Consider the following 64,818-nt stretch of genomic DNA (forward strand, 5'->3'; position numbering starts at 1 on the left):
TAAAGAATATTTAGGGAAAAGGGATGGTCAAAAGCTGTAGAGATCACCTATAATAATAACTAGCTTTTATATAGTACTATAAGCCAGACGCTTTACAAATATTGATTCATTTTCTTCTCACAACAACCCTGGGAGATGGGTACTATTATTAGTTCTATTTTACAGTTAAGGAAACTGAGACAAAGGTTAAGTGACTTGCCCAATGTCACACAATTAGTAAATGTTTGAGACCACATTTGCACTCAGCTTTTTGACTCCAGACTCAATATTCTATCCATTGCACCATCTAGATGAAGATTGAAAAAAGGTCATGAAATTCCACAGTTAGATGATTCCTAGTAACTGCAGAAGGTGAAGGTATTTTTAATTGAATAATATTGAAAGGGACTGAGAAGTGAGTGAAAGGAGAAATGGGAAAAATAAATTGATAATATTATCTTCAAGGAATCTCCAGATTGACTCTCTCAGACTCTTTCCTTCAGTGTTTAAACTAAGAACTCAAAAGTAAAAGATAGAATTAACTATGAATTGGTTTTCCTAAACCTAACTTCAAGAAAACAATGAGTACCTTTCCAAGAACCCTAGGCTCTGGCTAGTGCATCTTTTCCAAATTGCAGTGAACTCTATGTAGCCAGCTGTTCCCCTTATTCCTGTAAATCTATATAAGTACCCCTTTCTCTCTAGTTCAGGGAGAAGTACCAAAGTTTAAGTACTTAGTGGCTCCCCCAGATTATAATCTCAGGGTGACACCTCTGAGTGGTTTTCTTGACTTTTGTCCCATTAAAGACCCACTATTATAACTAGTTGGGTAATTCTGCAATTTTTAAGGTTGGCAAAGTAGAGTTCTTTGCTTTTTTCTTTTTTTTCAGGAGCTTAACTGAAAGGGAAAAAAGATACAGGACAGAGTTTGGGAGAATAGGGTCAAGAGAAGGTTTTTTTTAAGAATAGTGACGATCAGAAGCAACAGGATGTCTCAGTGGATAGACTGGGTTCAAATTTAACCTCAAACATTTCCTAGCTTTGTGACTCTGGGCAAGTCCCCTAACCTCCCATAGTCTAACTCTTACTACTCTTCTGCCTTGGAATTCTGCTATTACGCAATGTTGATTCTAAGACAAACAAACAAAGAATAGTGGCAACCTTAGCATGTTTGTAGATAATAAAGAATAAACCAGCAGATAGAACTTAAGATTTAAGGAGAGAATGATTTGGGGTGGGGTGGGGAAAGTTTTCTAGAAGAGAAAGAAGGGGATGGAATCAAACGGACAAGTAGAGCCCAACCTGGGTGAGAAAGGTCATCTCTTCATCAGAGGCTGGAGTAAAGAACAAGAGAAATGGGGATGATATCAGAGATTTTCAAGACATAGAGAGGAGCTCAAAGGGAATGGGTAGGGGGAGGCCTGAAGATGATGAAGATGAAGAGATATGGAGCAATTCCTGTGGGGAGTGCAATGAAGAAGCAATTAGGCAGTGGCAAAAGAAATGTTCAAGATTCAGTGAGTGTCCAGTTGAGATTAGATACCAAAATTTGAAGTGCATCCAGTTAGAATGGTTACAAGGCTTCTTTCAATGTCATTTAGTAGCACATGAGGAGGCCCCGAGGAGGCAGGAGGTGGAAGTAATCAGGAGTTGGGTTAGGGTTTGGCTTAGGATGCTACAAGGGGGGGATGGACAGAAGATTTAAGAGTACAAGACAATGTAACACCTAACTGATAACTGTAAGTTTAAGCAGCTATATTCATTATTCCCAAACAGATACTATATTCTCCAATCTCTTTGTTTTTGCTCAGAATATCATTCCCTCCACATCTCTGCCTTCTGAATTCCTGCCTGTGCCTCAGGAAGGATTTATCTCAAATACTTCCTCTTCTCTGAAGACTTCCTTAATCCCAAGGGAGGTAGGTTGGGAATTATTGGGGATGTCCTCCTAATTCTGAATTTTACATATATATAATTATATATTCACATATTTTATATATGTATATATGTATATATTTTATATATGTATATATTTAAATTTTCTATATAAAACATATGTATGTATACATACACATACATATGTAAATATACTTACACATATGTGTATTATATATATATCAGTCAATAAAGAAGTATTTATTCTGCACCTATTATGTGCTAGGCACTGAGGATACAAGGAAAGACAAAACAGAGTCCCTGATCTTAAGGAGTTAATAGTCAAATGAGGGGGACAACAAGAAAACAACTGCAATCAAAAAGGATTACACAGGATAAATTGGAGATAATCAAGAGAGGGAAGGCACTAAGGAGAAGGGAATGAAAGAAAGAAGGTGGGGTTTTATCTGCAACTTGAAGGAAGCTTGGAATCCAGGGAAGACAGGAGGTGGAGATGAAAAAAATTCCAGGCAAGGAGCATAGCTGGTAAAAATGCCTGGAGTCAGGAGATGGAATGTCTTGTGTGAAGAATAGCCGGAAAGCTAGTGGCCCTGGATGTAGATTATGTAGGGGTACAAGCCTGGAGAGCAGGAGGGGCCAGGTTGTGGAGTGCTTTGAATACCAAAGAGAGAATTTTTTTATTTGATCCTGTAGGGGATAGGGAGCCAATGGAATTTATAGAATGAGAAGGTGACAAAATCAGATGTGCTTTAGGAAGATTAATTTGACAGTGGAATGGAGGGTAGAATAGACTTGAGTCTGGGAGATATCCAACAGCCTACTGTAACAGTCTAGATGTGAGGTGATAAGGGCCTGCCCCAGGGTGGTGGCAATGTCAGAGGAGAGAAGGGGGCAAATATGAGAGAGGGTAGGAAAGTAAATTCCACAATACTTGGCAGCAGATTGGATATGACAGGGGGTGAGAATGAGGAGCTGAAGATGACACCAGGGTTGGGAGTCTGGGTAACCGTAATAGAGAAGTTAGAAAGGAGGGGAAAAGTTTTGGGGAAAAGCTGAGTACAGTTTTAGAGTTTCAGAATGTATCCAGTTTAATAGGTGACTTGAGACTGGAGGTTAGGAGAGATATTAGGGCTGGATAACTAGATCCAGAGAATCATCAGATAAAGAAGATAATTAAATCAATGGGAACTAATGAGATTACCAAGTAAAACAACAATTCAGAGGGCTCAGGATAGAGGCCTGGGGAACACCTTTCTCTGGCAGATAGGACCTGAATATCCAGGAAAGGAGGATGGGAGAGAAGTGAGAAGACAGGTAGGAAGAATGGACAGCAGAATAATGTCATGGAAAGCTAGAGAGAAGAAAGTATCAAAAAGAGGAGTGATTGTGCCAAAGGCTACAGAGAAGGATGAGGATTGTGAAAAGGCAATTAAGTGATCATTAGTAGCTTTGGAGGAAGTAGATTTCAGTTGAATGATGAGGTTGGAAACTAAACTACAGTGTTAAAGAGAGAGGGTGAGGGAAGGACAGGGTGGCACATCAATTGTAGATGGCTTTATCAAGGAGTTTAGCCACAAAAGTGAGATTACTGGATTATAGCTAGCCTGGATGGGCAAATCAGGTTTTTTTTTTGAGGTTGGAGGTGATCTGGGCATTTTTGTAGGCAACAGGGAAGTAGATGGGAAATAGGGAAAGATAATTGAAATGTTAGAGGCCACTTCTTTCATGTAAAAAGTGAAGGTGGAAAGAGTGGCAGAAGGCATCTCGGTAATGAAAAAAAAACAAACGGGAGAGGTCTTGGTTTTTCATTAAAATGAGATTAAAAAAAGGGGTGATGGTATGATGAGTCACTAAAGGAGTGTTAAAAAGTTTTGGGAAAATTGTACCAAAGTAGGAGCCAAGGCACCATATGTTGAGATGGGAGTAATCCATGCCTGAGGCTTACCCAGGTAAGATCTTTGATAGGATAAGGGCATAAGGCATAATAAATAAGCAGGAGAGAAAAGGACCTTGAAGAGTTGAATTGGTTCACCAAGAAGTTTGTAACTCTTCTGTACACTTATTTCATTCCATCATATAATTGTCTGTAGATCAATCTTATCTCTTAGTACATTATAAACTCTTGGTTTTATTTATCTTTGCACATAGCAGGTGCTCAAGAAATATTTGCTGAATTCAAAAAATGGAAGGGCTGGTTTCTTCTCTTAACCTTCTCATGACTCCTATAGAACATTAGATTGATCTGGTATGTGAGCTGATTACTCTGTCTTCTCATCAGCTCACAGTCCAGGTTTTGTGACTGGATCACAAAAGGTGTCCCAGTGCTCATTTTATGAAACTTGAAAGCTCTGGGAAGAAGAAAAGGAGCAGTAAAAAGTTACTGAGCTTGACTGTTGTTCTAGTTAACAAAGCATGCTGACTATTTGGGGATGGGCTCTCTCATGGGGAATTTTTGCCTCAATTTCAGTAATGTTCTGTTGTAATATTGAAAAGGATACACACTTTTTAAGTCTCTAAAGTATTAGAGTTAAAAACAATGACAAAATAACTGAGAATATAGGATTTTTGTCTCTAATAACACTACTAATCTACTGAGTATATAGTACTATGTAAAATAACTGGGGGGAAAAAAGTAAATTACATACAAACCTTCCAACTTTTAAAATCTTCTTAAAAAGTTTTAACATATATAATATAGCCTACATTTGCTGTAGTCACTTCATGTGTTTTGGCATTGGGTTCAGAAGATTTTGACACGTATTCTTTTGTTCATCATGAAACTATACTTTTATCACATTGGATATAATATAGAACTTTGATAGTTTCCAAGTCTAGCTTTCATTATTGTCCACATGTTTTCAATGAGGTTTAAAGAAGGCAAGCTCCCAGGCTAGAGAAGTATGTTTATCTCCATCTCTTATATACATTTCTTAACCTTGCATGAGGTATGCCATAGTACAAGACTTTGTTTCAGTATCCCATGTACATTTGAGAATTTCTATAATTCCAGAACTTCCCAGAAATAATAGCTAGCATTTATATAATGCTTTAAGGTTTGTAGGATCCATGGGGCAGAATGAAGAATCAGTCAAAATTATTTAGTTCTCTCTAGAAGAAATAAGTGGATAACTGACTTCATGTATACTTTCTTTTGTTGAGTGGTGTCCAACCCTTTGTGACCCCATTTGCCATTTCCTTCTTCAACTCATTTTACAGATGAGGAAACTAAGGCAAACAGTTAGTGTCTGATACTGGATTTGACCTCGGGTCTTCCTGACTTTAGGCCCCAAACTCTCTCCAGTGGGATTCCTTCATGGTAAAGGAATCAATAGCAACATCTCCCCTTGTCACTACCAGGTCTATGCAAAGGTCTTTTCTAGTTTTCTAAAGATTAGCCCATTTTATAATAGCTTGTTAATTATTTTGTTTTGGGGCTCTACCACTCTTTGTAATTTAGTATGACTGATCTGCCTCCCTCATTAGATTGGGAGTTCTTTGAGAGCAGGAACTGTCTTTTTACTTTCTTTGTATGCCTACCACTTGGTTAGTGCCAGGTACACACAGGATGTCCTTAATACTAACTTAGTAAATACTCTTGCCAATAGCTGATTGAATTGACTGATTTTTTTTTTTAAACCCTTACTTTCTGTCTTAGTAACAACTCTAGGACATAATGGTAGGGGCTGGGCAAATAAGAGTTAAGTGATTTGCCCAGGGTCACACAGCTAGCGTCTGAGTTCACATTTAAACACACCTGGACTCAAGGCCTGGTGCTCTGATCCATTGTACCACCTACTTGCCCCTGACTGATTTTTAATGGTAAGTATATTAGTTGGGAAGTAACTACTCAAATAGCCACTGCAGTATTTCTTTCTTTTCTTTTCTTTTTTTAAACCCTTACCTTCCATCTTAGAATCAATACTGTGTATTAGTTCTAAGGCAGAAGAGTGGTAAGGGCTAGGCAATGGGGGTTAAGTGACTTGCCCAGGGTCATACAACTAGAAAGTGTCTGAGGACAGATTTGAACCTAGGATCTCCCATCTCTAGGCCTGGCTCTCAATCCACTGAGCCACCTAGCTGCCCCCTACTGCAGTATTTTTAAGGGCTATTGAAGTATACTCTTTAAGAGGTACAACTTTTGCATGTTTCCTTTATCCATGCTAAAATATCTCTGAATTAAAGCAGAGATACAAGTGTGTATGGTACAAGATCTAGCACTTGAGTTGACAGAACTAATCAAAGTTTGGGAAACCTAATCAATTCAGTTTCATCTGATCAGGGTCAGCTATTCTGAATCAGCAGAATCAGCTACTGCCTTGACAGTTGCTGTCAATCTCAAAACATTCATTTAAAGGACCTATGTGGTAGGCATTGTGCTAGGTGCTTGGGATACAAGTACAAAGAATGAAACAATCTCTATTCTGAAGGAGCTTCTTTACAAGATGAAATTATATCAAAATTGTTGCTTGTCCCATATAATTCACACACCTATGTAGTAGCATAATCCTAAAAGAGAACTTCAGGAAAGATGACCCTCCCCCCAACCCACTTTGCAATGCTTTGCTTTATATTCTTTCTAGACCACCTCAGGCTATCAGCTTATTCTCAAATGCAAAAAGATTTGATTATTTTTGTTAGGGCAGTCACAAATGTTTTCTGGCAACTACAAAATAATTCAACTTCTTGACTACAGCCCACTTTGAAGAAAAAATAAAACGGATTAAAATTGAAAGATGAAAAGGAGAGAAGAATAGAAGGACGAAAAGTGTAGGAAGGAGTAGGAGGCAAGGAGAGACAGCCTGAATTTTTTTCTATCTAAATTCACGTTTACCATAGCCTTCGTACTTATGTTTGCTTGATCAGGTCACTTAATTTCCAAGCTTCAGTTTGCCCTTCGTTAAAGTGAGGGAATTAGAATAGAACCATTGATTTTAGAGTATGAAAGGATATCATTAAGAGTCCAATTCCCTCTTTTAGACTGTAAACTTCTTGAGGTGTTAAACCAAAATATCCAATTTGCCAAAGTCACTAAGACAGAACTCTGAGCATGATCAATCAGTATGTTAGAGACACCTGTAATCTTTTTTTTTAACCCTTACCTTCCATCTTGGAATCAATACTATGTATTGGTTTCAAGGCAGAAGAGTGGTAAGGGCTAGGCAATGGGGGTTAAGTGACTTGCCCAGGGTCACACAGCTAGGAAGTGTCTGAGGGCAGATTTGAACCTAGGACCCCCCATCTCTAGGCCTGACTTCTCAATCCACTGAGTCACCCAGATGCCATGCCCCACCTCTGCCCCTAGTCTTTAATCATTTAGGTCCAAGACCTTTCTCCCATTCAAGAAACCTGTCTTGGGGGTGAGGTGGGGTATAGCATATGGAAAGGTTACCAAAAATAGAATTCCATTACTGGTCATCTTCAGAAGTGAGGGAGATCCTATGATTGGCTGAGAGACATGGACATTCATCATAACCCTTTTTTGACAGTTGGCCTTTTCACAGGTGGTCAATTACTAATATCCAGTCATAAGACTTTCCACAGGTTGAGGTCATCAACCAACCACAGGTCCCCTTAGCTGAGGCTTTCCACTTGCCATCTAGCAGATGCTGTGATAACTGGATTAAGTCTACACTGCCCATCTTTAGATTTAACCACCAAAGGTGAGAACACCTCTAATTCCCGGAGGTCTGTAACCCACCTGTGCTAGAGTGGGTGATGAATCAGAATCAACTGACTGCCCCCTAGGCAGTACTATGAGAAGTGTCTATTGTGACTGGACATGCAAATTAGGAGGGAGGCATAGGAAGTGATGCATGTGACCCCTTTAAAAAGAGGGAGTTGAGTGAGAGGTCTTCAGGTGAAGAGGGTGTCTGGTGATGGACCTCTTCTGGTTCATGGAGGAGTGTTGGAACTCTGAGACCCTGGTGAGACTGCTTTAAATATCTTCTTTGAATTCCACGTGGTGAGTTTAAAGACTGACTGAATCTTCCTGAACTTCTCTTAAGAAATTTCTTTTAAGGGGCAGCTGGGCAGCTGGGCAGCTCAGTGGATTGAGAATCAGGTCTAGAGATGGGAGGTCCTAGGTTCAAATACAGCCTCAGACACTTCCCAGCTGTGTGACCCTGGGCAAGTCACTTGACCCCCATTGCCCACCCTTACCACTCTTCCACCTAGGAGCCAATACACAGAAGTTAAGAGTTTAAAAAAAAAAGAAATTTCTTTTTAGTAGATTCTGTGAAGTTTGCTTCATTCACCTCCGGGCCTCTGGCCCTCTAACTCTGATGAGGGTTAAGATCTACCTGGATTAATTAGAGGATTGTAATAAATTACCTACTGGGTTAGATTCTTATTTCCTTATTTCCTCTCTCTTCTTAATTGTAATTGTAAATAAACTTCCATAAAAGTCAATTTTGACTTGAGAGTATTCTTAATTGAGGATTGATAATAGTTCAATCCTCTGGCCACCATCTTTTAATATATTGAACCCATAAAACCCCCTTTTCCCCCTTACATTGCTTTCATGAGAAATCAAACATCTTGTATTTGGTCAGCAGTATCCTAGTTAAGAATTGGTGGGGAAAGAAAAGGTCAAAAAGGAGCAGTGCTGGGAGCAGCTAGGTGGTGGCTCAGTGGATTGAGAGCCAGGCTTAAAGACCAGAGGTCCTGGATTCAAATTTGACCTCGGACACTTTCTAGCTGTGTGATCCTGGACAAGTCACTTAATCCCCATTGCCTAGCCCATACCACTCTTCTGCATTAGAACCAACACACAGTATTGATTCCAAGACAGAAGGTAAAAATTAAAAAAAAAAAAAAAAAAAAAGGAGCAGTGCTTAAGATTCATAGGGATAAAGGAATCGGTAATGCAATGTGATTTTTGTCTTATAACCTACAATGATATCATTAATACATAATAGCTGTCACTAATACCTACATAACTCTTAGTCTAACAATATAGCTATTCATCTTAACTATTCAGTCTAAATCAATCATGTGAAATCACTATTAACTAGGTAAATACTGATTAAGTAGAGAAATCAAATTTTTCTTCGCAAATGACTTTTGGCCTCTTTTTGTAGCCTTAACGCTTAGCACAGTGCCTGGCACAGGTGCTTAATAAATTTTGATTTTTAGCGAAAGGAAACTGACTTTCCCACTCCACCCCCCACAATGGTATTGCAAATATCAGACTTGGTTTGACGCCACATCCTCTTACTCTTAAATTCAGAGCTCATTCCTTCCAGTCACAAGCCTCAGTTTTCTTCCCTGTAAAATGAACCAGAGGATCCATTAATGGCCTGTCCGTCTAGTTTAAATTTTTATTCTTCACCCTAGCCAAAGGAGATACAGGAGAAGAATACTTCCTGGCAACATAGTACTTAGGGGATGTTTGTCAGCCCTTCTTTATAGCGCAACTGGGAGAGGGCGGGGCCAAGGCCACAGGGGGCGGAGCCTGCCGAGGCGGCGGGATTTCTCGCTTCGGGTGGAGGTGATCTGAGCTTCCTCTCCTCTCTCTCTGTGGGCCCTCTTCTTGCCCCGCGTGGTGACGGCGACGCGGCCCTTGTGCCACTTTTCCGCCCCTCTGCGGGGTCCAGGAGGAGAGTTCTGGCCTGGCATACGGGGCCACGGGAGGGTTTGGGAGGGCCTCGGGGAAGCCGTCACCAACCAGAACCGACCCCATTCGTTGCCTCAGCGGCGCAGCCACAGGATTTTGTTTCTGAGGTGTGTTTGGAAGCACTTGGGGAGGTTGGGGTGGTCACTGAAATGTAGCAAGAGGTCAATCAGGTCATCCTCCTTCCTCCCAAGCGAATGGTGGTTGGTGGTGAGGAGCACAAGAGTCGGGGACATGGAACGGGACCGTTTTCCCTCCGCTCTGCGCGCCTTCCGGCGTAGAGTCGGCCGCGCGCTTGTTTTCGCGCTCCCTTATCTCACAAGCAGGGCGTCCCCGAGCTTTTGAGTCTAGTCCAGTTGCGAGCTGCGCGTGCACAGCACCTCCCCCTCCCCCATCCCGCCCAGCCTTCTCGAGAGCGGTGCGAGCACTGCGCCACCACCCGCTCTGGTTCCGCGCGCCCTGGTCGCCAGCTTTCACCCACGGTCTCCGCTGGTGTGAATCCAGGCGCCTCACTCGTGTTTCCGTCTGAGCGGAAGCGAGGTAGAGTCTGGATGCCCACTGCGCATTTTGATTTAACCTGGGGGCCCCTGTAAGGGTCATCTCTTGTGAAAATAGCTGTAAAATCCATTTGATGTTCAGTGCAGCGTGCAAAGGCAGCGCTAAGAATTTGAAAGACGCCGGAGTCCGAACGCTTAAACAAACGCCTCGGCTCCACTGGCAGTGTTTAACCTGTCTATGTTCTGCTGTGCAGTCTAGCTGGCCTCGCTGGCACCATTAACCATTCTCCATAGCATTTGCAGAGCTAAGTCAGGTAAAGAAAAGTCCCCTTCTCACCCCAGACCCCAAGAGCTTGAGTTAACCGTACCCTGGCTAAGAGGGAGCATTTGGATTAGCCCTGATTTCAGAGGGTGAGGCTGACCAGCAAAGCCCATACAGATGCTGGCTCTTTGTCATCCATGTTAAAAGCCTTCCATTCAAGTACTCCCTGAGTGGAAGCTTCTTCCAATTTTGCAGGTGACCCTGGGCTCTTGTAGGCTTCTCGGCTCAAGCTGTAAATACTTAGAGACTGGACTTAATGCAGATTGTATGTTTCTGGGTCAGTCTAGCTAAGTTTGGATACAATCAAAAGCAGAAGTTAGTCACTGAAAGATTTTTTTAAAAAGAATTTTCAAAATCTTAGTCCTTGAAGTAATGTATTAACCATTATATTTAACAAGAAAAATTGCCATTTGCAAATCAGTTATTAATATTGTGGCTTTTATCCAAAGGGTTTCATGAATATTTAACTTCAAGAATAATTATCCTAGGTAGAAAAATTATGAAACAGATTAGTGTTTTCTCTTCAGTTTACATACAGAGTGAACAGTGAAGCTGCAAATTAAATCCTAACATCTCTGCTCTTCATCTAGGTCTTTTTAGGCTATATTACAAAACAAATGAATAGCTATTTTTATGTAACTAATAAATACCAAGTGAACCAAACTCTTTGTGAACATCAAGTACTAAATCATAATAACTTTTGGAAGGTTCAGTTGTCACTGGGTGTTGGTGAGCCGATAAATACATTAAATTTTTTAACAGAAGGAGGGGGAGCAATCAAAAGAATGGAAAATAACTGGCAAGAAAAAAAATCCTAAGTTTCCTGAGTCCAGGCTGTGCCCATCTTAACTGTGTCTGGTGTTGATGTAATTGTTAGCCTTGCACTTGATGTTCTGTCGAAGTGCTGACAGCTCATGTCTGAGCAGCATTAACTACACCTTTTTGTTACTGTGGGTGCACTGACCCCACTGCCAGTCTTGTAGCTTGGTCTTTCCTCCAAATACTCTTTACTAATGCTGTTATGTGAAAACCAGTTGTTATTTTTTGAGTATGGAATGATTTGTCACTCCAGAGGACAACTCTGGAGTTAATGATCAGAAAGTGTCTATGAAGCTCAGGATGAAAGGAATTGGCTAGAGAAGCAGAAAAAGACTCTTTTTGAATTTGAAATCTAGCTGAGTTATTTCACTGGAAAAAGAAGCAGATTTTGGTGATTCTTTCCCCCCCCTTCATTCTCATAACTGGGAAGGGGCAACTCAGTTTTAATTAGACCTAAACCAAACCAAACCACAATACTTATGCAGACCTTATAGAGGAGGTGGAAAGCTTCCTCCTTTGATGCATGAGACATTCCCTTTTTTCAAGAGCAATGCTTGGCCTTCAAACTAAGCTTATAGGATGAAGGTACCTTCAATGCTGTGGTGCTTCCTCATTGGATCTCTTTGTTTTCTTTCATTTTAACAGGTAGAAATCCCAAAGAAGAGATGGCTTCAGGAGACTTCTGCTTACCTGGAGAGGGTATGGAATTACTCCAGCAAGGTAAAACTAACCATTTGCAAAGAGTTATGATTATTCAGGGTGTACTTTTCCAGCATCTTGATTTCTATGCCTATAAGAACTGCCATTATCTATGGCATCCATAACAAAAATTTCTCCTATAATAATTTGGAGAAAACTAGAATTCATGAGGGTTAATGGATATTCCCAGGAGGATTGGTTGCAACTCTCTTTTGGCGCCTACCTAAGACTTAGGAGTAGAACTTGTCCTGAGCTACTCCTTTTACCACAAGGAAACTCTAAATGTTTCCATCCAGGGAAATTTAGTGGAGGTATTAACTGTGAAAAGGAGTAAAACAAGAGAGCCCAGCATAGTACAATATATATATATTCCTTGTGTGTAGGTGGCATTTTATGTATCAAACACCTAGGGAATTAGAATCTCAGAATCTTCTATACAGTTACATAATACATATAATATAATAACAATACATAATAGCAAGACCACAGGTCTGCTGCATCAATCTGAATTACTTAATGTGTTCACCATAGTGGGGATTTAGTGACTTAAACACTTTTTGGTTATTGTTAATTAAAAGCTCGGCAACAGTTAAAAGCTCTTTTATCTTTAGCTGTAAATACAATAAAAATTGGCATTTTAAATACTCTAAGAACACTATTTATTCCTGTGAGAAGAGGAATTTTGGGTCATGTGATGATTCTTTCAGAATATTACTTTATTTTCAATACTTTGTAACTCTTGATTTCATTTCCATTTTGTAAGGTCTTTTAACTTTCTTCCTTTGATGATTCATTCTGTAATCCCTTATTAAGTATCCTTTTTTATAGCTTTCTTTTCAATCTCCTTTAACATAAATCACTTTTAGTACCTTGGCATCATCCTGGGAGTATTACCTCAAGAATTAGTTAATATCATTCCAGTAGAATTTTAAAACTTCTTCCCATTCCTCCCCCCACCTTAAAAAAGAAGGTTGAGGATTTCTGAAGTACACATCTATCTGTTAAATCAAGTTAGTATGTGATGCTGGGCTACAGAAGAGAAAGTCTAACTTAAACCAATGATGCCTATTTTACTTTTCTTCCCTGGGCTGGATGTACCATTAAGTATGCAGCAAACAACTGCCACCCTGTAACCTGACTGAAGAGGACCTCTTGCAGAACCCTCATTTTAGCAAACTTCTGCTCAGTCTCTCTCAATACATGGATGAGAGTGGTTTAAGCACCGCCCTTGCAGAAAAGCAAGCTGAGGTAAGGGCCGAGGGAAAAGGAATGAAGAAGGGATTTCTTCATAAGAGAGGGGAAGAAATGCCACAATAGCCAAAGGCTCTATCCTAGCAACTTCTGTTCTTCCAGGCATGGAAGGAGGTCCGGCTGCAAAAGACAGCATGGTTGAGGTCAGAGATTCTTCAGAGACTTATACAGGAAATGCTTGTGGACTACTATGTAAAGACACAGGACACAAATCTGACTCCAGAGGATAAGAAGGTATTGTCCCAATTAAGAAAAATGAGATAAAGTTAGCTCTAAGGAGTCACTTGCCAGGGATGTGTGATCAGGCCAAGGCAAGTTTTATCTGATGGTCTGAAGGAGAAAGATAGGTAGTTAGGTTGTCAGTGAAAAGAAGTGAAATATGGAGTTTTAGAGGAAAGTGAGAGTTTTCCAAAAAACTGGAAAAGAAAGTTTTAAGAGGAAACTTGGGGGTTGTCTGAAGGAGGTAACACGTAGTGTTCCTGGGCTTGGAGAAGATATGGAGAACTGGTTTGTGAGGATGATTGAGGAAAACTAGAAGAGGAAGTTTCCTAGTTAATTTCCTTCTATTTCTTTTTAGTTTCATGAATCCCTTGAACAGAGGTTACTTGTGACTGAACTGACTCGACTTTTGGATCCAAGCCAAGAGAAAGAGATGTCACCTTTGCTGGGCCTAGAAAAGTCAGACTTGCTGGAATTGATGCCCCCTTCAGAGGTCAGGTGGGGATGAGGCTGAATCTGAGAGGCACATCAAACTGTCTCTTTATTCCTATGTCTTATTTTGTATGAATTTGTTTAGTTTTGAGATGTTTTATGTCTCTTTGTTTTTAAATTGATAGGATTTTGTGAAAATGAGGGCGTGTCTCCAGCCGAAGATTGAGGAACAACTCAAGAAGAAGTGTTTCACTCTGCTCTGCTACCATGATCCCAGCTCAGGTGAGCTCTTGCTCTGGACTTGCTGTTATCATGGGCCTCCTATCATCATCCCTGGGAAAATGAAATCGGGAGCAAGAGTTAGAAACTTATGGAAGTGACAGGTGCTTATTTTACCCATTTCTCTACTCCATTCATTGGAATAACAAGTATAGAATTCTTCCTGATTTCCTTTTTTCTTGCTAGGTACAGAACAAGACACATTAATTTTCCTTCTGCAGAATAGGTGTTATTTTCTCAGAGGACCAGAGTAACATGGAAAGGAAGGTTAGGGTCAAAAGAGTCCCTTTTGCCTTTGTCTTCAAGAGCATTTTATTGCTGATAAGGCCACAAACACTGAATCTTGGGTTAAAGGTGAAGGAAAGGAGACTTTGTAATCTGTGGAGGGAAACAACCTGGGAAGGAAGAGCTTGTAGAGTTATCTCAAGGATAGGAGGACAAGCCCCATCACAAAGTACTCAAAATCCTGGTCCCAAAAATGGCCTTGAAGAGACATGAAAAATAGGAGAATGCATTCTTAAATTCTTTTTCTGATACTGTTCTCTTCTTCCCCCAGATTCTTATAGTGAAACATTGAAAGCAGCAAAGGTATGGCAACTGGCAGAAGTGCTGAAAAGTGAGAAACAGGAACACCAGGAAGCCAAGAAACAGCAGAAAGAACTGACAGTGCTTCTTGAAAAGCAGAGTTCCACCTATTCCCAGGTGGGCAGAAGTCTCTTCCTTATTTCTTACCCCTAGTTTGACCATGGCTTTTGGGTGAAGCTACAGAACATTTCTGATTTTATCTTCCATTGTATTTTTTAGTAACTTAAGCAATCATTTATTTTATCTTCTTGGTGCCTCAGGTACTCCTCCGTTGTCTTACACTGCTACAAAGGCTTCTCCAAGAACACCGTTTGAAAACACAATCAGAGTTAGATCAGATTAATGCCCAGTACTTGGAGATCAAATGTAGTGCCATGATTCTGAAGCTAAGGTAAACCTTCAAATTGGAGGGAGGGATAGGGAGTGTCAAAAAAATTCTAACTCCATATCAGCATTTTCCTTTCTCTCTTTTCGGACTGCTGTGCCTCACAATATGGTAAGCATTCAGTAAATGTCGATAGCATTTTTAGCTTTTGCACAGCCCAGAGCATTCACCCTATTTGAGTCTTTACTTGTGAATCTTTTCCAAAATGGGTACTTTTACCAGGAGACAAATTTCATATGGGTCCAGAGTGAGGTTGTATATACCATCTCTGCTCAGGTCACATGATGACATGAGGCAGTTTTGCTCTTTGAGTTGTCTGTTCTGTCCTTAGCTTACTGCCATCATTGATTGTGATCTTCTCGATTACTTTCTTTCCATCAGAATGGAGGAGCTGCAGGTTTTGTCAGACACTTACCCAGCTGAGAAGGTAGAAGTTCACCGACTCATTAGGTAAGTGATAAGAATTTGGCATGCTACTCAGCTTTAGTACCCACTATGTTCTAGACTCGTCTCCCTTTTCTCTTTAGTGTCTGTTTTTTTCAGTTATCATGTTACCTCCATTTTTTTCCTTTCCTTTCTTATCTTAGGGATAGTCTGGAGGGGGCCATTCGACTACAAGAGCAAGACATGGAGAAATCACGCCAAGTCTTGAACACTTATGAGGTGTTGGGTGAGGAGTTTGACAAGCTGGTGAAGGAGTACACCCATTTGAAGCAGGCAACTGAAAACAAACGCTGGGTTCTTCAGGAGTTTAATAAGTCTTGCCATTGAGTTTTGTAGAAACTAAAGACCAGGATCCTTCTGCCTCAGTAGCTCACATTCTTCCTGTCCTGTTTCTCTCATACAAATATTGCTTTTTCCCTGCTCAAAAGGGAGAATGAGGACATAAAGCTCATACAGTAAGAATTCTGCTGTACCCAGGCATTCTAGTTTCTGTCCTGTGTTTACAATAACTTGACTTCCTTCATTCTTCCTGAGGAGCAGATTTGCACATCTTGTGGCCTCTGAAGGAAACCAATCCTTCCTTTTGTCCAGTTGTTTCCTAAATAAAATGTTGGTATGGTTTTCTGGACTGTAATTCCTTTTTACCTGAGATGTTAAAAGTCATGCAACATTCTGAATCAAGAGTTGGACTTTGTGTTGGTACCATCTGGGTTCAAGTCCCAACTTTGACACATACTACACATACTTGTTTATATGATTGCCCAGGTCAATGAACCTCTCAATGTCCTAGAGCAGCTCTTAGAACATAAAATGCAGAACAGTTGTTTACTCAAATCTAGCCTCAGCTACTTTGTGTGACTTTAGGCAAGTCACATAATTAACCCCTTTGCCTAGCCCTTACCACTCTTTTGCTTTTGATACAAACACATACTTTGTATCAATTCTAATTCAGAAAGTAAGGGTTAAAAAAAATTGTTGCTTACCACCTACATTGGTAGATTAAATTCCTTCTGGAGAGCTTATTATACCAATAAAATCACAGGTTTAGAACCAAAAAAAAATCTGTTAAAGGCTAGGAAAAGGCAACTTGTCCTGTGTTGATAAGGAAGGTGTTTCTGACTAGTGTAGAGAGATTTAAGATTTAAGGGTGGGAGGAAGAATTAGCCTTCCTATATGAAACCTTAAAGTACTTTATTCTGAAGAATGTATAACAGAATAAAGTAGATTAAATTTGCTTTCAGGAAATTCAACAATTGAAATGAATGTGGAGCTCCTTACCTACCTCCAAGGACTGTAGGGGAACCATTCTATGATTGTTATTAAAATTATTGCTTTAAAAAAAATCCTGTTGACTGGTCCTACCCAATTGCTGGAAAAGGACAAGCTGCTGGCGATCTTTTTCCTTTTTTTTAACCATTACCTTCCATCTTAGAATCAATACTGTATATTGGTTCCAGGGCCAGAAGAGCAGTAAGGGGTAGGCAATGGGACTTAAGTGACTTGCCCAGGATCACACAGCTAGGAATGGCTGGATTTAGATCTGAACCCAGAACCTCATATCTCTAGGCCTGGCTCTCAATCCACTGAAGCACCTAACTGCCCTCTGCTGGCCTTTTTCTAGCTTTAACCCTGTGCGATGGGGTTTATTGGTGATTGTGTCTGTAGAGCCAGAGCAATAGGCCTGGGATAAGACAAACCTGAAAAACTAGGCTAGAATAGTAAGGTATGGGAAAATGGGCCCTGTTTCTTTGGGAGCCAGAAAAACTGAATAAAAACCATAAAGAGCACTCCCATTCAAAAGAATATATCTTGCCCAAATTACAACCTAGATAAGGTCAAGTATTGACTGGCTCTTTATAATAGCTGTGAGAAGGAAATGAAGCTAGAAGGTTTTTAATGAAGATTACAGATATGATGTGCTGGGAATTAAAGGGAAAATGTCACCATATTACTTGGAAGGTTAGAAACTAGGATCTGGAGATAAAAATTTCAAAAATACATGTTTCAGCTATATACAGTGACAGTCAACATTTATCAATCAAGTAATCATTACATATAGATACTGTGAAGTTTTTTTTTTTAAATCAAATAATTCCTACTTTCATGGAGATTATAATTGGGAGACTCAAAAAATGAATGATAGGAAGAAACAAAGTACAAAAGTATATAGTGAGATTTTAAACAGAAATCCTGAGAATGAGCTACTACTGTAATGATCTGAGTTTTATAGATTTAGGAAAGGGCTTTATGGAGAAAGTAAATTCTGAATAGTGTTTTGGAGGAGGCAAGCAGTAATGACTGGTAGAAAAGTAGAATATGAATTTTTAGGTGTGTAGGGTAGTTGCATTTTGAAGACAAGTGGAAATGAGCAAATCATTTATAAAAGAAAGCCTGATCAACAGTTACCTTTACTTAGATAGATAGAAATTCTGATCTAAATCCTTTTGCTTCAGACTAGGACAGTCTAGCAAGCTGGGGATTTAGGGAAGTCACGTTTACATTTCCAAAAGGCTTAGGAAGCAAGATGAAATATCTTCCCTTCTATTGGTCGCTGAGACATCACCCCAGGCCTCTATCATTGCAGTGGTTTGTCTTGATCACACCATTGACCAGATGTGGAACATTTGCTAAGAACATGTACTTTATTCTTATGCTAATTCACTGTTGGGGGGGGGTGCTTTGAATTGGTTTAATTCTGGGAAACATGCCCCCCAAATTATTAAAATGTTCATATATATTGATTCCTGATAGTCTACTACAAAGGATTATGTTCCCAGAAGGTTATGAGACTCACATGTGTTTAAAGCAGCATGATTTGTGAGAACAAAGAACTAGAAATTAAATATATGCCTGACAATTGGAGAATGGTTGAATAACTGATGTTATATGAATGCTGTGAAATGTTACCATGCGCTAAGTATTGACAAATAGGAATTCAGTGAAGCAAGAGAAGGCTAGTATAAAGTAATGTCTAGAGAAGAAAGCAGAGCCAAAAGAACAATGCGTGTACACAATGTTACAACAATGCAAATAAAGTTAAAGGTGAGATGAAACAAAAACCCCCAGTCAGATACAAGTCAATCTTTACACAGTCAAAGTGAAAGAGTACACTCCTGTTAACAACGATAGGGAGTGGGCTTGGGTATCTACTGTGTCAAAACAAGATATTTCAATCTATTTTTTATTTTATTTTTTTTAATCTGTTTTTTAAAAGGCTCCATTATTCTTCCTCTAACTGACTATTAACAGAAACAATAAGGGTTAGAGACAATGAGGAAAGATCATAGAAATTAGGGATTGCAGAGCAAAAGATCTGATTACTGTACAATTAAAATTATTCTTTTTGCCACACTATTTCATCCAAAACAGTCTATACTTGTTTCCCCCATTTTACTCTCCATTTCTTAACTCTCTTCAGTTTGCCATCCATCTCCATAATTCTGCTGAAACTGCTATTTAGAAAGTCACCAATAGCCACTCTCCCAATTTCCTGAAGACACTTGGTAGTGTCTGTAGCACTGACTGTAAAATGAAGGAAGGGGCTGGAGAAGAAGATCTCTAAGGTCCCACCAGCTATAAATCCTATGATCCTTTGACCACCTACCCTTAAAACTCCACACTTGGCTTCTGTGGCTCTGAACTCATGAATCTTTTATCATTCTAACCATTCTGCCTTTTCTGGATCTTTTTCTTTCTCCCTGCCCCTTAAATGTAGGTACCCCATACTGCTCTGTCCTTAGCCCTTTTCTTTCTCCCTTGGCAATCTTATTCCCACAACTTCAGTCAGTACCTGTATACAGGTGACTTAAATTTATCTAGCTTCTTTCTTGAACTTTAACTCTGAATTTTAACTGTCTGTTGGGTATTTCTTCCTACTTATATTCAAATCAGATTCAAGATGTTCAAAAGTTAACATCCCTCTAGGTTTCTTCCCCAAAATGAAACAGCGAATCCCACTGATTTACCCATTTCTGGACATGATCCTACCACTTTCCCAGCCTTCCAGCTTTGTAACCTAATCATTTGGTTTATTTATTTATTTTTTTTACTCCTCCCTTTCCTGCCATGCTATCTGTTCCTATCCAGTTAGTTGCCAAGTGTTTCCATTTTCTTTCAAGTTGTATTTTACATCTGCTTTTTCCTTTAATTCCCACTGCTCCTAGCATCCTTTTGCAGGCTCTTATCACCTCTTGCCTTTGATATTGTAGTAGCTTCCAAAAGTCTTTCTGCCTCTAATCTCTTCACACTTCCAATTCAACCTGCACTCTAATGCTAGAGTAATCTTGCCAAAGTATTAACTCTGTCACTTTCATGCCTAAAAAGTTTCTGTAATTTCTCTTTGCCTTTTGAATAAGTTTAGGACTTCAGAGGCATAATATGCTGTAGTGGATAGAAACCCAGCCTCTGTTGTTAGGCTGACCTAGATTTGAATCCTGTCTCTGATACCTACTGGCTGTCTGACTTCTTAACCTCTCAGTTTCCTAAGAACTGATCCAAGACTTTAGGTTTAAGAACAAGTGTTGGCCTGGTTGAGAGAGCTTCAAAGTACTAATTCTTTAGTCTCGCTATTTAAGGCTCTCCATAATCTGGTTCCAACCTACCTTTTCAGCCTTTTTTCATACCAGTCCCTAACAGACCCAATGCTCAGACCAAATGATTTGCTTTCTGCCAGTGAATGTCTTTTGCCTTTTAATGTATTTTTGTCTTTGCTCATGCTATTTCTTCCACCAAATGTTACTTCCCCAAATTCTACATATGCTTCAGTGCTCAGCTTAGACTGCCTCTTCTAGGAAAATTTCCTTGATCACCCAAACTAGAATTAGTCATTTCTTCAACTGAACTTTTGTAGTATCTTATAAAACGTTTATAACATACAATGCCTTGTATTGTAGTTATTCATGGACACATGCTATTTTTCCTACTCTATCAGAGAACTGCCTTTGTATCTCCCATAGCAGTTTGCACTTAGTGTCTAATAAATGTTTGTTGAATAAATAAGTGGAGCATTACTGAGCATATAGTAGGCCTCTGTATTAGACATTAAGATATCTTCTAAGGATTTTATTATATGGACAAACATATGACATGGCATATTACAAGACAACACAGGCTAAATGTTAGATGAAGTTCTTGTTCTGTCTTTGCTACACACAGGTGATAAGAACTACATATATTCAAATATGGCCATCCCTGGAAGATTGGGGTGATTGGGGAAGGCTTGTAGGATGAGGAGCCAAGACTGACGTTAGGCTTTCAGCAAGGATCAGGACTTTCCTATGTATTTTGACAAACAAATCACAGACAGATCACAGGAGACATAGTGAAAAGAAACCTGAAGCTAAAGGAACCAAATTCAAAACCTGATTTTAGCATATCCCAACTATTTATTATAACCCAGCTACTTTAACTTTCTGGGTCTTGGTTTCCCCCAGCATCTTAAATATAGTCAGTGCTTAGTAGATGCTTATGGAATTGACTTTTACAGTTGGCTCTCAGTCAGATTAAAAATCTTTAAATCGATTTTTTATTTTTTTCAATTACACGTAGAAACAATTTTTAACAATTTTCTGACATGCTGTGATCCAGATTCTCTCCTTTCCTCTTCCTCCCCTCCCCAGAGGGTGAATAATCTGATATAGGTCATACCAATGCTGTCATGCAATACATATTTCCATCTTCCTCATGCAGTGAAAGAAGATACATATTACATATACAAGAAAAAAACTCATGAGGGAAATAATGTGAAAATGGCATGCTTTGATCTGCATTCAGACTCCACTTTTCTTTCCTTGGCTTGGATAGTGTTTAAAGATAATTTTTTGCTGAGATCTTTTTTTCTTTTACCTCCTCCCCCTTTCCAGAGAGCCATATCATATAACAGTAGAATTTTGTTTGAAAAGGAAAATATTAAGAAAGGGGGAAAGACCAGCAAAATCATCTACTATAATTGAAAAAAAAATCTGACAATTTGTGCAATGTTCCATACATATGGATCCATACCTCTACAAAATATAGACAGAGGTATCTTCTCATATCTCCTCTTTGGAACCAAGCTTACTCTATATAATTTTGTAGTGTTCACTTTCAGTTATTTTTTTGTTGTTCCTTTTTTTTTTTTAAACCCTTACCTTCCATCTTGGAGTCAATACTGTGTAAGAGTGGTAAGGGTTAGGCAGTGAGGGTTAAATGACTTGCCCAGGGTTACACAGCTGGGAAGTATCTGAGGTCAGATTTGAACCTAAGACTTCCCGTCTCTAGGCCTGGCTCTCAATCCACTGAGCTACCCAGTGCCCCCTTGGTTGTTCTTTTAATTTATGTTGTTGAAGTTACAAATATTATTTTCTTGGCTCTGCTTAATACCCTTAGCATATGCCTTATTTTTTTTCTTTTTTCTTTTTTCCAGTAACCCTTACCTTCTTAGTATCAATTCCAGGACAGAAGAGCAGCAAGGGCAAGGCAATTGGGGTTAACTGACTTACCCAGGGTCACACAGCTAGAAAGGGTCTGAGGCCACATTTGAACCTAAGTCCTCCTGACTCCAGGCCTGACATTCTATCTACTGTGCTACCTAGCAGCCCCTACATGTCTTTCCACATATCTCTGCATTCCTCATATTTGTGGTTCCTTACAGCACAGTAATATTCTATGACTTTCAGGTATCCCAATTTGCTTTGCCATTCCCTCAATCAATGGGTATCTACTTCTTTGTTTCTAGTTCTTTGCTATCATGAAAAGTTCAGCTCTTATTTTCCAATAGAATACTTCCTTGATTTAAAGGAAGGACTGGAAACAACGGGACGAATTAGAAGAGTAAAATTCTCCAACTTGCAAATAAAACAACTAAGGCAGAACTCTGAGCCAGAAACTATTTAAAAAAAGGACCTGGACCCCTTTGACAAATAGGTTCTCAGATCTTCTTCATAGCAGAAGAGTGGGAAGAACTAGACAAAGCGGGTTATGTGATTTGCCTAGGGTCAAATAGCTAGCTAGGAAGTATCTGAGGTATCAAATTTGAACCCAGGACCTTCCATCTCCAGGCCTGGCTCTTTATCCACTGAGGCACCTAGCTGCTGCCACCTCCCCAAATGTTTATATGCTTGGATAGTCCAGGTAGCTCTAGTACAAAGAAAGTAATTTCATTGGTGGGTTCTAAACTCTTGGTACATCCCTAAGTCATGTTGCTGGGAAACAACAAGGTGCATACATAGCAGGAGCCATTTTCTCCCTTGTCTCCATGCCATGACTCTAGCTGTAGACTCAGGGTTGCTTCTTCTTAGTTTAACCCCTGGTCTGGGTCTGCTTAGAATGGGCCACAAAAAGACAATGTTACGGAGTGGAGGAAGGACTCTTAATTATATATTGCGGTGTTTTCACTGAAGCTTGACATCTCTATCATGCAGGACCTAAATGTTCAGGCCAAGGGTAGAGGCTCCTTTCTGTATTCCTGCAAGTTGTGTGACAAGTTCAAGTTTAACATAATTTTTTAAAAAACCCTTACCTTCCATCTTGGACTCAATACTGTGTATTGGCTCCAAGGCAGAAGAATGGTAAGGGCTAGGCAATGGGGGTTAAGTGACTTGCCCAGGGTCACACAGCTGGGAAGTGTTTGAGGTCAGATTTGAACGTAGGACCTCCTGTCTCTAGGCCTGGCTCTCAATCCACTGAGCTACCCAGTTGCCCCTTCAACATAAATTTTAACATGAGAGGAGAGACCCTCTTCAATTACATGAAAGAACCTACTCAACTATAACCTATACCTAATTCCTTCTGAACAGATTAGTTGATTGATTGACTATGTATGTATTACTCTCTGTTAATGATAAGTAACTGATCGCTATCCCTATGGAATTTCATTAACTTGGCAACACTGATTAGATTGAAAATTATCAGAGATAAAAACTTTTGATAGGTAATAATTGATATGTTAAGCAGGAAAGAGATTAAAGAATTTCTCCTACAGCACAAGGAATTCAATAAGTGTGAGGATCCAAGAAAAGCACCAAAAAAAGGAAACATTAGCTGTGTTCAGGAAATGGAAGGCAATCTGGTTTGTCTGGAGCAGAGTTTATAGAGGGTAGCCAAGGAGAGAGAAGGATGGAAAAATAAGGTGGCAATAGATAAGGGGAGGGCCTAATGTGTATGATAGAAGAGGAGTTAGAGGTGAAAATATCCTGAAAAGGCAAGGAAGAAGCTGTCTCAGATAGAGACCTGGGAGGAGAGAGGTGAGGGGAGGAGAATAAAGGAGAATCAGTATGCTGAGAAAGACAAAAAGTGAAGAAAGGAATTTGACTGAAGATAGAAGAGTAAGTTCTCATGGAGGGAAACTAGTGGCCTAAAGGAGAATTGGTCCATCATTCTTCCAACCTCTAGATTAGAATGATTCCAGTTAATGATGCAGTCTTTATCTGGGAAAGAAAGCTAAAAACAACAAAAGAGGGTATTTATTTTTTAGCTATGTTGGGAAGAAGAGGAGGATAAAAAAGAGATAGGACTTCTGGAATCAAGTAGATGATAATAACTGGAAACAGAAAGAATTCAGAGAAAGAGCTCAATTCTTTTTTTAAAAATTATTTATTTATTTATTAGAATGTTTTTCCATGTTTACATGATTCATTTTCTTTCCCTCCCCACTCCCAGAGCCGACAAGCAATTCCACTGGGTTGTACAAATGTTGTCACTTGATACCTATTTCCCTACTATTCATTTTTGCTATAGAGTGATTTTTAAAAGCCAAATCACATACCCATATGTACATGTGATAAGTGATGTCATATATTTTGCTTTTGCATTTCTACTCTTCTCTCAATGTGGATAACATTCTTTTACATAAGTTCTACTAGCAGCAAGGTCTATTATGTTGGATTTTTCCACAATGCTTTACTTTCTGTGTACAATGTTTCTTCTGGTTGTGCTTCGTTTCACTTTGCATCAGTTCATTCAGGTTCTCCCAGTTTATATGGAAAGGCTCCAGATCATCAATCCTTACAGCACAATAGTATTCCGTCACCAGCATATACCACAATTTGTTCAGCCATTCCCCAATCAAAGGGCATCCCCTCATTTTCCAATTCTTTGCCACTACAAAGAGCGTGGCTATGAATATTTTTGTACAAGTATTTTTCCTTATTATCGGAGCTTAATTCTTAAATTGCTTTTGTTTTATCTGCCAGGGATAATTACCTTTGAGCTGGACAGGGAGGAACAAATATGGCCAATAGGAAAATGATGCTCAAGGTAACAAAGGAAAAAGGAAAAGAGTAAGAAGCAGTGTGTCTATAGGACCAGATTTGGAGTCACAAAGATCTGAAATCAATTCTAGATCCACACTAACAGTGTGACCATAGGAGTCACTTAATAGGTCAACTCCCTTAGATAGTTCTCTATGCTTGAGTTACAGATGAGTTGTGGAACTGTGTCCCTGGAGAGAATTTCCACACTGGGAGTTCCCTTTACAGATAGAATTTCTATCTATGGGGGCAGCTGGGTAGCTCAGTGGATTGAGAGCCAGGCCTAGAGACGGGAGATCCTAGGTTCAAATCTGGCCTCAGACACTTCCCAGCTGTGTGACCTTGGGCAAGTCACTTAACCCCCATTGCCTAGTCCTTACTACTCTTCTGCCTTGGAGCCAATACACAGTATTGACTCCAAGACAGAAGGTAAGGGTTTAAAAAAAAAAAAAAAAAAAAAAAGAATTTCTATCTACCTTTACTGATCTAAGACATCTGGCCCAGATCCTCTGGTACTGAGAGGATTGGCAGATGTGTAATTGATGAGCCACTTAGGGAGGTCTGAAAGAGCATGGAGAAGGGGCAGCTAGATGGATAGAGAACCAGGCCCAGGGGCAGGAGAACCTGGGTTCAAATTTGGCCTAGCTGTGTGACCCTGGGCAGATCACTTAACCCCAATTGCCTAACCCTTAGTGATCTTCTGCCTTGGAACCAATACTTAGTATTGATTCTAAGACAGAAGGTAAGGATTTTTTAAAAAAGAGCATGGAAAATGGGAGAAAAAAAATGTAGAATCGGAGAAGGGTAAATGTCCTGATTTTCAAAGAGGGGAAGCGAATAGTCTGCAGATTATAGGCTATTAAGCCTGACTTTGATTCCTAGCAATTTTCTATAAAGTATTGATTAATAAATTCAATTTTTAAATTCATAAAATTACTAATAATCAAAACAAACAAACAAAAGGGTCTGTGCTTGACATTCTATAATCTAACTCTCCCCCCCACCCTCACCCCTTTTTAAAACACACATATTCTGTCTTAGAATTGATACTAAGTATTGGTTCCCAGGCAGAAGAATGGTAAGGGCTAAGCCATTGGGTTTAAGTGACTTGCCCAGGATCACACAGCTAGGAATTGTCTGAGGCCAGATTTGAACCTAGGACCTCCCATCTCTAGGCTTGGCTCTCCATCCAACTGAGCCACCCAGCTGCCCCTATCTAACATTCTTATCAATGATTTATGTTTTGGGGTCAAAAAAAAAGATACGCTTATCAAATTTGAAGGTTGGGAGAGATAGAGAACCCATTAGAGGATTATTGAGATAAGCCATATAAGATGAAGTGTAATAGGAACACATCCAAGTCAAGTTTAAATTTGTATGAAAAGATTCATCTTCACAAAGGCAAGATGGTACAGGGAGTTGGATATCAGGGCTGGACATCTGAAAGAGATCTGGAAGTTTTGGTGGATTGCAAGGACAATCTGGATCAACAATATGATCTGGTAGCCCAAGAAAATTAATGCGATTTTAGGCTATATTAAGAGAGATCTAACTTTCAAGAGTAAGGAGGTAGCAAATCCTTTTTTATTTTGCCATCATCAAACGTGTAGAATATTTGTGTTCGGATAAGGATGCCACATTTTGGAAAAGATATTTCTAAGGGGCAGCTGGGTAGCTCAGTGGATTGAGAGCCAGGCCTAGAGACTGGAGGTCCTAGGTTCAAATCCGGCCTCAGACACTTCCCAGCTGTGTGACCCTGGGCAAGTCACTTGACCCCCATTGCCTACCCTTACCACTCTTCCGCCTTGGAGCCAATACACAAAAGTTAAGGGTTTAAAAAAAATTAAAAAAAAAAGATATTTCTATTTAGGAGATTGTACAGAGTGGGCAACCAGAATGGTAAAGACCTTGAGTTTATGCCAGATGAGAACTGAAGGAACTGGAACTCCTTAGCTTGGAGAAGAGACAATTTAGTAGACATAATAGCTATGGTCAAGTATTTAAAGGGCTGTCATTTGGAAAATAGATTAATATCTTTGGTTTAGCTCCCGAAGGAAGAATTATCGTGGGTGAGATCCTGAGCAGAAGGTTATAGGAAGGTAAATTTAACTGTGTGACCCTGGGCAAGTCACCTAACCTCAGTTGCCTAGCCCTGACTGTTCATTTGCCTTGGAACCAATATTTAGGATCAATTCTAAGACAGAAAGTAAGGGTTTAATAAAAAATACAGAAAGGTAAATTTAGGTACACTAGAAAGAAAAACTTTCAAACAATTAGTGTCCATTATCTGAAAGTGGAAGGGTCTGCCTCAGGAGGTAGATTTCTCCTTGCTGCAGATCTTCAAGAAAAGGCCAGATGTCTACTTGTTGGCTAAGTTAAAAGCTCACTATGGTTTCTTCCAATTATGAAGTTGTATGAGTTTGTTTAGTGAAGGACATGAAGAATCCACATTTGCCACCCATTCCTAGAGGGCTGGAATAAACAAGTTTTTTTCTCAAAGTCATTCCTCTTTCATATCCTAGTTTCTCCCCATCTCAGCCTAGACCTGCAATCCAAAGTTCTACATTCCTAACATTTCTGTAGATACAAAAGAAAAGTTTATCTCCTCACCTTTTTAAAACAATAGCAAGAGGCAGCTAGGGGGCTCAGTAGATAGAGCTGTCCACAGGCCTGGAGTTGGGAGGACTTGGGTTCAAATGTGATCTCAGATACTTCCTAGCTGTGTGACCCTGGGCCAGTGGCCTAGCCCTTACTGCTCTGGAACCAATACTAACACAGCAGGCAAGGGTTTAAAACAAACAAAAACAGAACACAGAAGGATAAGCAACCGAGATTTAATAAAAACAAACAAAATGAAATGAAAAAACAAAGTTGGAAGGAACCGGTGTTTCTTTACTCTGTCTTTTCTAACTCAGAATTGTAGGCTCAGTCGATAATAACTTAACTTTGTATAGTATCTTATGCAATCAATCAATTCACAGGTAATTCTTAGAAAGGACCCCGTGCCATATCTAGCTCTATTCATTGCCACGGAGCATTCAACAAATAGTCTAATGGAATTCTTGTCATGCTTAGAATTTTAGAGTTGGGGGACTTTAAGAAGTCATCTGATCTAATTCTGTTACTCTGGCTCTATCTCCCATTTTTCATGACCAAAAATATCTCATGATATCCTATTTTCATGCCTCTGCCCAGGCCACCTCCTTTATCTAATGAATTCTTGCCTCCTCCTCCTCCTTCTTCTTCCCTTCCTCCTTCTCCCCCCCCCCCCACTTTATCTCTCTCATCTGGCTTGGAATTATCTGTTCCTGGTGGATTTTTATGTGACCTGGAACAACCTCCAGGAATTGATGCAGAGCAAAAGGAGCAGAGACAGATATACTGTGGCACAATCAAATGTAACTGACTTTTCTACTAGCGGCAATGCAATGATCCAGGACAATCCAGAGGAATTTATGAGAAAAAAGCCAGAGAAAGAACTGTAGGAGTAGAAATGCAGAAGAAAAATATATGATCCATCATGTGGTTCAATGAGGATGTGATTCGGGTTTTGTGGTTAAAAGATCTCTCTATTGGAAATAAGTTTTGAACAATGATACGTGTAAAACCCAGTGGAACTGCTTGTCAGCTCCGGGAGGGAGGAGGAAGAGGGAAGGAAATATCATGAATCATGTAACCATGGGAGAATATTTGAAATAAATAAATTAATAAAAAAAAACAAAGGAAAAAAAGAATTATCTGTTCCAAGGCAGAAGAGAGGTAAGGGCTAGGGCCATTGGGGTTAAGTAATTTGTCCAGGGTCATACAGCTAGGAAGCATCTGAGGCCAGAACCTAGGACCTCCTGGCTTTCTATCTACTGAACCACCTACCTGATCCTTGCCAAATTAAAAAAAAAATTATTTTTAAATATTTTTCCAAGGTTATATGATTCTGTCCTTTCCCTTCCCTTTTCTCTATCTGCCTCCCAGAGCTGACAAACAACTCCACTTGGGTTATACATGTATTATCACTCAGCCTATTTCTATATTATTCATTTTTGCTGTATTCTTTTAAAACCAAACTCCAAATCCTATATCCATATAAACAAGTGATAAATCATGTTTTTCTTCTGCATTTCTACTTTACAGTTCTTTCTCTTGATGTAGATAGCATTCTTTCTCATAAATCCCTCTGGATTGTCTTAGATCATTACATTGCTATTAGTAGCAAAGTCTATTACATTTGATCATCCCACAATGTTTCAGTTACTGTGTATAATGTTCTCCTGGTTATGCTCATTTCACTCCGCATCAGTTCATGGAGACCTTCCCAGTTTTTATAGAAATCAAGCAGTTCATCATTCCTCATAGAACAATAGTATTCCATCACCATCATATAACACAATTTGTTCAGCCATTCTCCAATCAAAGGGCATCCCCTCATTCTCCAATTTTTTTGCCACCACAAAGAGCACAGCTATAAGTATTTTTGTACAAACTTTTTTTTATATCTTTGGGGGTACAAACCCAGTAGAATTGCTGGATCAAAAATCATGCATTCTTTTAAAGCCCTTTGGGCATAATTCCAATTGTCTTCCAGAATGGTGGATCAATTCACAACTCCACCTGAGATTTTTACCACATCCCCTCCAACATTTATTATTTTCCTTTACTGTCATATTGGTCAATCTACTAGATGTGAGGTGGTACCTCAGGGTTGTTTTGATTTGCCTTTCTCTAATCAGGAGGGATATAGAACACTTTTCCATGTGATTATTGATAGTTTTGATTTCTTCCTCTGAAAACTGCCTATTCATATCCCTTGACCATTTGTCAATTGGGGATTGCCTTGCCAATTTTTTAAAGCCCATCTCAGCTATCATCTCCTCCCTGAAGTTTCCTCTGATCCCTACGTCAGAAATAACCTGGTCTCTGCTCACCCCCTCACTTGATGGGGCAAACTTTACTCATCAAGTGTTCTTGTGTATTTCGATTTTCTGAGTATGGATCTTAGTATCTTATTAGACTATGGGGGCCACTAGGACTCATTTGGGTCTTTTCTAAACTTTATATCTCCTATAGCACCTAACCCAATGATCTGCACACAGTAAACATTTAATGGTCCCTGAATTTCAGTGAAACCAAAATCCTCAGAGATTTTACCAAAGTCACATACTAGTAAGTGACAGACTCAAATCAAGATCTCCAGATTTCGTGCCTTGGGAATTAATCACTATGACGAAGGGCTGGCAGGATGGGAAGTTGCTCACTGGTGTGATTTCTAGGGCATCAGGAAGATTTTCCTCCCACTCAAATACCAAAATGCCAGAAATTCTGCTATTACTGAGACATTCATTTGCCTCTTTCTGCTATTCTTTTAACATGGGAGAGAAATATATACTATTATTCATACCTATTGGTCTGTAGTTTATCAGATGTCTTACTCCTAGGGGCAGCATAAAAGAATAGGGAAAATACAGGATATTGTTAATATACTCTGATTGATATAAATAAGGAAAGGAGTTCAAAGGTTGCCTAAGATAAACTTCATCAGTATAAAATGACCCTTTTGTTGTTGTTGCTGTTAATAAAAACCCATACCTTCTCTCTTAGAATCAATACTAAGTATTGGTTCCAAGGACAAAGAGCAATACTCCTTAGGTGATGGATGTTAAGTGACTTGCCCAGGGTCACACAGGAAGTATCTGAGATCAAATTTGGAACCAGGTTTTCCTGGCCCTGCTTCTGACTCTCAATCCACTGAGTCAGCTAACTAGTCTCTCAGCCCTAATCCCCCTCACTTCCAGGAAGTAGCTATGATTGGATTTGAATCCAGGTCCTCCAGTTCTCTACAGATACACTGTGCCACCTAGCTGCACCTATAAAAAAATGACCCTTTAAACAAAATATAATATACATAGAAAGATAAATTATTGACCTAGTCAGTCATTCAGTCAGTCAACTAGCATTTATTTACTATGTTCTAGGCATCATACTAAGTTCTGGAGATACAGTGAATCCGTGCTCTCAAGGAGTTCTCAGTCTAATGAGAGAGACAACATGCCAACAACTATGTGCAAATTCTATAGATTCGGATGTGTGCGCATACAGGACAGATTGGGGATAATCTCAGAGGGAAGGCACAAGGTTAAAGAGGATAGAGAAAGACTTCTTGCAGAAGGTGGGACTTTAGCTGAGATTTAGAGAAAGCCTAGGAAGCCAGGATGCAGAAGAGAGGAGGGAGAGAATTCTAGGCATGGGGGACAGCCAGTGAAAATACAATTGGGAGATGGGCTGTCGTGGGCAAGGAGCAGCAAGAAGGCCAGTGTCTCTGGATCACAGAGTAAGAAGAGGGAAATGTAAGATGTAAGAAGACTGGAAATGTGGGAATGGAGCAGATTTTGAAGGGCTTAAAAGCTAAACAGAGGATTTCATATTTGATCCTGAAGGTAACAGGCAGTCACTGGAGTTTACTAAGCTAAGAGGGTGACATGGTTAGATTTGTGCTTTTAAGAAGATAAATTTGACAGCTGAGTGGAGGATGAATAGAAGTAGAGACCTTGAGGCAGGCTATTGTAATAGTTCAAATGTGAGGTGATGACGGCCTATACCAGGGTAGTGGCAGTGTCAGAGGAAGACAATAGGGCGAAAAAGAGAGAAATGAAGGTAGAAACGACAGAACTTGTCAGTCGATAGAATATGGGGGTGTGGGGAGTGGCGAGGGAGAGTGCCAGGAGTTGAGAATGACACGTATATCAAGAGCCTGGATGGTTTGGACGATGGTGATATCTTCGACAGCAATTGGGAAGTTAGGAAGGGGGATGAGAGGGCTTGAGGTGGGGTGGGGGTGGATAATGTGTCGTTTTAGCCACATTGATTTTAAGATGTCTACAGGACATCCAGTTCGATTTGTCCAATAGGCTGTCGGAGATGGGAGACTGGAGATCATATTCAGGTAGGTGCTTGATCAGTTCTTTTGACTGCTTGAAAAAGCAACATTTTTTGGGGGGGAGGGGAGGGCTTCTGCGGAAAGAAATTTGCGTGAGTGTTTGTTGGTGAATAGTCTTCAAGACAACTAGATATTAATTTAATATTCTCTTTCCTCTTACCTTACGGTAAGTTTCATGACAGTAGGTATTGTGCTTACTCTAAACTGAATTTACCTTAGAGTCTAGCAAAGTGTTCTGCACACAGTAGGGATTTATTACGTGGAAGGAGTAGAATGAACGCATCAATGAATAATGAAAAACTTCAGAAAAACAATGAGTATTTGAAATAGAAATGGCCAGAAAAAACAAATAATAAAGATGAAATCCCTTCCGACCGAGCCAGCCAGGAGTCGAACCTGGAATCTTCTGATCCGTAGTCAGACGCGTTATCCATTGCGCCACTGGCCCGAGGACGAAAAAACTTCTGCAGCAGCACATCTTCAAGAGAATGCCGCAGGGCTTCATGGGGAATGTAGTTTTTTATTTGGATCCGTTTCAAGTAATTTACATAAAACGATTGGGGAAGTAGACTCTATTCACAAGCGGGACCTTCGGATTGGTAGGGCTCTAGTTCTCACGCCTTTCGTCACGGCGCCGCCGCCTGATTGGCAGAGAGACCCACACATCGCCCCGCCCACCTCCCAACGCTAAGTGGGAGAAGACGCTCGGGTTGTTAAGGAGACTCCTCCCGCCCACTAGGGAAACCCGGCTTTTCCCGTGCTTTGCCATTGGTTGTTGTTGTCCAGGGGTCCCGGCGCGGACAACGTGAGGGGGAAAATGGCGGCGGTGGCAGTTGGGGCGGCCTCTGGGTGCCGCGTGTCCAGCGGGCGGGACCTCAATTGCGTCCCAGAAGTGGCTGATACGTTGGGGGCAGTGGCGAAACAAGGGTGAGGGCCCCATATCCCTCTTCCTCCCCTGTCTTGGGTGGGACGCGCGCTGACTGGGAGCTGGAGTGGGAGAAACTATTCCCAGCCCCGGGGGAGCGGGGGAGGGTACCGAGGCGGGAGAGTCCATTTCTCTAGTGGTGGTGGGGGGGATGGTGGAGAGGCTAGACCACAGGCAGTTCCTGGGTTTGGGGAGGCGGTATGGGAAGGCGTGCAAGGAATCTGGGTATAGTATGGGCGTGTGGTACTCATGCCAGGGGCACAGTCTAACGGGATCGGGCCTTGCCGCTGGATGTGGAGCTCCTGCCGTTTTCCTTTCTATAAACTCTTTTGTGGGTATGGAGTCACCCTGTGCAGGTTGGCGCCTGGGCCGGCCACGCTGCTCTAGCCCACGTGGGCAAGAGTGGCCTGTCCATAAAGGCTTTGTTATTTTGCTAATAGTGTCTGGTGGTGGGCCATCTGTCTTTGTCTCAGCTTTGATTTCCTCTGCATGCCCGTCTTCCATCCCCGATTCAAGAGGGAATTCACCCAAGAACCTGCCAAGACCCGTCCTGGGCCCCACACAAGATCTGACCTGCTGCTATCAGGACGGGGTAGGGAGCCCCTCAGTTCCTCCCACATCTTTACAAGCAGTGAATAGCCCTCATTCTTAGATCCCTGTCTGCTCCCCTGTCCTTCCTTAAATTAGGGGGAGTGACTCTTCTGGAACAGGAAGATCCACCCCTTGTACATCCCTTATTTATATGTTTAAAAAAATCTCCATAAGTGCTGTTTCCCTAGAACAATATTCCCTATCCATCATGAGAAAAGTCCTATTCTCTGTGCTCCATTGCCCAGTCAGCTGAAGAGCTGGAGGTCAAAGAGAATCAAGAATAAAATGACCATACTTCATCCAGTTTTTGTCTTTTCCTGGGGAATACAGACTGGAATACATTGATTGTGGGAAAGCTGTCACCATGGATCCGCCCAGATTCCAAAGTGGAGAAGATACGAAGGAATTCAGAGGCGGTAAGCGTACCTCAATTTCTGCCTGGTGGTCATCTCTAGAACTCAGGAGAGTGGTAATCTTTTACTCTCGTATGAACCACAGAACCCTGTGTACCACCTTGGTAACCTACATTTCAATGGTCATTGGGATATCTTGATGTCAGGTATATCTAGTGGAAGCCATTTGGGACAATCATTTATTAATCTTAGTTGGTCTCTTTTCTAGGCCATGTTGCAGGAGTTGAATTTTGGGGCATACCTGGGGCTTCCAGCTTTCCTGTTACCTCTTACTCAAGAGGATAACACTAACCTGGCCAGAGTCCTGACCAATCACATCCACACAGGCCATCATTCTTCTATGGTATGATCTCCATGTTTTCCTTCCCCAAATCCAGAAGATGAATAGGCAGTGTTGTACATTGGTTGGATTGTAGTGAATATTCTGTAATCCCAAGCCAAGCTATGTAATCTATTATACATAAAATGGATTGGAAAGGACCATACAGTTCTTCATTAGTTTGCCTAGGATTACTAGTTACTCAGTTAATAGATATATCAAATAAATATTATTGCCCAAAAGTCTAATCCTTTTAATGAAGAGGATCTATTTCTATCTCAGAAAATGCAGAGTTGAATTATAAGATAGGACGTACTAGTAGATAAAGACCTAAATTTACAAATAAGTATTTATCTACGTGAAATAGGATTATCTCTTTAAGTCTATAGGAATCAAGAAAGGCATGTTCGATGGTCAAAATAATGTTAGATGGCTTTAGGCTCAAGTTCATTTTAATCAAGGAAGACTTTCTGGAGGCAGTGGTAACAAGCTTCTTTCTGTGCAGTTCTGGATGAGAGTGCCCTTAGTGGCAGCAGAAGACCTTCGGGATGACATCATTTCGAATGAACCTCTTACACAGACAGAGGCAATCACTGGGGAGGAGAAGACATGGATGTGGTGTGTGGTTCTTTTATTTTTACTGCTAAAGGTTAAAATGTAGGGTTGGGAGAAGAATGGGCTAAGAGTTGAGGGGAAGTCACTGACAGTCAGAAGAAATATAATGATTAGCAGGCCTTCTCTTCTGTTTTCTTCTGTCTAGGTGGCATAACTTTCGCACCTTGTGTGATTACAGCAAGAGGATTGCAGTGGGTGAGTGTGGCAGATTGCCATGGCTAGAGTTCCTTCTCCCTCTACCCAATGTGTATAGGAGTCATGGTATGAAGTTTCAGATTAGTTTAGCTGCTAACACAGATTTTGGGTAGCTTCTTTTTTTCTGTATACTATGTAGCAGGACTGTAAAATACTATCCATTGTCATTAAAGAAAGCTTTTGCTTGGGCTTTAATAGATATTTCTCTACTCTAGCTATCGAAATTGGTGCTGACCTCCCATCCAATCATATAATTGACCGATGGCTTGGGGAGCCAATCAAAGCAGCCATCCTTCCCACCAGCATCTTCCTGACCAATAAGAAGGGATTTCCTGTCCTTTCTAAGGTGCACCAGAGGTTGATATTCCGGCTCCTCAAGGTAAAAGGGGGAGATATGTTGGGGTAGAAAGTTGTAATATTGATCTAGAAGTGCCCCAATGATCCTCTGCTTTGCTTAAGTTTTCTTACAGATCAATTCTTTTTATATTTGACCCCAAAGAACAATTTTGGCATAGTTGGGGTCCAGAGACAAAGGGAGAACGTGACACAGGAAACCTGATAACTTTTTATGGGAAATACCTTTCAAAGGAAATAATTCCATAGGACAAAGTCATAAAACACCAACTTAGAAATCATATTGTTCTCCCCTCCTTCCTCAATCCTTAGTTTTAATGCTTTGGGATCCTGAGGCTTAGAAATACATTTGAAAAAAGAAATAGCAGAAGGATATAAGGTATTCTGAACTTCCATGAGATGCCTAGTAGACATTAAACATATATTTAAGCCATATGCTGCTTGTCAGGGATGATATAACTCCAGCCTCAAGGAGATTGTTTAAGGATTCATAAAGTGAATGACTTGGGCTTCTCTTTGTTGATGCACTTTTCCTCTGGCAGTGCATGTTTTGTTTAGGATTGAATCTTCTAAGCCATAGGACACTGGGACTCTGCAGGGGAGAGGAAGTCTGTAGAGGTTGAGCTGATGTTTTGACTTGTTGACAGTTGGAGGTACAATTCATCATTACTGGTGCCAATCATCACTCAGAAAAAGAATTTTGCACCTACCTGCAGTATTTGGAATACTTGAGCCAGAACCGTCCACCACCTAATGCCTATGAACTCTTTGCTAAGGGCTATGAGGACTATCTCCAGTCCCCTCTCCAGGTGAGCTATGAATTTAGGAATTGTAGAAATGATAGGAGGCAAGGAAGCATTTTGTGTGGAGGGACCTTATGCTCCCCACCAGCCAGACCTAGAAGACAAAATACTCTTCCAGTTTGGAGTGCCATCAGGTTCTGGACCCTGGTTAACTTAACTTGGTATTTCTCTTTCCCTTCTTGAGCCATTGATGGATAATCTGGAGTCACAAACTTATGAAGTGTTTGAGAAGGATCCCATCAAATACTCCCAATACCAGCAGGTCTGTAAAGTCTGGGTTGTGGCAGGAACCAGGGCTAGGGCTTGGGTGAGTGTGGGAGTGGGAAAGGGAGTGAGACCAGAAGTAGGTTACTGCTAATTTCTGTTCTACTCCCTAGGCCATCTACAAATGTCTCTTGGATCGTGTACCAGAAGAGGAAAAGGATACCAATGTGCAGTGAGTGTTTTTTTGTTTTTTTTTTTCCCTCAGGCAGCCAGGTGGCACAGTGGACTTAGTAGTGGTCTTAGAGTGAAGGATATGTGAGTTCAAATTTGATCTCAGACATTTATTAGTTGTGTGACCTTAGGCAAGTTATTGACCTTTGTCTGCTTCAGTTTCCTCAATTATAAAGTGGGAATCATAGCACCTACCTTCCAGCGCTGTCATGAAGATTAATTGTGCTTCACAGAGGGCCTGGCAGGTAGAGGCTATATAAAGACTGGCTGCTGCTGCTGCTGCTGCTGCTACTACTACTACTACTACTACTACTACTACTACTACCACCACCACCACCGCCACTGCCACTATTATAATACAGCATTCTATGCGCATGCTGTCGGCATTTTCCATTTTGTATCCACATAGTTCTGTCTCATCTCTGTCTTTTCCCCTCAGGGTGCTGATGGTGCTAGGTGCAGGCCGAGGTCCCTTGGTAAATGCTTCCCTCCGGGCTGCCAAGCAGGCTGATCGGAGAGTGAAACTATATGCTGTAGAGAAAAACCCCAATGCTGTGGTAACGTAAGTAGCTCCTGGTGCTGCCTACTGAGGATGTGATGGTCCTATTCTACACATGACTTTTCCAGGGCCAGCACTCACACTAATATATTTTCTCCACTCACAGGCTAGAGAACTGGCAATTTGAAGAGTGGGGCAGCCAGGTGACAGTGGTATCATCAGACATGCGGGAATGGGTGGCACCTGAGAAGGCAGACATCATCGTTAGTGAACTCCTAGGCTCCTTTGCAGATAATGAACTGTCACCTGAATGCCTGGATGGAGCCCAGCATTTCCTAAAAGGTGCCTTCTGATAAAAGACAGGAAGGGTAGAAGTTCGTCAAAGGGTGGGAGAACCAAACCCATGGAAACTATCTAGAAGTCACTGAATTCAATTAAACAAGTATTAAGTATCTTCAGTGTGCCAGGCGATTTGTCTAGGTCTTTGGGATATATAATGAAACAGTTTCTTCCCTTTAAAGGACCTTGTTTATATTCTCTACTATACCAGGGGTAGGTAGGAACATGTAGACACATCAGTAGGGACAAAAGAGATACAAAGTAAATAAAAAGTAATTTAGGAGATGTCACATGAGCTTTGAAAGCAGCTGGGGATTCCAAGAGGTGGAAGGGAAGAGCAAGAGCATTTTTAGACATGAGGATCAACTTGTACCAAGGCTTATAGGTGGAAAATGGAATGTTGTGTTATAGGAACAGTAAGTAGACCAGATTGGTTTCATATTAATTCCCCTTAAACATTAAACAATCAAGCTAAACTAGAAAGATAGGTCTTTAAATGCCAAATGGAGTAGCTTGTAGTTTATTCCAAGAGGCAAGAGGGAGTCACTGAAGCTTTTTAAAAGTCAGTCAGTCATTAAATATTTTCTAAGTACTTACTATGTGCCAGACACTGCTAACAGGTACAAAGTCAAAAAATAATCTTCTCTCAAGGAATAAGTCATTGTAATGGGAGAGACAACGTACAAATAACTATCCATAAACATGCTATATACAGGGTAAATAAGAAATGATCAACAGAAGGAAGGCACTGGAATTGAGATAAAGTTTCTTACTGAAGGTAGGATTTTAGCTGGGGCTTAAAGGAAACCAAGTAAGCCAGGAAGTGGAGATGCAGGTGACCTTTTCAGGCATGGAGGACAGTTGGTGAAAATGCCCAGAATTTTGAGATGGAGAGTTTTGTTCAAGGAATGCAAGGAGTTCAGTTTCACTAGGTCACAGAATATATGGGGTAGTGTAGTGTTGGGAACTAGGTATAGATTAATAATAGACATTAATAAAAATCAAATAGAGAATTTTATATTTGATTCTGGATGTGATAGGGAGCTACTGGAGTTTATTGAATTGGGGAAAAATAGATCTACTCTTTAGGAAAGATCACTTTGGGAGCTGAGTGACGATGGGCTAAAATGGAGACACAGTGATGTTGGGGAGATTAACCAGTAATTGTTGCAAAAGTCTAGGCTTGAGATGATGAGATTCTTTGCTACCTTGCTGTGTCAGAAGTGGTAGTGGTGGAGGTGGTGGAGAGAGGTTAGGGGACACAGAAGAGGTAGATAAAAATGTAAAATTGACAAGTCTTGGCAACAGAATAGACATAGCAAGATGAGGAGGTTTGTAGTTAAGCGCTTGGGTTGGCATTCTGAGTGACTCAGAGATGGTGGTGCCCTTGGCAGTAATTGGGAAGTTTGGGAGTGGGGAAGGTTTTGGGGAAAGATAAAGAGGGCCATTTTGGATATGTTGAGTTCAAAATGTCTACAGAATATCCAGTTTGAAATGTCTGAAAGACAATTGGAGATGTGACTGGAGGTCATCAGAAACATTAGGGGTTAAATAATTAGTAGAATTGAGAATAAAAGCATAAAGAATGATCTGTTTAGGGACATCTAGGGTAAGTTCACATAGTGGATAGAATGCCAGATCTGGAGTCAGAACTAGGGTTCAAATTTGGTCTCAGACTCTTAACTTCATCACTTAAGCCCAGTTAGAATTGATGCTAAAACAGAAGGTAAGGATTATTTTTTAAAGGATAAATTTAGTAATGTGCTTAAGGAATATCTCTTTGGATGTAGTGTTTGGAAGTTGGGGGAGACAAGGAGAACAATTGTGGGAATCTATTGTAAGAGGTAAAAAGTGATAAAGATTTGAATTAGGGGCTGGGGTGGCAAGAAACAGATGAGATATAGAAGTAAAATCAGTAACTTTGGGCAACTGATTATATAACTCATTGGAGTATGAGGGAGAGTTGAAGATGACCCATGTACAGAAATGGAGAAATGAGCAAGGAGCAGGTTTCAGAAGAAAAGTTCTGTTTGAATCTTGGTTTAGGTCCAAAACTTTAGGGCATCAAAATAATTTCCTTCTCTGCTGGAGTTTTATTTACCCTTCTTGTTTCTGCAGATAATGGAGTGAGCATCCCAGGGGAATATACATCTTTCCTAGCCCCTATCTCATCATCTAAGCTGTATAATGAAGTCCGGGCATGTCGAGAAAAGGATCGGGATCCTGAGGTGAGAAGACTTCTTACCCTTCCACATACCCCATTTTAACTAACATGTCAGCAGACATTAAACTATCTCTTTTCTTTTATTGGAAAATATGATAAATCGGGAGTTAGGTTGAGTTCTTTCTTTTTATTTCTATGTGTCCCTCAGGCTCTTAATACTTTCCTCTCAGGTTCCTGGGAAGGAGGAGACTGTCCCTGTTCTCCCTTCCAGCACCTGCTTTCCTCTTCTTGACAGGCCCAGTTTGAGATGCCTTATGTAGTTCGACTGCACAACTTTCACCAGCTGGCTGAACCCCAGCCTTGCTTTACCTTTACCCATCCCAACCGAGGTAGGTCCCTTTGTGGCTGCTTCTGATCTTCCCTCCAGAGCTAAGCATGCCATCTTCTTTGATTGATAGATTGACTTTCCTGGCCCTCACTAAATTGCCTGTATACTCCCTGCCCCTTACTTCTTTTCTCTTGACAGATCCCATGATTGACAATAACCGCTACCGAACATTGGAGTTTCCTGTAGAGGTGAACACTGTCCTGCATGGGTTTGCCGGGTACTTTGAGACCGTGCTTTATCAGGACATCACTCTGAGTGAGTGCTTGTGCTTTAGGAAATGTGTGATATCTGGTTATTCCCCTGCCTATGTTTGCTTCAAAAGTCAACTAAAGGAACTGGTTTTTCTATTCTTTACCTTTTATAGAAGTCCTCTTTAGCTCTGGCAGAGGCAGAAGTTGAGTTAAGGGCAATGGGAGGGGTATGGTTTTGAGTTAATTTGGTTCTTATATCCCTGTAGGTATCCGTCCAGAGACCCACTCTCCTGGGATGTTTTCCTGGTTTCCTATTCTCTTTCCTATCAAGGTAAACATCCTTAAAAGCCTACAGAATGTCATTTCCTCAAACCTAGTATTCACTTACCATGTTTGCCCTTTAGTTGTTTCCTATTTCCCTTTCCTTCCCTGGTGATACTGCTCTCATGGCCTGTTAGGCCCTCATTGCTATAGTGATGATTTGACCAACACCCCCAAACATCTTTGTCTCTGTTCTTACAGCAGCCCATCACTGTGCATGAAGGGCAGACTATCTGTGTTCGATTCTGGAGATGCAGCAGTGCCAAGAAGGTGTGGTATGAATGGGCAGTGACAGCACCTATCTGCTCAGCTATTCATAACCCGACCGGTCGCTCCTATACCATCGGCCTCTAGTGTTTCCTGCTAATGCCCAAAGCCTAGGAACCAGGAACCAGTCCCCAGTTCCCCTATAGCATTGAAAGAACCAGTAATTATTCCCGAGGGTGGGGTCACCCTTGCCATTCATCAGATCAGATCAGGGTATCCTCATCTGCTTTTCCTGTCTTGTATAAAGGTGGGTAAAAGGACAGAATTAATTAGAGTGCCTCCTATCCCATTCTGTGATAAAAGATCCTGGGCTAGGGAACACTCTGCAGAATGTGAAGCCACAGGGATGGCACAGCTTCCAGGGCTTCCTGGAGCAAACCCTGAAAACACTGGACTGAGTGATTTTTCAACCCTACCCATCTCTGTGTTCCTCTTGGTTCTTCTATGTCAAAGGAAATACAAATAAAGCAGTTATAGCCCTTCCTGCCCCCATTCACCCTGACCCCTGCCTCTGATTCTCAGGACCTGATATATAAACTCAAGTCACGTTCATTTCTAGGCCACATCCTGAAATCACCTGAGTGAGCCATTCTTGTTCAAATAATCAGGAAGTTGATTGTGCTTCCTTTTGGCCCTTGGAGTCAGCGTTTTGCCAAGCTTTGTCAGTTGGAACAAGCTGTTGTTACATTTCTGCCCTACAGGGAAAGAATTTCAGGGCTGGAAGGGATCTGATGGCCCTTTAGTCCAACCTACTGCTTGAATTAGAATTCCACTCTATAAAAATATTAGACAGGTGGACATCCAGCCTATTTTTTAAAATTCTCCATTACTTCCCATGTAGACTGATCCCCTTTTTTGAATGGCTCTTAAGTGTTAGATGGTTTTTCTTCATATTAAGCCTAAATGTACTTCTCTACAGTTGTTCCACTCATTTGCTCATAATTCCTCTCTGGAGCCAAGTAGAACCCAAATGAGATAATGTATAAACATGAGATAATGTTTGTAAATGGGTTTGCAAACTTTAAAGTGCTCTGCCAATGTCAACTATTATTCTATATCAATTCCCTCTTTCATTGAACAACTCTACTTGAAGAAAGCTATTGTTTTCTCAGTCTTAAACATCCCAAGTTCTTTTAGCCAGTCATATTGCATGTGATCTCAAGGTTTAACCATTCTTGTTGCCTTTCCCTGGACACTATCTTGTCAGTCTGCAAAAATATAACACCAAAAACAAGAAATATAATATTCCAGTTAGGGTCTGACTCGAGGGTAGGTATGCCCAAGTTTTCACCTTTCTAGGCCTGTATACACTTGCATTTTTTGGCTGCAATATTAATCTGTTGACTCACTTAACTTGCAAAACCTCAGATCCTTTCTAGAGGAATTACTGTTTGGATGCACCCTCCATTTTGTACTTATGAAAATGATTTTATGGATCCAACTATGACCTACATTTGTCCCTATTAAATCTTTTAAATATTTTATTTTTGATACCTGTTTTTACATCACATTCATTTCTGAATATTTTCCACCCATTCTTAAAACACTTTAAAGAGAAAGCAATTCAATAAAACTAACGTGCAGTTCTACTGACAGTGTACATACATATAATGTTTCATATATAAGGACCCCTGCCTTTGCAATGAAGGTATGCATACTAAAATTTCCCAAGACTTGGTCCAGCTGTTCTACATTCATCTTGAAAGATCGAATCCCATCAAATTGAGTGAAGGCTGTAACAGTGGGCTATTGGCAATATTTATGACTGGCTAGTGATCACACATTGATGATATCCCCAATTGCTTGCCCAGGGTTTTGAGGTTCAGGGATTTTATTGGTAGCAGGACTTGTTGGTCCGTTGCAGAAGCTGCAATTTGTCCAGTTTTTTTGCTGGGTACAGGAAGTACCTTGGAACTATGAAGCCTGTGGGAACTAAAGAACCCTGAAAAGGTGCCTATGGGCCTCTGATCAGTTCCTTCAGGCCAGGGGACTTGTTCTGCATAGCTCCTGAAAGCATCAATATGGAGGAGCGTCCTACTAAGACAGGAAGTTGGAAAGGAAGTAGGATGTCTGAGGTAGTTGGGAAGGGGGGAGGAGGGAATGAGATTTTGGAAAAGGAAATGGAACCCTCTGCATCCTTAAACCTTTCCAGCTGCTATATCATCCCTGCATAAGGTAGGGTGCCACAAAGCAATGGGGGCTGCAAAACCTGAACTTGCACGCATGCGCACCAAATACTAAAGGTGAGGTCAGGGGACGAATTTTATTCACAGCAAATCTAGCCAGGGAAAGGATTTAAAGGCCAGCGTGACACCTTCAGCCAATCAGTAGGGAATGTACCAAGGAAGCAGCTATGGCCCTTATTGTCTCCACCCCAACGTATTGGACTAGCCAATCGGCTTGCTGGAAACAGGGTCAGGTGGGTCCTTCGTGCTCTGATACTACACCCCATATCAGATTTTTTTCCCCACCTCCCCCAGTGGCTCAGTAGCCAATGAGAAAACGATGGGCGTCAACAAAGGTTGCAGGTAAGGCCCTTTTCCCTGATCTACAGAGGCGTTAACCAATCAATAGGAAAATTGACGGTTGCTAGGCGACAGCTAAGCTTGGCTCCGCCCATAATTTTGATTTTAGCCAATGAAAAGGTACAGTATTGAGAGTTGCCGCGAGACGGCTCGGGTTGACCCCACCCTAGCTTGGGCTCAGCGCATGCGCAGATTGGGGGAAGGTTCTGGAAGACATCGGAGCTGCCGCCATCTTGCGGGAAGAAGAGCAGCTCCGGCCACGGCGCCGTTTTCTCTGCCGAGACCCTGAGAAAGAGCTGGGCTCAGAGCCCTTTACACACCTCAAGGAACGGAGAAACCCGGGACCCCCCCGCGGGGACCCGGAGCTGGTGAGAGACCCCCGAAGCTGAATAATCTCCCCCCCACCCCAGACCGAGACGTCACCCGCCCGTGACGTTGCCGCGTGGCGCCTCCCCTTGACGTCACAAGCAGACAGTGATGTCGCAAGCAGAACCACGCTAACCTTTTAATTTTTTGTTTGTTATTTTGGTTTGGAAATGGCGTTCTCGACACAGGCATAGGACATTAGTATAATTTATAGGTATCGGCCCCATCATGGCTCTCTCCTTGGTTTGACCGTAGCGTCGCGCCACCCTCTTCCCCCTCCCCCCAGGGCCCGGTGACTTTGATCTCTTCCCATAACAGAGCCCCGCAGCCATGACACTTTGTTAGCTCCTCCTCGTTGCTGTTCTCCGGCGAGGTGGCCACAATCGATGGCCTAGCAGGACATTCATCTTCGACGTCGCTGACCGAAGGGTTAGGGTTAGGGGTTTAAGACCCACCCCCCCCTTTGTTTTTCTCCGCCCTGGATTCACGCCCCATCCCCCCAAAAGCCGCCCGGAATTTTATTTAGTGTTGGGTTTTTTCATCTTTTCTGACCCAAAATTTCATGGCAAAAGATCCGTAGGGGTCTAGGGCTAAAGAGTGGCCACAAGGAGATAGATGGGATGTCTCTGTGGTGGAGATTACTGAGGGAAAATGTAGTCGCTGAGATTGATGACTTGGCTCAGGCCGCACTTGAACTTAACAATGGCGGAAGGAGGCCTTGCCATTGATTTTTTTTTATGTCATTCTTATTGTTCAAATTGTTATTAAGCTCCCTTAAGTATGGATGTTTGGACTCTACCGAATGACCGGAGCCAAAGATTGTTTCCTTCCCCTCCCCCACCCCCAGTCACCCCTGGGATTCCAGCTTGTGGTGAATCCTGGGTGAATTAGGCTGACAGTGATCCTCAGCTCTCATCTGCCTCTTCAACACTGGGGCTTGGCAGCTTGTTTGAGTGCTGCCTGTGAGCAGGCCATCTGGGCAAAAATCCAGTACCCTGGTAGCTATGGAGCCTCCTTTCTCCTATTTTTCTCTAGAGAAGGAGTGTGGGGAAGCCAGCCTTTGGATGAGGCCTCTCTTGTGGTGATCTCTGTGTGGTGGGGTGGGGATGAGTACTTGGAAAATTTCCAACCTGACTGTAGGTTGTATGCAGATTGCAAAGCAGCTTTCAGGACAGATACAACTCTGGAACCTAATCATTTAGATTGGAAGATTTCACAAAAGTTGTATTCATCTTATAAGAGTGCACACAGATTCATTCATCCATTCATTTTTTTTGACTTGAGAGCAAGTGAAAACTTTTCCTTGGCTGAGTGATTTAGGTCCAAAGGGTTGCCCATTTAAGGTTTTTTTTGGGGGGGGGGCAAAGTTTCTCACTATCCTATACTGTGTATGAACAAAGCACTCTTAGAGTCAGAATTATTTGGGGAGCAAAAATAACCAGTAAAGCAGCAAAGGAAGTTTGTGAAACATGAGCCTGTTAACTGAAATTTACGATAATGTTTTCACAAGCAAAAAGCTTTTTCTAGTTTCTAGACTTATTTTCTGAGTTCTAACAGTGGACTAAATAATATATAGTGTACAGCATGATTCCTGCTCTTAAAGCACATTTTATATACTATAGAAAACCAAAAAGCATAGGTGAAAGATGCAATCCATCATAAAGTAATGCAACTAATCCTTAGGTATATGTTAAAGAAAGGAAAACTATCAGAATGCAAGTTGTCTTTTAGAGAAGTTATTTTTATCTACATTTTATTATTCCACTGTGCCTACCATAGTGTTATAGAGAACAGTTAAAAGATGTTTGTTTTATGTATGTATATTATGGGTATACATATTATTACATGTAATATAATATGTATATTATACACACACATATTGTCCAAAATATTTTTGGAACTCTTGGAATTTTCTTAATGGCTAGTTTATAAGCCTCACAGTAAAATTCCACTTGAATTTAGATCACCATTTAATAGTTATGGAAGCTAGGCAAGTTTTGACTTCTCTGGACTTTAGTTTCTTCATTTGTAACATGGGGGACAAGCCTGTACCCTAGTATAGTTTAGGACATTGTTGCTTGTAAAGATCATTTCAGATTTGTGTAAATATATTAAATTTTTTTTAATGTATGTAAATACAAGGAGTTGATATTAGTATAATAGGAATGTGTTAATAGTTTTTAGCCATATCTTATTTTGTATTCAGTGGTATCAAATCACCAAATTTGGCTCCAAATGAATTTTGACTGATTTTTAAGAATCAGTTCCTCCATGGTTTTTTAAAGTCTTAAAGGTAGAAGCAATCACACCTATCTTATTCACAGACCTTTTTCCTCATTTTTTGTTGAGTTATAAAAGATGATAGTGTGTAGAAAATGTTCATTGAAAGACCTCCTGGTCACTGGTAAAACTCAAAACACTATCTCTTGACAATATTTAAAATACTGTGATACAGGCTCTGAAATCAGTCTCAAAAGATAAATTCCAAAATATTTTGAGTAATAATGATTGTCTAAAGGTTATTTTATATATATATATTTAGGCTTTCAGGTAATTTCTTTTAAAAGATTTAGATAAGTACTCATGTTTGGCAAAAAACAGACCATGTTGTATATTTATAACTAATACAAATTTGATCATCTGGACATAATTTTAGCCTCTTGTTTTTGTTTAGTACCTTTCTATTCTCATTTGGCAATCCTGATATGGATGTCCAGGCAAAAGACTTTTGTTAAGACGTGGAAGCTTGGTGGGAAGTAAAAATTTTTATCCTACCCATCTAGTCTCCAAAGCAAGGGAAGGAGTTATACTAACTGTTTTTATCAAAAGATTTTTTTCTTTATTATCATTTTGATGTATAAAGGCAGCTTGGATAGAGAAATGGCTTCAGATCCAGACAGCTTTAGTTCAAGTCCTGATGTGCGCACGTGTGTGCATGAATGCATGTATGTGTGTTAGCTATATGACCCTGGACAAGTTACTTCTTGGTTCCCAGAGCAACTCTTAATACTGTAAGTTGCAGAGAAATTATTGACCTACATTTGTAGATACAGTTTCCTTATCATGGGGTCAACTATGCCAATGAAATCATAAGCCTAGCCCCTATTCCTCTCTTTGTTAAGTTACCTAAATTCCCTTTAATCATAGTTAGAAAATATTTATTGATAAACCCCTATTAATTGGTATCATGAATCCAGGCATGTGGGAGGGACATGAAGAAATCTCCATGTTTCTCATTTTACTTTTTTATTTCCTGAATTTGGGGCCATATTAGCATTTTCTTGTTTTATTTCCAAGTTTGAAAATATATGTTAACTAAAGTGTTCCAACTTGGACTAGACAGTTATTCAAGACTTTGGACAGCAAGAAAAAGACAACCCTTTGTAAAGTGAAGTTTTGACAAAAGATATACTATATTCACAAGGGTGGTATTTATAACATTTCTTTGAGCTTGTGCTTATTAAGATTTTAGTCTTCTAAGAAAGCTCTAAGTTTCTTTCTAGACCATAGACTAATTATCCAGCTAACTCCTTATCCAAGCAACAGATCAGAATTAATTGTGATTTTTAGACAGCAGAACTAGATTCAGGGTAAGTGACAGACAGTTCCCTAAGAAACAGAACTGTAGCATCCCAAGATCTGTCTCTGTGATGGCAAGGGGAGGGGATTGGAATGGTTCTGCTAGATGGGTTTGGCCCACATCAGCCTCATCTGCCTCTCTTTCCTCCTTAGACTGTGACACGATGGCGTCAGATGATTTTGACATAGTGATTGAAGCTATGCTGGAAGCCCCCTACAAGAAGGAAGAGGTAATGTCCTTGTGCTCCAGGCTTTTCATTTAGACCTCTCTCTTTCAAGTGGACATAAGCTGGGTCTTAAGGAATAAGAATAGTCAGTTGTAGGTGAAGTCCTTCAATGACACCGTCCCTTTATTCTTTCTTACTTGTGGTCTCAGGTTGTTTTTGAAAAGGGTGGAAGTAGATGCTATCTCTTTTAGCACACACAGTTGTGACCATGGGACCCATGCAAGAAAGGGCAGTGGACCCCAATAGCTACAGCTCTTGTTTCTCATTACTAAGAAGCAAATGGCTTTGGAAAAACCAAGTAGAAAGATGCCTACCCAATTTCTAAAGTCAAATCCTGACTCTTTATGAGACTTGAGTGTGGTTCCTTTTCTCTATTTTATGCCTCATTGATTAGTGAAATTATTTCCAAAGAGATGATTAGAGAACTTGATCTCATGGGGTTTTCTTCCTTGTTCGCCTCTATCCTTTTGTCCATTGGAATTTGTGTGTTTGGTGCCTGGACCCTTGGGACATTCCTCTGGCGAACCCCCCAGGATGAGCAGCAAAGGAAGGAGGTGAAAAAGGATAGCCCAAGCAATACCAGCACCAGCACCAGCACTAGCACCAGCACCAGCAGCACTAGCAACAGTGGAGGAGGTGGCACCAGTGGAAGCAGCACCAGTGGGGAGACAAGCAAGTGAGTATGGGTTGGAGAAAACTGCTTAAGTGTTTTTTGGTGGGGGTGGGTTTAGGAGTATGGGAGGAGAAAATAAATAGCTTTTTTCAAGTTGAGGAGACAGCCAGACCAGGGAGGTGGTACCCCTAGTTGCTGTTAAGATTGCTTGACTCTTTTGGTTCCAGTTATGGTCCTGTTGGGTCATAGGAATAATGGTGACCTGGCTCAAGCCTTCACTTCCCAATGTGGACTCACAGGTCAGTCCTAGTGTGAGCACATTTTATTTGTATATAACAGCGAGATGATTCCACATTTGGGACCACAGGCTTTTGGTCTTGAAAAGTGCCTCATCCAGTTCCCCAGCACTATAATTTAGATATATAACATGGTGTTGCACAAGTACTGTGCACTTCTGCCAGATCTCTTCACAGATCTTCATCTTATTAATGCCTTCTGTTTCTCCGTTGTGTTACTTTGGAACTTGTTACTTTAAAGGAAAGGGATGGGTGAAGGTCCTGACTTCTGTGGAAGGCTTTAAGGCTCTGTCTTTCACAGGAAGAAGAGGAGCCGCAGCCATAGCAGAAGCAAGGATCGGAAACGCAGGTAAATAAGGGCAATATTGGCTTTTAAGAGGGATTGTTGGGACAGGATGATCATGCTGATACATAAAAGGTTAGTAGAAAGATATGTTGTTAATTTAGTTGTTGTCATCACTGTAGCCGTAGCCGAGACCGGGACCGACACAGGCGGAGAAATAGCCGGAGCCGGAGCCGGGATCGTCAGAGGCGTCACCGAAGCCGGAGCCGGGATCGCCGACGCAGCAGCAAGTCACGCAGCCGGGATCGCAGGCGTGAGGAGCGTGTACGCTACAGGAGCCCACCCCTTGCCACTGGGTACATGCTTTTGCTATGGAGTTGATTATTTAATAGTTGCAATATTTAGGGATGTGGATAAGATGTCTACTGTACCACTGCTTCTTGTGGGTAACCCAGGATTAGTAGGTCCACTTACCATTGGAGATTAATGTTAAAAACAGCTGGAATCTCCATACAGATTAGGAAACTAATCTCCAGACCAACATAGATATGAAGTCTCATGTGTTTCTATGGAATAGTTCTCTTACTGCTTTTGTTTCTTTCAATAACTCTAGGCGCAGGTATGGACACAGCAAGAGCCCCCATTACAGAGAGAAGAGTCCTGTACGGTAAGTTGAAGGATTCATGATATCCAGAGGCTGTTTCTATAATACCTTCCATAGTGAATGAACCTCCTTAAGGGGAGCAGGAATTGGGGAGATAGGAATCTTCCTAACCCTTGTTTTTTCTACAGGGAGCCTATTGACAATCTGAGTCCAGAGGAGCGTGATGCTCGCACAGTCTTCTGCATGCAGCTGGCTGCCCGCATTCGACCCCGAGATCTAGAGGATTTTTTTTCTGCTGTTGGCAAGGTAAACTGTTTATTGTCTCCTGCTTCTCTTGGTATCAGTCTTTCCAAGGACAGGATCAACTTTCTATTTCTTGTATACTCATTCTAACACTCAGAATATTATAAAGAATAAAATGTTGGACTTGGTATCAGGAAGACCTTAGTTTAAATCCCAACACTGACACTGGCCACGTAACTCTGGGAAGGTTACTTAACATGTTTGAATTTCAGTTTCCTCCTCTGTAAAATGAGGGAGTCAGATTAAATTGCTCTTTTGGCTCTTAGGATCTATGGCTCTATGTTCTTCCTTATCTTATACAGGTACGTGATGTGCGTATCATCTCAGACCGGAACTCACGTCGCTCTAAGGGCATTGCTTATGTGGAGTTCTGTGAGATCCAGTCAGTGCCACTAGCGATTGGGCTAACAGGGCAGCGGCTGCTGGGTGTCCCCATCATTGTTCAGGCCTCCCAGGTGAGTATGCTATAGGTAATAAAAATTGGGGTAATTGGGATAATATAGGGAACAGGCTTTTCTGCGGAGTGATCCTCTTACCATTTTTCTTTTCCAGGCTGAGAAAAACCGCTTGGCAGCCATGGCCAATAACTTGCAGAAGGGGAGTGGTGGTCCTATGCGGCTCTATGTTGGCTCCCTACACTTCAATATCACTGAGGACATGTTACGGGGGATCTTTGAGCCTTTTGGCAAAGTATGTACCATTTGGGGACACTTAAAGAACAGTGATGGAAAAGATGAGGAAGGAGCCAGTGCTTTCCAGACGCAATTAGTTAGAGGGGGAAGTAGTAGACCCTTATCTCTGATTTTAAAGGATAGAGGGTTGTGGTTAGGAAGGAGGAAGAAGTTTTCTCAAATTGTAAAAACAGATTGAATTGGAGAGACCAGTGCATAGCAAAGAAAGCCTGGACATTTTCTAATTTTTTTTAATTATTTTTGTATCACAGATTGATAACATTGTCCTGATGAAGGACCCAGATACAGGCCGCTCTAAAGGCTTTGGATTCTTAACCGTGAGTAGCACTATTTGTCTCATTTCTCTGAAATTGAGTTTGTTTCCTTCTCAGTTTTTTATAGCTTAGCTTCATCATACTCCTGTTTTAGAAATGGCAAATGGTTTGTTGATACTGTTGCTTAATTTTAGCATTCTGTTTGTGTTTAGACTGTATCAGTGGCCTTGATGTGATATATATCCTGGAGTCTGGTTAGCGTCATTGTTTTATTGATCTTGCTAGTTCGTTAATAGTGAGGCAGTGCAGTGGCTATTAGTTGGGAATACCTGAGTTCAAACTTTCCTCAGACATTTACTTGTCATGTAGACCAAGAAAAAGTCTTTTAAGCTTTGTTCGCTTTAATTTCCTCATCTGTAAAATGGAGATAATATCACTTACCTGCTAGGGTTATTTGTGAGGACCAAGTGAGGTAATAAAAATGTAAAGTGCTTTGCAAACCTTATATAATAAGTACCATATAAATGTTGGCTGTTAGAAGAGATTTTAGGCTGCTTCTTTATAAAAATTGGAAGTCGGGTGAGAGCAGTGCTTTTATGGACCAATGTTGTGGAAATTTTATGGTGGGTAATTAGGAGGCAGAGTTGGGAACAGTGAGGCTATACCTGGACTAATGCCTCCAAGGGAAGCTACAGTTCCTTGATTAAGAGAAATAAGGGTTTGTGACAAGGTGCAGCACAGGAACAGAAGTAAGGCCACCTGGCAGTTGTCCTTTCTTATCTATCAGCCAAACTACTCCTACTTTTAGTCTCTGATTCCCCTATATAGCTTCAGGGTACTGATGGGTTGCCCACCATTAAATGATGGTTTTCTTGGTTAGGCTGTGCAACTGCCCCCAAGGTAGATGGTGAAGTTTTGTTGTGCTATGGGAATCATTCATTCATTTTAAGACATAGGCCAAAATTAGAGACCAAGTTGCTGTCCCCACTTTCTAAGGACTTGGAGTCCCACATGCCTTAAGGGCAGGTAATATAGAAATTTAAAAAACAAACTCCAACACTTCACCTCAGCTCTGGTTTTGGAGATTCCAGTATAAAGACTATAGTAGGTGCCTTTTTCAGTTTCCTAGATGACTCAAGTAGGGTGGCTTCTTTGGGACTTTTGTCCTTAAATTACTGCCTGTTGGGTCAGTAGCCTTCTAAACAGCTCAAACAAGCAGTGCTTGCTTGTAATCTGGTTATTATAATTACTTCTGTCCAGGGAGGAAAAGAGAGAGGTGTCTTAGTCAACATAACAGTGAGTCATAAAAACTAGTATCAGGAGTTCCAGTTCTGTTGTTACTCCTAGATTGTGGTCCTTGATAGAGCATATCACTCCAGAACTTAGCTTCTTGGTAGCCCCAGAGGACTATTTCTTTGAGCCTCTAAACTTCATTCTTGGAAAGAGCTAAATAGGAACCTAAAATCTTGGATCCTTTCCTTTCTTACCCTCCATTTTTTATTGGTTGTTTTCCATGTAAAACAGGGGTTCTTAACCAGGGGCATGTGACCTCCTTGTTTTTAAAATATTTTAATAATTATTTCAATATGATTGGTTTTCTTATTTCAGTATTATAATTATAATATGCTATATGTTTTCTGTATTTAAAACTAATATACTGAGAAAGGTTTCTATAGACTTCACAGACTGCCCCAGGGGATACAAAACAAAGCAAAAAAGTTTAAGGATGCCTGATCTACAGTAATGGCAGATCAAGTTTCATAGGAATGGTACTCCTTGTTTGTGGCTGAGATTATTGGATAAAGGTCTCTTGAATGGGAAAGGGGTCTTTGAAGTGTCAAGTCTCTTGGGAAAGGAAAATATATAGAGGCCCAAGTGAAACTTCTAGAATGGTGGAGGTCACATTGGTAGGGGGTAGTCCGCGGGTTCAGATCTGTGGCCAGGAGTTTACTGACACTGTCTTGGTGGTCCCTGCAGTTTTCTGACTCAGAGTGTGCTCGGCGGGCATTGGAACAATTGAATGGCTTTGAGCTTGCAGGGCGACCTATGAGGGTGGGTCATGTGACTGAGCGACTGGACGGTGGCACAGATATTACCTTCCCTGATGGTGGTGAGGAGCTGGACCTGGGTACCGCTGGCGGGCGGCTGCAGCTCATGGCCAAGTTGGCTGAGGGTGAGTACTACTCTGGGATGGAGAATACGGGAATAAACTTTTAACCCAAGATTTTGGACTCGTTGCTACATTCTTTACCCCTTTAGGCTCTGGTATTCAGCTCCCAACCACAGCTGCTGCTGCTCAAGCTGCTGCCCTGCAACTGAATGGAGCTGTTCCCTTGGGAGCCCTGAACCCTGCAGCCCTGACTGGTGAGTATCAATTGTGTAGGGAAAGAAGCAGGATGAAGGAGAGCCTGGTAGTGCACTGACTTGGCTCTCTTATTTCTCTCCCCAGCTCTTAGTCCAGCCCTGAATCTCGCCTCCCAGGCCATTGCCTCACAGTGTTTCCAGCTCTCCAGCCTCTTTACCCCCCAGACTATGTAAGTTCCAGAGTTCTATTTTTTTTTTTTTTTTTAAGCCTTTCCTATTCTTTTTCTTTGGTCAGTAGTTCAGCTCTCTTCTTCATCTTCCTACAGGTAAGAGCCCAGTGCTGCTTCCCGGTGCCTCTGGGTTCCGCCACCTCCTTTCTCCGTGTCTGCCCCTCCACAACCCCCTTCTCCCCACTGCCACGGACCACGACAGCCTGCGGGCACGGACATTGGCTCTGGGGCGATTGGGGACAATACTGGACACCAGGAAGAGCAGCTGCTCCATGGCCCCACTGGGGACGGACTCTGTGCTGAGCAAAGCCCCCGGCCTGGGGGAGCAGAATCTGTACATACATCGAATACAAGTGTCTCTCTGTGTATCGTCTCCCTGGGTGCCCTTCATTGCCCTTTCCCCATCTATCAACCTCTTTTCCTCTGCTCGTCCCCCATTCTGGGGGGTGTGGGGGCCACAAATGAAGGTGCCACCCTTCTCTTTTCCCCTTCCCCTCCCCCTTGGCCTACCTTAGGACCTCTGGGTGAAGAAGCCTTTTGAGTTTTGGGGGAAACCTTGTTAGATGCTGGGATGCAAACACATGGGCCTGGCAGATGGAGGTGGACACATATACCTTGTGAAGCCTATAACCTCAGCTTGGTGCAACCTGAGGCCGGGACTGCTGTAGGCTCAGCGTCTTGCTGGGTGGTACATGAGACATCTACCCATCTAGACATTCTGGATGCCTTGGGGGCCCCCTAGGAGTTGAGTGAAATATGGGGTGCCTTTCCCATGCCCTCCATCTTCCTGTGTACAGCTCCTCTCCCTTCTAGTCCATCTTCATCTCTTTGGCCCAGGCAGGGAGGAGGGAGGGGAGTGAGTACAACCATTCCCCTCCCCTTTTCCTGTGCCTCCACAGCTGGCACTGCCCCCATCTATGCCACTTCTTCCTACTCCAACCCTGGCTCACTTGAGCCCTTTTCACTGGATTTTATACCCCTGTGTCTGTGTATATAAATATATATAAACTTTGTACAAAGGGCAGCCCCTCAGTAGCGGCAGCTGCTGCCCGCACGTCTGCTGTCTCTGTTGGTTGGTCTGTCTGTCTCTGATTTTAACTTCTCACGAGCCAAATCCACGGACGGTTCTAGGGATAAAAGTTTGTAACGCAATTGCGTTTTTTCTTTTTTTTTTTTTCTTTTTTCCTTTTTCTTTTTTTTTCTTTGGCTTTCTCTAAAGAAATAAAAATGGACAAAAGGCTCTTCCCCGGGCTGGGCTCCCCATCTGTATCCGCGCTGTAGCTCCAAGGCTCTGTTGCACCTTTTCCTGTTCCTGTATCCCAACTTTAATGTTTTTAGTCTGTAATTAAACCTTGATCCCTTTCCAGGCTCTCTAGGCTAGATCCTTCCCTTCCATAAGGTGGCAGTGTGGCGATGTTTCATCATGTTCCTCCCCCCCAGGCAGGTATATACATTCTATCCAAGAGGTCTTGGTTTCTAGACTGCCTAGACCTCTCAAAGCCCTTTATTTCATAGATCCCAGCACCCTGTCAATTAATGTCTACACTGTGAATTGTTAATCTAAGGGGTTATGGAAGCTTGCCCTTACTTTACAGGGTCAACCTAACTTGGTGACTAATGTTCTTGGCTAGATCCCTTTAGACACTCCTAGGCCTGCTATCCATGACAGAACATAGTTTAGGGATTTTGAATTTAAGGTAATATTTATATAGTGCTTTATAAATGTTACCATTTTAACTTAATAACACTGAAAAGAGCTATTCTCATTTTGCAGATAAAGAAATTAAGAGGTTAAGTAATTTAGGGTTACATAACTAATAAATATCTAAGGCTGGATTTGAACTCAGACTTGAAGGCCATTTTCAGCCTTGCTGCCTCTAGTCATACACAGTTTGAAGGAAATTAGTTTTTCTAAAGGTTTTGATATGGGAGGTGTAACAGAGATAGTCCCATAAGTATGAGGGCCCTAAAGATACAACTGAAAGGCCAGAGGACAGGGCCTTATGAAATCCTTTAATTCGTTCTTGTTCTAATCTCTATGGCAACAATGTTTAAACTCCCCATGTCACCAATCTAAAAATACAAGTAATTGCTGTTATGTCTTAATTTCTTTGTTAGCTCTTCGGTTTATGACTTGGAATCCCAGTGGTAATATTTGTCCCTGAGGCCATTTTGCTAAATGCTTTCTAGCTAAAATTGGTAGTTGCTTGGTACCTGGTTTCAGGCGACACAATTGGAGATCAGCGCTGACTACAGGCTTTCCCAGTGGCAGGCTTCTCTTACCCACTGGCTATCTCTAGCTCAGCAGGATGTCTGGGTCTAGGGTTTTGGGGGTGGCAGAATGCTGCTTTAGTTAAATATTGCTGGCTGTGGTTTATCCTCCATTATTTATTTGACCTCTAATGCATTATAGGGAACCACGATGGGAACCAGCTCAGTCACCACAGGGCCTTGGACCCAGCCTCTCCCTTGCCCATTCTAGCCTTATTATAAACAGCATTCACTTTGTTCCATTAGTATTTTCTGGGCAAACAACTCCTTACATATTAAGGGCTATCCTGTGATTGCTTTTGGGACTTATTCCTATTTGGCCTTTACCTTCCACCTGGGCTTTCCCATTTCTTGCTTCATGTTGCAGGCTGAAGTGAAGAAAACGCAAGATGAGCTTCCCTCCTCTACACAAAGGATTGATGGTGTCTGGTAGCAATTGCCAGTGTCTTTGACTCAGCATCTTGTCATTCATTCTTCAGGGAGTGGTGAGAGTTGAGTAGGGAGGGGGTAACAGTTAGCCTTGGACCCATTCAAGGTTGGGGGTAAGGAAAATGGGACCTTCCTAGGATAAGGAATCACTTGCAAGCATTCTACAAAGTGCCTTCCACATAACATTGCTAGGTTAGGTTGGGCATTTTTTTTTGTTTGTTTGTTTACAGATAGGAAAGAAAAGTTCAGAATGGATAAAAGGCTTACACTTGGTGTTGGACCGGGAAGCTGGACCTAGTCTTTTAGTTTTGAGGTCTGGTAATATTTTTATTATATTGAACTAAAAGCACACCTTTCGGTGCTCACCTACCACCTAGGTGTAGACATTTGTTCATCTGGATTGCCTCCTTTGTGACTGAAGACTGAAATAGAGGATTTTCCCTGCCCTATCAAGCCCTTCTGAGCATGTCCCTTCACTCCCTTGCCCTTTTGCTTCTCTCCTCTCCCATGAGATTGGTGCCCTCAGTGGATGTTGCTGTTGTCTTGTAGGTCCCATTGCCATTCGTGAGAGGGAAAATGGGTGAAGGGGATATATAGAGAGAAGGGAACACAATAAAAGAAGAAAAACTCACAAGGGTTCAACAATGTGGGCTCCAGCGTTCATGCTCTTCTGATGGGGAAAAGAGGGAGAAGATACATGACCCCAATATTTTATTGGAGAATCATGGAATGGGGAATGGGAAGTAATTAATGATCATGTGACATGGCATATGATTTGGCATTGGCTCGCTCAATTGACAACCACAAGATCAAAGAAGAGGAGGTTAATCAAACATGTGACCTGGTAGGGAATCTGGTCTGTCAAAGTAGGAGCTAGGACCCTGTGGCAGCTAACGTCCTGCCCAGGAATTCTCCTGACCTTTGGAGAGTGGTCAGAATTAAATACAATGACCATGAGTCTGGTACATGAACACATAGATTACAATATTAATACATCAATAATACTCTCAAGATTAGAATATACCTGGGATGCCGCAATGTCTACTATTGTGGCTCTGACCAATGAGGAGGCATTAGTTTTGCTCAACAAATATTTAATGAGCACTTGTGATGGATGTGCTAAACAAAGCTGAAGTACAGAACCTTAGTGTCAGAAGGGATCCCATATGCCTCTAGTCCAAACTGTCCCTGAAAAGTCATCTCTAGTACACATTCCCCACAAATGACCAACCAGCTTCTGCCCAACCGCCTCAAAGAAGGGGGATTCTATTACCTACTGGGACCACCCATTTCACTTGTAGATAATTCTTAATATTTAGGTGGCTTTTCCTGATGTGTCCAAATTTGCCTTGACATCTTCCAACCACTGGCACTGAATTCCTGCTATGGCCTATCCTACTTCCACTTAATAGCTGCAAGTATATGAAAGATTACATCCTGGGTCTTACAGGCTAAACACCTGAAGTTTCCTTTACTCCTTTCCTCCCTTTACATGGCAAAGCCCCTTATTATCCTTGTTGCCCTCCTCTGGCAATTCTACCTCAACTTTTCCTATTCTGGGGATGAGGAACTCTTTTTCAGGCCCTAAACTTGTTTTCTAGGGATCTAGGATCACCTTGTTAAAAATGTAGCCACTTAACAGCCCTATAAGAACCCAGGGTCCTGCTTCCATCCCTTAACATCTCTGAGCCTTCTCTAATTGAAGCAACAATCTAAAAAGAAAAGGACAATTTCAGAAATAATTCAGAAAACTAGTTAGTCAGAAATGAGTATAAAAGGATTTGCTCAGAATAAACTGGGGCTCTCGGGCTTCTAGAATCTGCCTAAGCCAGCCAAAAGTCCTTGGCTTTAGCTCTGAAATGATTTGCTAGGCCTATGGAGCCTTAGTTGTGACCTTTGGCAAATCATTTCACTCAAGAGTTTTGGTTTCCTTTTATAAAATGAGAGGGTTGCCAATATGACTTCTAAGGTCCTTTGCAGCCTTAAATTCAATGAAAGGCTCTGGCTAGTATAGTTCAGGCTTGGATTTAAAGGATTTCACAGTTTCTCCCTAGCTGTTTTTTTTTGTTTGTTTGCTTTTTAGGGTGGGATGGTGGTGGGGAGGAGGGAAGAGGGGGTGGCAGAAGCTTAGGGGGAGATGGTATATTTAGGGAAGGGCCCTATGGGCCTAGGTGGAAACCTAGGTTATAATCTCTTAGTCCTAGAACCAGAAATGATTGATAGGCTTGGTCAAAAATGAGCCCCTCTTGGGGCAAATCTAGTAGGGTTTGAGGAACAAAATGGCAAACACCAGGAAAAGTCACTGGCTTGACCAGGAACACTGGACAAATAGGAGGTATTTATATTCAGCAATTGCCTTGGGTTTAGGGAGAAAATTCAGTTCTTTTTTTAAGAAGCAATGTAGTATAGTAGCAAGAACTAAAGCAACGGAGAGATTATTGGACACTGTATGCTAGCAAAAAATAGAAATCGAATGGGTACCCATTGTTTTGGAGCATGGCCAATTTACTTGTGGTTTAAGAATGTAATGAGAGATAATTATAAGAAACCACAAATATTTGAAGAATCAGAAAAACTTGGGAAAGCTTATATGAACTGATGCTGAGCGAGAAGTATGCAGAACCAAGAAAAAATAGACCCAGCGATCACAATAAAGTCAAGGAAAACAATTCTGAAAACATCAGGTCTCAGACCAATGAAATGTCCAATCTTGTTTCAAGATAACTGACAAAACATACCTCAGTTGCCAGACAAAGCATATGCTGTTGGCTTTGGTCATTGGGTCATTTTGTTTTGCCTGGCTGGACTTTGTTGCAAGGAAGAGTTCTATTGGCTTCAGACATTTCCTAGCTGTGTCTGTGACCCTAGGTAAGTCACTTAACTCTGATTGTCTAGCCCTTGCTGCTCTTCTTAGAATTCTAATACTAAGATAGAAGTTACGGGTTTACAATAAAACAGAACAAAACAAGGAAGAGTTCTTTTTGGAGGCAACAATTTTCTGTCTAATTTTTAAAGAATGATAAAGCCCTGAATTTCAAGTCAAATAGCAAAAGAAATATGTGTTCAAATCCTACCTTAGACACTTAATTGCTATGTGACAAATCATTTAACTTCTCTGAATCTCAGTTTCCTCATATGTAAAATGGGGATAATATATATTGTGGTATCTACCTCACGGGGTCATTATAAGATTTAAATGAGAATGCCTGTAAAGCAGTTTGCAGGCCTTCAAATGTTATATAAATATCAGATTACTATTAATAATAATGTTGGTTTTGTGTTATAATTGTCAAAGTTTGCTGACCCTGTTAAAAACATAAACCAAGCCTCCCAGGGAGCTAAGGCTCCTGAGCTGCCACCTCCACCTTGTTCCCCACCAACCTCATCCATCCCCCCTCACTCCTCCAGAGGGAAAGGATAAGGCTCTGCTCTTTTTGGTGTTACCATGGTTGCCTGCAGTGCTCCTGTCTGCAAAATACTGCTCACCAGTCACCAGAGATTGATGTTCCCATAGCAACCAGGTGAAGTCAACAGTGATGAGCTGGACCCAGAAAAGGAATCCTGGGCTGACAGGCTTAGTGGGGCTTATGGGTTGTGCTTGTTCCCCAGAGCCCGATGCTCCTAATGCTCCTGGGCCCTGGTGCCCAGGAGCTAACCTGCTCTCACATAGCGTCCATGGGGACAGGGCTTTGGGAGGATAAGGTGATGGCTGACCATCTAGCTTCCTTTGAATCTGTGCAAAGGGAGGGGTGGAAGGAGCTAGTCAAAGATCATTTTTAAAAGCTGAATGTGTTCTGTCAGTTGGCCCTGATGACCCGCTCTTAAGGGCCCTTAAGGAATTGGCTGAAGTTACTGGAGGGCCATTAGCAGCTATTTTTGAGTACATGGGGGTAAATGAATGGAAGAGGTGCCCAAAGACTGGAAAAGGGCCAGGAGAGTGCCCATGTCTAAAAGAGGGAAAAGGTGACCTTGGAAATCAGAAACCTGTCAGCCTAAGTCAATATCTGGGAAGCTTTTGTAAACAAAGCATCCATCAAACCTGCAAGCACTAGAATGGGAAAAGCCAGCTTGCTCAGGAGGAGTGAAGTCTCCTGGGGGAGAGGTACGTTGTCTCCACACAGAGGCTTGATGTCATCTTCCAGACACCTTTTTCTCCGAATGTCTTCTGGCTTTCTTTACTTCCCTCCTGACTTTACTAACTTCTGTTAAGTGGGAGCAGTAAGTGAGCATAGGGCAAGTGATGCCAAGTATTTTTGACCTGCTCTGGTGTAGATCCCTGGATTACACACAATCAGTTTAATTCTTGGGAGAACAAATTTCACCTGACCAGTCTTCCTCCTACACCCAAAGCTACGACTAGGAAATCCCAGAATCTCAGACTGGTAAGGAACCTCAAAGGTCAGCTAGACCGACCTGTGCTTCAGAATTCAAAAATATCTCCTCTAGAACATCCCATCCAGCTTCTTTTTGAGTACCTTCAGTGAGAGGGAGCTCACTACCTTTCATTTTTCAGAGAGCTCTAATTGTTAGGAATTCTGTGTAGCTTCCAACTATTAGACAAAGTAGCCAGTGGAATCCCTACTCTTGACAATAGATGATGGATAATCCAGCTTCCTCCATCCAGGTCTGGTTTTCTTTTAGCTGCTTCTGCCTACTGAGGTCTCCTCCGAACTCTAAATTGTCCCTGTTTTTCTTCCTCTTCAAACTCTCCTCTCCCTTGTCAGTCCATAAAACACTTACTTATTCCCCCTCTCTCGCCCCACTGCCATCTGCAGTTCTATCTGCACGCTGACTCAGCCTCTGCCTCCCCCTCCCAGGCCCATAGGTAAAATGAATTTGAGCAAAAATGGCCAGTTTGACCTTTTACTACCCCCTGCTTCATTCCTGCCACGTGCTGGTATGGCCAGATCATTTGGGGATCCAAATGCCGTGCAAGGTGAATGCCAGCAGTCACCAGTGTGCCAACCTGGTACTAATGTGTAGGTAGGAGACAGTTTCTGATTTGGGTCTCTATGTGGCAAATTCCACCTTTGACAAAGCAAGTTAAAAAAACAAGGCTTTCTGATGGAAGAGGTGACAGATTATCATGAGGCTGGAAGCCCTTTTCCTCTTCCCTGCTATTAACATTGAACTTGGAGGGACAGTGGCTAGCTATTTCATGCACAGCTTTTGTTGAGTGAAGTCACAGGACAAGGAACTAGATGCAAGTCATTGTGGGATAGCAACATTAGCAGGGCATGTGCTAGTGATCACTCCCACCAGATGACACATTGGTTCTCACCAAACTCTCTGGGGTTGCCTCAACAACCACTGTGTTTCTTCAGTCATTGTTGTCCTCTCAACTCCACCTTCCGTTCTAAGAGATTGGAAATGCTTGCTCTTGTACCTTAAAAGGTCTTCTTGTGTTGATGATGGGCCCAGGCCCCCATATCTCTTCTTTCTCTTCTCCCCCAAACCTAAGGCTTTATATAGAGTTCAAAGTCATCCAGACTCCTCTAGTGAATGAGGAGTACTCCAGGGGGCAATACTCTCTACACATAATCTCTTAATCCCTTTAGTGGGAGCTGATGGTAGGTCTACTTTGGGTTAGAACCATGCTCAGTACCAACCAACTCTGGTCTACAGTCATTTGTTTGTTTTTTAACCTTTACCTTCCTCCTTATAATCAATATTATGCATTGATTCCAAGGCAGAAGAATGGTAAGGGCTAGGCAAAGGGGGTTAAGTGACTTACCCAGGGTCCCACAGCTAGGAAATGTGAGGTCAGATTTGAACCCAGGCTCTCCCATCTCTAGGTCTGGATCTCAATCCACTGAGCTACCCAGCTGCCCCCTTCTACAGTCATTTGTGATCCATAGTGTTCACCTGGGTACCCTGCTCTGCTCACACTGCACCAAAATCAGTCTTCCCCTCATCCCTGCCTGTGTCAAAAATGGTTTGTCTGTCCCTGCTCTGCCTAGCCTCACTTTTCTGTTTTTTTGTGCTTCCTTAAATGAATAAAATGAATGGGGGAAAAATTTACTAAGCACTTACTGTGTGCCAGGCACTATAATAAATACTAGGAAACAAATACCAAAAGCACAATAGCCTTTCCCTTTAAAGGTTTTATATTCGAAGAGAAGACAACACAGATGGGGGAGTTGGTGGCCAAGGAGGGGCCAAGTAGGCAGGAAAGTCAGTGGGATGTTCAGTGGAGTCATAGAGTAATTGACTGACTTATCCTTTCCCCAAATGGTCCTGTTGATTTGCTTATTGTTCCCAAAGCCAGAGACAACTCAGAACTAACCCATCTCTTGGGATCACTCCCCAAGTCACTCTCAAAGGCTTTCTACTCAGCAGTATGCACTTGGGTCCCTCCTGAGGGTAGGTGATGACGTAAAGGGAACCAAATGTGGTTCAGAGGAAAGGGCACTGGCTTCCAGGTAAGGAGCTCTTTATCTATTGGGGAAGATAGTCTTTATTGGGGAAGTAGAAAGAATTGGATTTTGTCATTGGTGGTGATGGTGGGGTTCATACATTGAATAGAGGTTGGGCTAGGTCAGTAGTTCTCAAACTTTTTTGGTGCGAGGACCTCTTTACATTCTTAAATATCATTGAGGACAACCCTCCTCCCAATAGCTTTTATTTATATGTGTGATATCTATCAATAAAAACCGTAATAGAAATCAAAATGTCTTGGTATCATTATGAACACCATTCTGTTTTTTCTGATCCCCTGAAAGGTTCTTGGGGACCCCCTGAGATCTCCTATCCACATTCCAGAACCGCTGTGCTACACAAACCCCAAATTCCCTTTCGATCATGTCATTCTAAAACTCTACCTGCTGCTAAGAGGGTAAGCAGGGTCCTGGGCTATTTATGTAGGAGGATGTCATCTGTGAGCACTGACGGTATCTTTTGTTATATTTGTCAGAACCTCAGCAAGGTCTGTTTGGGCTCAGCAACTCTAAGGAAATGAAATGAGAACTTTGGAGAAGATTTCACAGGGAGCCACCCAGACCACGAAAGGATTAAAATTAGGGCCCCTGTGCCTGGCTTCCGAGACCCCCTATAGGCTGGTCCCTCTCTTGTCTAGGCCACTTTATTCAGGCTAGTGGGCCCATGTTCTGTGTGTACATGGATTCCATCCCCATAATCTCTTCCACTCCTTGCTTCCTCTCAGTTCTCACACATCTCCTGCCTGGCCTACCTTCATGTTCATGTGCTCCAAGTTCATTCTTGTGTTTTGTTTTTTAAAACCCTTACCTTCTGTCTTAGTGTCAGTTGTAAGACAGGAGAGTGGCAAAGGCTAGACAATCTGGGCTAAGTGACTTGATCAGGGTCACACAGCAAGAAAGTGACTGAGGCCACATTTGAACCCAGGTCGTCCTGACTTCAGGTCTGGTGCTTTAGCCACTGTGCCTCCTAGCTGCTCCTCAATGTTCATTCTTGCTGCCTTCATTCACATTTTTGGGGACCTTTCTAGTACGCCCTCTCTTCCCCTCCAATTTACCATATCCTTCATGTAACTCAATTCTCACCTCTTCCATGAAGTCTTCTCACACTATTCTAGTCTTCACTGATCTCTTTTTCTCAAAGTCCTACAACAGTCATGGATAGTTGACAAGATACAGGTTAGCACTTAATTATATACTGTGTTCCATTTTCACTTGTTTTATCTTTTTGTCTCTCCAATTCCTAACTTATATAAGATTAGAAATTCCTCGAGGGCAAGGACTCCGACATACACTTTTTCTGTGTTCCCATATTCACCAGAATAGCCCCAGACCCATAATAGATACTCAAAAAATATCCAAATGATTGATCCCTGAAGGATGGTGAAGGAATTGAGGTAATCTAACCAGGAAAAGAGGAAAGTGATAAAAAGTAATCAAGATATCTTCTTGCACTTGAAAGTTAAAAACAAATTCAGGCTAAAATAAAGAGCTGATTTCCTCTTGCAATGCCTCCATTCAGATACCTTAAAATCACCTTTGATTCTTTGGAGGCAGGGGGAATAAAATGCAGGATAATCTGGGTCCAAATCTTGTCTGACACTTATTAGCTTTGTGAACCTCAGCAAATCATTTACCCTCTCTCTGCCCTAGTTTCTTCATCCATAAAATGGGGACAATAACAGCACTCGCCCCTCAAGGTAAGAATTAAAAAATATTTGTAAAGCACTTTCCAATCCTTAAAGTACTCCATAAATGCTAACTATGACTATTTTTAGTCCCTCATTCCATCCAGATCTCTCCCATCCATTGCTTCCTCCCTATTCTTACACAGTTATTGGCCTGGTTCTGGCCCTCATCATCTTCTACCTGGACTATTTTAACAGCCTTCTAACTGGTCTCCCTGTTTTGATTATAGTACCCTATCACTGTCTGGCTCAAAACTCTATAAGTTAAAACACAATTTGGGGGCAGCTGGGTGGCACAGATAGAATGTCAGGCCTGGATTTGGGAGGACCTGAGTTCAAATGTGGCCCTGATACTTTCTAGCTCTGTGACCTGGGACAAGTCACTTAACCCCATTTACCTAGCCTTTGCCCTTCTGTTTTAGATTGGTTAAAAAGATAGAAAATAAGGGTTTAAATAAAAAAAAAAAACAATTTAAAGCCCTCCACTCAGTCTTATTTCTTCACATGATCCTCTTTCATTCATTCTACAATGTAACTAATTTGATTTTTGTGTCCTAGTGTCCTTGTACCAGCTGTCTCCCATATCCTAGAAGTAATGTTTTAGGCCTATGTCTGTCAAAAGCCCCAGTTCAGTTGCTACCTCCCCTTCATGAAGTCTGAAATCCTTCTCCTCCCCCTCCTTCTCACGAAATTTCCTAGAGCACTTTGCCTGAATTTCTCCTTGACATCTATCACACTCCCCTGTGTAGCATCCTTATCTATGGCTATTTTGTTTCTCCCTACTAGACTGGTAAGCTCTATGTGGGTATCATATTTATATTTGCATCCTTAGAACTTGCTACAGCAGTACCTGGTATAAAAGGCACTTAATAAACTTAGAACTGAATTGAATTTTTTTAAAACAACCACAACAAAAAAAAACTATGACTGATTTCCTAGCCATGTGATCCTGGGAAGGTCACTTATCCCCAATTGCCCCAGCCCTTACTGCTCTTCTGCCTTGGAACCAAAACTTAGAATCAGTTCTAAGACAGAAGGTAAGGGTTGAGGGAGAGAGAGAGAGAGAGAGAGAGAGAGAGAGAGAGAGAGAGAGAGAGAGAGAGACAGAGAGAGAGAGAGAGAGAGAGAGAGAGAGAAAGAGAGAGGTAGGTTCCCCACTTGTTCCAACTAGGCTAGGTGCAATAGTGGCTAACGGTAAGAGATTGGATGAGAAATGGCCAGGGGAGGTTTAAATAAAGGGGCAAAATGAGAACCCCAAAGAAGAGGGATAAATGAATCTTTACTTCATGCAGTTATCCAGCCAGCCCTGGGAAGAGAGTAAAGCCTT

At 41.6% G+C, this 64,818-nt stretch overlaps 3 protein-coding genes and 1 non-coding gene across 11 annotated transcripts; 3 read left to right on the top strand and 1 right to left on the bottom strand.

The window, feature by feature from the left end:
* Nucleotides 1-9,218: 9,218 nt before the first annotated feature.
* On the top strand, nt 9,219-16,040 carry HAUS4 (HAUS augmin like complex subunit 4). Its single transcript, XM_044662275.1, has 10 exons — nt 9,219-9,597; nt 11,771-11,845; nt 12,930-13,072; nt 13,178-13,309; nt 13,653-13,787; nt 13,912-14,008; nt 14,562-14,707; nt 14,851-14,981; nt 15,357-15,425; nt 15,563-16,040. The coding sequence occupies exons 2-10, from the start codon at nt 11,791-11,793 to the stop codon at nt 15,744-15,746; spliced, it is 1,092 nt and encodes a 363-aa protein (XP_044518210.1). The 5' UTR covers nt 9,219-9,597; nt 11,771-11,790; the 3' UTR covers nt 15,747-16,040.
* A 15,522-nt stretch (nt 16,041-31,562) lies between these two features.
* Nucleotides 31,563-40,889, top strand: PRMT5 (protein arginine methyltransferase 5). 4 transcript variants are annotated; one of them, XM_044662277.1, is made up of 17 exons: nt 31,563-31,580; nt 32,973-33,091; nt 33,421-33,506; nt 33,712-33,846; nt 34,328-34,440; nt 34,583-34,632; nt 34,848-35,011; nt 35,634-35,795; nt 35,974-36,051; nt 36,167-36,225; nt 36,664-36,786; nt 36,890-37,065; nt 39,181-39,290; nt 39,522-39,615; nt 39,753-39,869; nt 40,072-40,136; nt 40,328-40,889. In XM_044662277.1, exons 2-17 carry the CDS (start codon nt 32,989-32,991, stop codon nt 40,478-40,480), a joined length of 1,788 nt encoding a protein of 595 aa, XP_044518212.1. In that variant the 5' UTR covers nt 31,563-31,580; nt 32,973-32,988; the 3' UTR covers nt 40,481-40,889. The 4 variants fall into 4 exon arrangements, 3 of the variants coding, with proteins under 3 accessions (XP_044518212.1, XP_044518211.1, XP_044518213.1); XM_044662276.1 differs by lacking the exon at nt 31,563-31,580 and adding an exon at nt 32,376-32,501; XM_044662278.1 differs by lacking the exons at nt 31,563-31,580; nt 33,421-33,506 and adding an exon at nt 32,376-32,501 and having other exon boundaries at nt 33,758-33,846.
* Nucleotides 31,950-32,022, bottom strand: TRNAR-ACG. Its single transcript has one exon. It is a non-coding gene; the product is annotated as a tRNA-Arg (tRNA).
* A 2,250-nt stretch (nt 40,890-43,139) lies between the features above and the next one.
* On the top strand, nt 43,140-53,682 carry RBM23 (RNA binding motif protein 23). Of its 5 annotated transcripts, none has more exons than XM_044665262.1 (14): nt 43,140-43,286; nt 47,017-47,093; nt 47,624-47,766; nt 48,301-48,348; nt 48,465-48,638; nt 48,896-48,949; nt 49,075-49,192; nt 49,492-49,644; nt 49,742-49,879; nt 50,133-50,198; nt 52,113-52,308; nt 52,395-52,499; nt 52,585-52,669; nt 52,766-53,682. In XM_044665262.1, the coding sequence occupies exons 2-14, from the start codon at nt 47,028-47,030 to the stop codon at nt 52,767-52,769; spliced, it is 1,350 nt and encodes a 449-aa protein (XP_044521197.1). In that variant the 5' UTR covers nt 43,140-43,286; nt 47,017-47,027; the 3' UTR covers nt 52,770-53,682. The 5 variants fall into 5 exon arrangements, with proteins under 5 accessions (XP_044521197.1, XP_044521200.1, XP_044521199.1 ...); XM_044665265.1 differs by having other exon boundaries at nt 47,633-47,766; XM_044665264.1 differs by lacking the exon at nt 52,766-53,682 and having other exon boundaries at nt 52,585-52,673.
* The last annotated feature ends 11,136 nt before the right edge of the window (nt 53,683-64,818 follow it).

This window comes from Gracilinanus agilis, chromosome 2, assembly GCF_016433145.1.
Source record: "Gracilinanus agilis isolate LMUSP501 chromosome 2, AgileGrace, whole genome shotgun sequence".
Taxonomy (NCBI): Eukaryota; Metazoa; Chordata; class Mammalia; order Didelphimorphia; family Didelphidae; genus Gracilinanus; species Gracilinanus agilis.

Excerpts from the sequence above, each read along its gene's own strand:
- HAUS4 (XM_044662275.1), top strand. The coding sequence starts at position 11,791 with ATGGCTTCAGGAGACTTCTGCTTACCTGGAGAGGGTATGGAATTACTC. Across the intron at positions 13,073-13,177 it reads TTGCAGAAAAGCAAGCTGAG|GCATGGAAGGAGGTCCGGCT; the intron begins GTAAGGGCCGAG and ends CTGTTCTTCCAG. Across the intron at positions 14,982-15,356 it reads GCCATGATTCTGAAGCTAAG|AATGGAGGAGCTGCAGGTTT; the intron begins GTAAACCTTCAA and ends TCTTTCCATCAG.
- PRMT5 (XM_044662276.1), top strand. The coding sequence starts at position 32,392 with ATGGCGGCGGTGGCAGTTGGGGCGGCCTCTGGGTGCCGCGTGTCCAGC. Across the intron at positions 32,502-32,972 it reads GGGGCAGTGGCGAAACAAGG|CTTTGATTTCCTCTGCATGC; the intron begins GTGAGGGCCCCA and ends TCTTTGTCTCAG. Across the intron at positions 36,226-36,663 it reads GAAAAGGATACCAATGTGCA|GGTGCTGATGGTGCTAGGTG; the intron begins GTGAGTGTTTTT and ends TTTTCCCCTCAG.
- RBM23 (XM_044665261.1), top strand. The coding sequence starts at position 47,504 with ATGATTAGAGAACTTGATCTCATGGGGTTTTCTTCCTTGTTCGCCTCT. Across the intron at positions 47,767-48,300 it reads ACCAGTGGGGAGACAAGCAA|GAAGAAGAGGAGCCGCAGCC; the intron begins GTGAGTATGGGT and ends TGTCTTTCACAG. Across the intron at positions 48,950-49,074 it reads AGAGAGAAGAGTCCTGTACG|GGAGCCTATTGACAATCTGA; the intron begins GTAAGTTGAAGG and ends TTTTTTCTACAG.